Consider the following 72,089-nt stretch of genomic DNA (forward strand, 5'->3'; position numbering starts at 1 on the left):
CCTGGGTCACAAGGAACTTTTTGTTGGGAACGCTCTGGGAGATTTGGTGGGCTGTAGTCTCGCTGACTAATCACCAGTATAGAAAGTTTACAGTCTCTCTGCCATACCAACGTCTTTAATAACTTGAGCAGCATAAGAGGTGGCTGTTAATTTCAAAGACAGTCATATGAAGTTTTATTGAGTGTGGTGTGGAGTACGTAGTTAGCAGCCTGTGAGATAATAAGCCCTTTAAATAGCACTTTCAAAAAACAGCTTTATTTTTGCTTGAGCCAAAAGAACAGTGATTTCCTTCTGTTATTGGAAGGCAGGAAAGTGTATTTAAGTAGGATCTCGCCATTGGACACATTATGCACCCATTTCTTCATCTGGGACGTCTGCGGTGCCAAGAGCCATGAATGTTCAGGTGGACTGAGCTTGGGTGTTGTCGTGACACATCTCTACCAGGAAGAGAACAGTGTGGGAAGAAAGGGGTTAAATGTGTTGGGCACTGCCCCTCCCCCTGGTTCCCCATGGACACTGGCTCCTGGGTCTTCTCTCCTCATCCTTGACTGACAGGGCAGAGCGGAGGTAGAGACCCCTCGTGTCTCCAGATGTCACAATGTGGACAAACTAGAGATCAGACCAGTGGGTTCTTTGAATTAAAAAGAAGCAACTTTGTAAAAAGAGCAGGACATTTACACAGTTCCCCAGGGGTGCTCTGGCACCAGAGACCATGGGTGAGGAGCCATGCAGGCACGCACCACCTTGCTGGTCTAGAACCATGCTCCATGGCCTATTCTTACCTCTCCACACTTGTAAGGAATGGGTGAAGCGGGCAGGTGATGTGCTTGACATCGCGGAGCCATGGTGGTGGGGCATGGGCTCTCCCATCACCTCCGAGGCAGCCTAGTTCAGCCCATGGAGGAACCTGTGGTTTATCATTCCCTCTCCCCCACTCCATTCTCCCTCCTTCCCCCTCACTCCTCCCCCGCCCCTCTTCCTCCTTCTCCTTCTTTCCTTCCCATCCTCCCCTTTCCTCTACTTTGAATGCATCTGTGAGTAAGTGTGAGCAGAAACTGAGACAGAGAAATCTGTCTAGCCCTTTTTGGAAATCTGTTGTTTCCTCATCTCTCATTCTTGTGTTCTGCATTCAGTAAGCATAGTGCCAAACACCTGACCACAAATGTGAGAAAGTCTGACAAGCCTCCCCCTCCACCCACTCCCACCCAACATGCAGGTCAGCCTTGCCTGGCTCAGCCGGCAGCCTTGGGCAGGGACCGTGATGGTGGACAAGGCAGGTGGTCTCCCAACTGAGGAGCACATGTGTTGCTGGCCGTGGCTGCCTGCACCCTTCGTCCTGCAGCGAGTCTGCTGTGAGTGAGTGGCTTCAGCCATGGGACTCCCTGGACTGAGGCTCAACTTTACCAAATCCTACCCATCGGGAACTATAAAACAAAGCAAAACAAACAAACAAAAATCAGGCCTTCTCTGAGCCAGTCCTATGGAACAAAGGAAATAAACAAAGAGATTAGTTAAAGGAAAAGGAGTTATTTCCTGCCTCAGCACTAGCAACAAGCAGTCTTTCTTGGTACTTAATTCAGAATGTTGTTAGCAACGAGCCTTCTGGCTTTGCTCTTTTTTTTTTTTTTTAAGACACATTGCTGCCCTTCACACAATATGGCAATTTAGCTGTTTCCAGGGCTTCATTCTGCAATGCGGGTCAAGTTTGACTTCTTCCTGAGCTGTAAATGCTCCATACCCAAGGAAAAACCCCTCCTAGTAGCTTTTGGGATCTGGTGAGCCCTGCAGGAAAGCCCACGGCCTCACTCAACTGCATCAGTTTGGGAGCGGCTAGGAGCCATGCGGGAGTCTGGAATGCTCAGGGAGGAGGTTTGCAGCCCATGCTGCACTGGAGCTGCTCAAAGATTCTTGCTGGTTCAGAGTGTTAAAAACCCAGAGAGCAGCCTTGTTTGAGTAAAAGAGGGAACTGCTTCTTCTAAAGCTGTCAGGAAGCTTCTTCTAAAGCTGGGGGTCAAATTTACTGTTTCACAGGTTTAACAAAGTAAGGACTATTTAAATACACTTTTGAAGTTCCAATTGTTAGCGCTTCCCAGCCCCAGCGCTGTTTCAGGAGCACCTGGAGACGTGTCTGCATACCGGATGCTGTTCCCCTCATCCTTCCTCCACGCTGGAAGTGTTGTGGGTGAGGCTCACGAGCCTGGATTCTCATCACGCTCCTTGAGTGACCTTTCTGCAGTCAGCCCAGTGACACTGCACATAAAGGGGATGCTGTCACTCAGGGGCTGTCTGCATGGCAGGGACATCAGAAGAAGCTAAGGCTGGAATGTTCTGAAGGAGTTCTTTCTTAGGAAAGGTGACCTTGGGGTTTGGGTATGGCAGGGGAGAGGGGATATTGAGTCCCAGAAGCTCCCAATTCAGAGCTAAACACCACCTTCTTAAGGATGCCAGCCTGCTGACCCACCATCCTGAGTAGCTCCGTCAGTGAACTCCCAGCAGCCCCCAGAGATGCAGTTGCCGGGAGAAGTGTAGGAAATGCCAGTGTGGCAAATATCATCTCTGGAAAAGGCTGGTAAGAGTCCCTGGAGATGCCTTGTGGGTCAAGTTGAGCGGCTGGGCTCGGGGCAGGAGGTAGGGATTTCCAGTTGGCCTGAGGCTCCACAGCATTACCTTGGGTTGCCCTCACTCAAGACCCAGCTCATCTGTCAATATGGCTTCCGCCAGGTGTGTCTGCACTTGCTGCCCCAGGCTCCTCCAGCTGCCGGGTGCTCATACAGCATGGGTGTCAACAAACTCACTCTGAGCCATCCGTTTGGATGAGGCTCCACACCTGAGAGAGCCTGGGGGCATTTCTGATCATTTTGGAGTTGCTGTAAAATATCACCTCCTCTAGAAGCCCCACTACCAATCCTCTGGCTTGCTCCCCTATGCAGAGCTCACTTGTCCACAAGGAGGGAAATAGCTTCTGAGCAAGCATCTAGGGTTTGCTCTTTTTAACAGCAAACACAGTTAAGTGACCATTCAGAGTTTCTCTCTTCCCGCCCACGTGGGCCATGGATGGCTGAAGTGGAGGGGCTGCCTCAGTAGGTTAGACTCATGGCTGGGATCTATCTTAGCCTCTGGGAAGACGAAGTTGCTCCACCAGGTACCCTGGAAGCTGGGACAACACCAGGTCATTTCATCAATGACTATTTCCTGAGTCCCTACCATTGCCAGGTACTTTCCTGGACTGCTTGAGAATTAGCTTTTAGAACAGTTAAGGACACATGGGCTGTATTGCAACCCTATGATAGACTATTACACCACCCTGAGACCCCTTTCAATCTTTGGCATTTATCAGACTCTGCAGAGTAAGTCTGCTTATAACCTTTTCAGAAGATTCAAAAAACATTAGTTTTAACACATCTCCACCCCTAGCTTCCATGAAGTTCTATCTTTCAGGTGGATGGACCAGGCTTATTGGCCTCCTGCCAATTGCTTGATTTTTATAGTTCTTAACTCTTCCCCTTTCACAGATGCTCAAAGAGAAGGATTTTTTTAAATCACAGATTAAACTTATAAAAGCTTAATGGACTGAAATTGCTAAGTCATCCAATACTCAACAGTCTGGTATAAAACATGGAAGTAAAAAAGACCTTGCAATGATTACGACATTCAAGTGATAAGTCATTTTGATCGGATGCAAGAAAAGCAGCTGAAAGTTGTTCTTCCCAGCCATGTGGCTTTAGTCTCTGGAAAAGCAGCTATTCATACAGACAGTGATTCATAGGACTTGATTAGCCCATTCAATCCGGTGACTCTGATTTCCCCATGGATACAGCACAGTCAAGTCAGTAAGTGTCAGGCTGGGCTTTTAACAGCTGTCTTTTCAGAGAAAACTCAGTTGCATAAGGGGAAGGCTGCTGTGCCAGCCTAAAGACAGCTGTTTACAAACATTGTACTTATTCTCTAGCCGAGGGAGGAATCTTGTTCAAGGCGTAAAGAGGAAACAAATGACTCTAGTCTTAAATAAGAGCCCTTTAACTGGCAGCAGCAAATCAGTGCAAATGAAGACAAGCAGCCCTCTTGTGCTCCCCAAAATGCCACCCCAAATGGGCTGCAGGCAGCTGTCTCCTAAACTGGGGGCTCTGGATTCCATGATGGTTGGGTTGATTTGGTAGAAATTAAACCCCTAAACCTACTTCTTCATTTAAATCTCTGAGCACTTGTCTTATATTTCCAGGCAGGCGGCTGAAATTTGCCCATGGTTCTCTTTCACACCTTTTGGCCAGTAAGTGTAAACGCAGCACTAGCCGAGGGTAGAGTCCCCAGAATTTGCAGCAAGGCACTCAGAGACTCGTTTGATGGGGAACAAGCATGGACAGAGGCCCCCAGTCTTCCTGGAATTGTCCTGTTGTTCTAGAGCCTCACCTAGCCTTCCCAGGTGGCTCAGTGGGTAAAGAATCCACCTGCAATGCAGGAGATATAGGAGACATGTGTTTGATTCCTGAGTTGGGAAGATCCGCTGGAGGAGGGCATGGTAACCTACTCCATTATTCTTGCCTGGAGAAGAGGAGCCTGGCAGGCTACAGTTCACGGGGTTACAAAGAGTTGGACACCACGGAAGCGACCGAGCACCGTCTACCTTTGCGCTCTCCACCATTTCCTGGGTTGGATGATGCATCATGGAACCACACTGAGAGTTCATCTCCCCAGTCCCAGTCATTATTGGAAGGCATTGATGTGCACAGGCCCTTTTATTTGAATGAGGAGGTGACTTCCTTGGTGGTCTAGTGGCTAAGACTGAGGGCTCCCAGCGCAGGGGGCCCAGGTTTGATCCCTCATTAGGGAACTAGATTCCACATGCCACAGCTAAAATTCCGTAGGCTACAACTAAGACCTGGTACAGCCAAATCAGTTTTTTTTTCTTTTTAAAGGATGAGGCTGTGCTCAGGTGTGTGGGCTGGAGTGAGGCCAAGGAAAGGAACCCAGACTTGGCTCTCCTCTCTCCACAGGAATCACGGACTAAGTCAGAAGCCGAAGGTACTCCACTCAGGAGGGGGAGAGAAGGGCAGGCTCCCCACTTTCTGGAGAATGCAGAGGCGACATCTGGCAGAGACCTGAGAGGTGCGGCACTGGGTGGCTGGAGGCAAGCGCTGTCCTAGAGCTCTAGCTTCCTTCCTCCAAGAGCTTGGCCAGAGGATGTGCACACTTGTTCCTGAGTACAGTCAGTATCTCAGTGGTCACCAGGGTACCTTGTGAGAAGGTAAGATGCCTGAGATTGTGTTTAATTTAGTGGATAAGCTTTAAACTTGTGCTCAAGGATTGCCTTAGAGACCCAGGTCCCTGTCCCCCTTCTGGAGACCTCTTGGCCAGAGGACAATGGATGCTGGTCCTCGGCTGCTGTGTTGAGACTGCATAGCCTCCTGGGTTGTGGTGTGTGTGTGGGGGGGTCATTTTTCCTCTTTAACCACACATTCTTTGCACAGGTTGTATTTATGCTCAGATGACCCATTTCTGGTCAGCATGCCTTTCTATAATAAATATCCCTGTCAAGTTCAAACTCACTGGGCTTCAGAGTGAGTTGGGGGATATTAAAAGATATTAAAAGAACCTTTTCTCTTCTTCCAGGAGCTGTGTAGATTTGGAGTTTACTCACAAGATCTACTTCTCTATGGCTATGAGTATGAGAGACTTCTTTATTTAAGATCTGGTTTTCGCTTAACCAGCTCTTTCACTTAACTAGCTATGTTGTCTCAAGATTCTTATTGTCTCTATGCCTCAATTTAATCACTTATAAATAAGAACAAGGGAATTTCCTGGTGGTCCAGTGGTTAGGACTCTGCACTCTCTCCACTGAGGTCCCGGGTTCAATCCCTGGTCAAGAAACTAAGATTCCACAACCTGCATGACTCAGTTTAAAAAAAAAAAATGAGAACATTATTACCGACCTCATAGAGTTTCTGGGAAGATGAAATGAAGTCATGTCACCAATAACATTTGAAGCAAATATCTTTTGAATGAATAAATGACTAAAGCAATAATAAAAATGTGAAAAATTATCAACTAGCCCATTGTATATGAAAAGACATGTTTATTGACTATTGTCTATGGATCAAAACCAGTTCTAAGTTCTTGAACACATACTATTTACAGTTAAGTGAAGAAATTGGGATGCAAACGTATGTCTCAGGGGCACCTGATGTCATGCTCTTAACTTTCACCTGTGTTGCTTCTTCTATACTGGTGATACCTTGCTTTGACACCAGCAACTCCCCGAAAAGAATGACCAGGTTCTGTGGTTCCCTTTACTCAAATGTAAATGAGATTCCTATAGTTTTATAACTTAGTGAGTTTAATAAGAAAAACATTCCTAGGATGTGTTAATAAGAACAAAGATTTTGGTGTCTGCACTGATAATCAAAACCAAATATTGGAATCAGGTAACCAGCTATTATCTGTTACTCTGAGCAGAGGATGTGTTAGGCTTATGCCTGAGAAATAACTTCACTGAAGTTATTCATTGAAGAAACCAATTGCTCTACCACCTACCTTCTGGTTGGTGAAAACCCAGGTACAAGATGCCTTGACTGTACACCTGGGGCAAATAGTGATACTCCTCTCTGATTCCTGGAAGGAGTTTCCTTTTTCTTGGATACAGTGTTGACCTGGGAACTGAGAGCCTCCATTGAGTTTAAACTCACCCTTTGTCACTAGGAAAGTGACAGAACTTTCACAGGCAGAGTCTGTGGTTGCTTCCAAAGACAGTAGTCCTAGCCTTCTTGCATGAATCAAGATGGGAACTATCATTTACTATGAGATAATAATTGTTATAAGAGCTTTGCTAGGTGCTTCATCAATATTGTTATAGTCAGGGTAAGCTAGTTTGTGCAGTGGTAACAAGTATTCCCCAGACCTCAGGAGCAAATAAAGTCTACTTTGCAATCTCATTAAATGTCCAGTGAAGGTTGGCTAGGTGCTCTGCTCCACATTTCTCCATATGCTGACCTGGAGTAAAAGGGCTTCTACCTGTTCCTTCTATGGCATCACAGGTTGCCAAGGCAAAAATGGAGCACAGCAGTGTCTTACACTGACTATTAAATGCTTCTGCATAGAGCAATACAGAATACTGCTCTCATTTCATTGGCCACAACAAGCCACGTTAATAAGTTCAACTTCAAGGGATGAAGGAAATGTTGTTTGACCATGTACCCAAAAGGATGAAAGTGAGCATTGTTAGTGATGCACAAATAACTACCACACTTACTGGATCTGTCTTAGACCTCAGGAGATCTATCTTAAACCTCAGCTCAGTGAGGTGTCTGCTAGGTTTCCCACATTGTAGCTGGGGACACTAAGAGAAGTTAGATAACTCTCCCAGGGTCACATAGCTAATAAGTTCAGTTCAGTTCAGTCACTCAGTCATGTCTGACTCTTTGTGACCCCATAGACTATAGCACGCCAGGATTCCCTGTCCATTACCAACTCCCGGAGCTTGCTTAAACTCATGTCCACCTAGTTGGTAATGCCATCCAATCATCTCATCCTCTGTCATCCCCTTCTCCTCCTGCCTTCAATCTTTCCCAGCATCAGGGTCTTTTCAAATGAGTCAGTTATTTGCATCAGGTGGCCAAGTATTGGAACTTTATCTTCAACATCAGTCCTTCCAATGAATATTCAGGCTGATTTCCTTTAGGATTGACTGGTTTGATCTCCTTGCAGTCCAAGGGACTCTCGAGTCTTGTCCAACACCACAGTTCAAAAGCATCAATTCTTCGGCTCTCAGCTTTCTTTACAGTCCAACTCTCACATCCATACGTGACTACTGGAAGTAGAGGGACAGATTTGAACAGAGACCTGGGGCTCAAGCAGGACCTTTTACAGGGCCCTGAGGACATGGGGGCAGGGTCCTCATGAATTCATTCTTCTCACCCACTCTGAGCTTCCCTGCCCTTGCTTCTCTTTCTGTGTTATCTTAGTCCCAAGCCAGAGTTGAAATGGACAGTTAGACATCTTAATACTGTCTGAACTTGTATGGCTGACTCAGGCTTCACAATACTTCTCACAGTTCTGGTATGGTGAAACAAGCCAGGCAATGGAGTTCAAGATAAACGGATCCCTGTGCTGGAAGGAAACTTAGAACATCTCTCCAGCTATCTCATTTTAGAGTGAGAAGTGTCTCGCCCATCAATCAAAACCCGATAACCTGATTTGCAATTCCATGTGTTTCGATTGGTGAGACCTTGCCTAGATACTTCTATGCATGATGTTGTATTTTAAAAAAGAAGAAAAAGACACAGAGTATAGCCCTGGTGGGCTGCCTGTGATGTACTTGAACTTAAGCAGAACTGTAACTGGGGATTAGGCCTGAGTGGAGGAGGGGCTAATATCCCCAGAGACTGAGATTTCACAGGATCCCCCCTCTGCAATCCTTGCATACAATATCAGAAAGTATCCCTGAACTTTCTTAACTTTGCCATCTTGAGCTCTTAAAGAAAACACTAATTGTACATTTTGCGATCCAGAAAAGGAAAGGGGGTGAGGGACATTGAGACCAGCCATTTCAACCCTGGCTAAGCCTCCCCTGGCATGGGCCACAGGGGTGAGCTTGCCTCTGTGGAGTCCCAGCTGGGAAGCACCACCCTGGTTTATTTTCAGAGGTCAAAACCCAAGCAACAATTATCTCCTGTCACAGCAAATTAAAAGCCCAGGCTCACCCGTCCCAGGAGTGGGGTGAGCACAGCCAGTGGCCAGCAAAGGGCCGTAATGACAGGCCAGGGTTGGAGCATTTCCTTTAAAGGCATGAGCCACTCAAGAAGCTCACAAAGTAAACAGAGACATAAAAGTCCATGGAAGAGGCCCGCAGTGAGAGCAAGAGTCTGCGCCAAGAGCAGAGTGTATTTTGATTCTGTAGGGGATCAGGGGCTGTGGCAGCAAGAAGCACTAGGTGGAAGATGAGTGGGGTCTGTGTTTAAGAAAAGGTGGAACCTACTGTGCATGATACTGCAGAGGGTGGGTGAGTGGCCCTGCCTGTCTCACGCGTGTGTGCACACACACACACACACACATCGCTGTGGCATCAAGAGTATAGCCCCCTTCCACTCACTTTCATCAGAATCTCTATCCTTGCCTGAACTCCTGCTTTCCTTCCCAGGGACAGGGCAGCCTGGGCCCAGTGGACAGAGCAGCCTGGCCCTGCTGGCCAGGACTGGGGCTCCTTAGCTCCTGCACTCTCCCTTTGCAACTTCTTTTTGCAGTCAGCTACTGCACTACTGGTAAAGAACCATCTGCCAATGCAGGAGACATAAGAGACATGAGTTCAATCCTGGGTCAGAAAGATCCCCTGGAGAAGAGAACGGCTACCCACTCCAGTATTCTTGCCTGGAGAATCCCTTGGACAGAGGAGCCTGATTGGCTATGGTCCGTGGGGTTGTGAAGAGTCGGACACAACTGAAGCGACTTAGCACACATACACCATGTTAAATACGCCTTCTACGGTTTTGCTTGTGCCATTTTCTCTCTCTCTCTACCACTTTACGTGAGCAAGGACTTGTGGTTGTGTCAGTTTTGCGGGAGTTAGTTTGGGCTTTATTATAGTATAAGATCTGCAGGAGTTGAGATTTTAATTTGTCTTTATTTTATGCCACACACATTTAACTTTCACAAAGCATTTTAACATCTATCATCTAATTTTGTTTTCAGTGTTACCTGGTGAGGTCAGAGGGTGGGGAAAATCATTCCAATTGCACATGGGAATTTATGCAGCAAGGTGGATTAGAACATGAGCTTTGGTTAGGGTGGGTTTCTGATCTCTCTAAGCCTCAGTTCTCTCATCTGTAAACAGGGATAAAAATAGCTCCTGCCCATAGGTTATTTTAAGGATTAAATGAGTTAACAGGAGTAGCGTGCTTACCTCACACAGAGAGAGTGCCCAGTAAAATTGTCATCATTTCAGTGATGATGAGACTCCAACTCAGTGAAGTTAAGGTTCAAGTGGTGGTGGGAGAAGCAGAAGGAGTTGGAGGCAGCAGATTCTGGTTCTGCTTGCTGTAAGCCTTTGGGCAAATTGCTTGACCTCTCTAAACCTCAGCTTCTTCATCTTAGTAATAATACTGTGTGTCACATATGGCAGTTCTGGAGCCGGACTGCCTTATTCCTGGTGTCCTTTCTTCAGGAGTCTCCTAGGAGTCCCCATAAATGTTGTGGGCCAGGGGGCGGGAGGTACTGCACACCACAGCTCTGAGCGGTGGAGGCCCCCAGTCTGTGGCCCTTCTCTTCCTCCTGCCTGCCCTCATGGGCACAGGGGTTGTACAGAGAGAACAGAGCTCAGAATCCAAACTATTTCCTGCTGCCCTTATCTCTGCTGTTGGTGGAGAGAACAGGAGGGGAGTAAGACAGACCCAACAAAAACCAACTTTAGGCACTGAGAGGAAGCTTAAAATCTACACAGCAACCCAAACCCCTTATGCTTCACAAGTGACTTATGACCCATGTTATTAATCTCACTTTACTAAATGACAAGCAGATATACATGTGAATAATTTACTAGCATTTTCCCATTGGCCCAGGGATTAATTTCTCTAAAGTCTGCAGGGAGAAGGTGGTCTGGTCTCCACTGCATGAAATCACTTCAGTCTTCTCTCCCGCCCATGAGCAAGTCCAAGGTCAGAACTGGCAGGGGTCTGGGAAGTACCCGTTGGATCTCTCTGCTCAGAGAAAGGGTTGCCTTGGACATTTCACTTTCATCGTGAAGTTCCTCAGGGATTGCCTCAGCCCCTTCAGACCACAGTTCTGAAATGCTGATTCAGACAGGATCAGGTCTGAAATAATCAGTTCAGTATACCCTGAAATATCTTGTTTCCATCCTTCCAGCTTCTGTGTCCCCCTTTCTCAGCATTATTTGCTCCAGAACAACTTAGAGGTCTCTGGAAAACCGATTAGATGTGATGAGGGAACTGTACTCCCTCCACATGGCCAAAGAGAGTGACGGGGGTCAAGGACTGAGAGATTTGGTCACAACCTTGACTGTGGACTCCCAGTATGATGTTAGGAATATTCCTGGATCTTCTATCAGGAATAAATGGTCTGATTCTTTACTGGTCATAAAGATGAGGTAAGAGTCAGTGAGACTCTGAGCTTGAGCTTTGTATGAAAGATCCTGAACTGTGAGTGCATGTATGCATGTGTGTGTTTTTAGTCATGTCTGATTCTTTGCAGTCTTCCGGACTGTAGCCCGCCAAGCTCCTCTATCCATGGGATCCTCCAGGCAAGAATATTTGAATGGGTTGCCATGCCACTTCTCTAGGGGATCTTCCCAACCCAGGGATCGAACCCACATCTCCTATGTTTCCTAGAGTGGCAGATGGGTTCTTTACCACTAGCCCCACCTGGGAAAGTCTTAATCCTATTTTATTTCTAAAAAAGCTGATATTCAAAGAAAGTTAATGACTCAGTTAATGACTCATTTCTTTCTTTAAAAAAATTTTTTTTATTTTAAACACCAAAAACATTTTGTATTGAGTATAGTGATTAACAATGTGATGATAGTTTCAGGTGAACAGTGAAGGGACTCAGCAATACATACACACGTATCCATTCTCCCCCAAACCCCCGTCCCGTCCAGGCTGGCACATAACATTGAGCAGAGTTCCATGTGCTATACAGTAGGTTTTTGTTGTTTATCCATTTTAAATATAGCAATGTGTACATGACCTTCCTGAAGTCCTTAACTATCACTTCCATACAAATGAACTTACTTATAATATAAGTAAGTGAGAAAGAAACTTCTGTGAGAAAGAAACTCAGACTTAGAACTCATGGTTGCTGGGGAGAAGGGATCAGTGTCACTCATTTCTAAGGGATGGAGAAGGAAGTTTCTTCATCTATGTGATGGTGAAGTTGCTCAGTCGTGTCTGACTCTTTGCAACCCCATGGACTGTAGCCTACCAGGCTCCTCCATCCATGGAATTTTCTAGGCAAGAGTACTGGAGTGGGTTGCCATTTCCTTCTCCAGGGGATCTTCCCGACCCAGGGATTGAACCCAGGTCTCCCACATTGTAGGCAGACACTTTACCCTCTGAACCACCAGGTCAGAGGTTCATCTGAGCCACCAGGACAGAGGCTTCCCTTGTGGCTCAGCTGGTAAAGAATCCGCCTGCAATGCAGGAGCCCTGGGTTCGATCCCTGGGTTGGGAAGATCCCCTGGAGAAGGGAAAGGCTGCCCACTCCAGTATTCTGGCCTGGAGAATTCCATGGACTGTATAGTCCATGGGGTTGCCAAGAGTCAGACACGACTGACTTTCACTTTCATCTATATAATGGGAGTCAAAACTTACAACCAACATAGTTTGGGAGGATGTAATGAGATATACATAGAAATGCCTGTAAACCCCAAAGCCCTGAACATATGTTAGCTGTAGTTTTCATCAAGCCAGGCAGACTTCTTGGGGGGAAGGGGGCTTCTCTAGGAAGGCGCCAGAGCCATCTGAGCCAGACGCCAACTGTTGGGTGTCTCTCAGCTGCTATTTGCTTTGGCTTCAGGCCAAATCCTTTACCCAGTGCCTTTGGCAGTGATGGACAGGTAAAACACTGTGGGCCAGGTGGCAAGCCAGGACACATTACAGGTGAGAACACGGGCTTTCCCCACTGGCATGTTCCCATTGGAAGAAGGGAGAGACCGAAGCAAGACTCTGGCTGTCTTGGTACTGTCCTCAACTGACTCAGCAGCAGGTCAGGGGTACAGAATTATTTAAATAAATCAAATAAACTTTCATAATGTTACAAATATTATAATTATAGTTAATACACACCAGGTCTTAGTTTTGACATGCAGTGGCGTGTGAACTCTTACTTGCAACATGGGAGATCTAGCTCCCTGATCAGGGATCAAACCCAGGCCCCCTGCATTGGGAGTATGGATTCTTAGCCACTGGACCACCAAAGAAGTCCCACAGGTACATCCTTGAATTGCATTGAGCTTACTTTTTCCCAACTCTGCTTTTCACTGTAGGTATAAGTCGCTCAGTCATGTCCAACTCTTTGAGACTCCGTAAACTATACTGTCCATGGAATTCTCCAGATCAGAATACTGGAATGGGTAGTCACTCCCTTCTCCTGGAGATCTTCCCAGCCCAGGGATCAAGCTCAGGTCTCCTATACTGCAGGCAGATTCTATACCAGCTGAGCCAACTTTCACTGCTGCTGCTAAGTCACTTCAGTCGTGTCCGACTTTGTGCGACCCCATAGACGGCAGCCCACCAGGCTCCTCTGTCCCTAGGATTCTCCAGGCAAGAATACTGGAGTGGGTTGCCATTTCCTTCTCCACACCTTTCACTACCTCATCCCAATTATTTTCACTTCACCTTGCTGAAACCTCATTTCCTTGTAATGAACACTTCTACATTTTCAATCTATAAGACCATTGTTTCTTCTACCTCCTTGTCTTATCTGGATTGTTTACAACCTAATTCTGTGCCTAGGAGGCAGGAATGACCTTCTGCAATCTTCTCCTTGCACCTCTATCAGGCATTCACAGGCAAAGTCTCCTCCTCCTTTGAGTTTTAAGCTATTCAGATGCACCATGTTGCTGTCATCTGCTACCCTCCCATCAGTCATTACCATCATTCTTTGAGAATTCTGGCATTTCATTCACACCCTACCTGCAACCAAAGGCAACTGTGACACTCATCCAACATCCTAGACTCAGATTTTAAATTTCATGATTCCACTGCCTTTCATCCGCATCCCAATGACTGCTGAATATAAAGAGTTAAAGGCCTCATATTGGGAAATAAAATTAGATCTATGTCATGTAGCTGAAGATGGCAGAACCAGAATTTGTGGGAAAGTGTTAGAAGAGGCAGGTTTCAGCTATTAAAGGAGAGATCTCCTAGCAGAGCTGTCCACTAGTGAGACAGGCTTCTTTACTGATTGATTATAGAATGTTCACCAAAAAAGCCTGGAGTCAGGAAATCTAGTTTTGAGTCTTGTCTCAGCTCCTTACCAACTAATGGAACTTGGGTAGGACTCAACCTCTTTCAACCTTAGTTTTCTCATACTTAAAAATAAAGAATAATCGTTTCTACCTCACTGGTGGTTTAGTTGCTAAGTCATGTCCGACTCTTGTGACCCTATGGACTGTAGACCATCAGACTCCTCTGCCCATGGGATTTCCCAGGGAAGAATATTGGAGTGGGTTGCCATTTCCTGCTCCAGTGGATCTTCCTGACCCAAGGATCAAACCCGAGTCCTTACTAGGTCATAGTGAAAACCAAATGAGATCAGGAGTGAGAAAATAATTATAAATTATAAGATACTCATCAAATATTACCATAATCCCTGGGAAGACAAAGCCTATGAGCATATAACTTACACAAATCCAAATTTTTGCTTGTGAAACTATAAATGAAGAAAGAAGACAATTAAATAATGGATTCTGGTTAAGATGGTGAATTGAGTACATGTATCTATTTTCACTCCCTCTCCAAACCTGAACTTTTTTTAAAAAATAGGCATAAACTAACAAGCTTCCCAGGTGGATCAGTGGTAAAGAATTTGCCTACAATGGGAGAGCCGCAAGAGATGTGGGTTTGATCCCTGGGTCACAAAGGTCCCCTGGAGGAGAGCATGGCAACCCACTCCAGTATTCTTGCCTGGTGAATCCCCATGGCCAGAGGAGCATGGGGGGCTATGGCCCATAGAGTCACAAAGAGTTGGACGTGACTGAAGCAACTTAGCACAGCACAGCAAACTAACAAGGGTGAAGAAAATGGGAAAAGAAACAATGACAGCAACATGTTGGAGGCATGACAGTAAACCCAAGACAGCTGAATTCTCAGGCAACTATGAAAAAGGGAGCTCAATTACCCTACAAAGTTTCTGAAACAGTCAGCTATTGGAACACCAACTGATGGGTCTTCACCCTCCAGATGGAAGATTGGATGTGTCTTCTCTGGGAAACCTGACCAAGTCAAGAGGAAACACCTCAAGAGACTGACATTGGGGGTTCCAGCCAGATCACCCTACAAAGAAGCTAATACTTAACAAGAGCCATCAATGCTTTGAAGCTTCTAATCAGTTTTTTAGTGCCTTAAATATTAAAGGCTGTTTATTGTCACCCTGTTTTTTTAACTTATACACAGAACACATGATGCAAAATGCCAGGGTGGATGAGTTATAAACTGGAATCGAGATTGCCAGGAGAAATATCAATCTCAAATAGGCAGATGATACCACTCTAATGACAGAAAGTGAAGAGGAACTAAAGAGTCTGTTGATGAGGGTAAAGGAGGAGAATAAAAAAGCCAGCTTAAAACTCAATATTAGAAAAACGAAGATCATGGTTTCCAGTCCCATCACTTCATGGCCAATAGGAGGGGAAAATGTGGAAGCAGTGACAGATTTCCTGTTCTTGGGCTCTAAAGTCACTGCAGATGGTGACTGCAGCCATGAAATTGGAAGACAATTGCTTCTTGGCAGGAAATCTATGACAAACCTAGACAGTATGTTAAAAAGCAAAGACATCACCTTGCTGACAAAGGTCCGTATAGTCAAGGCTATGGTCTTTTGTGGTCATGTACAGATGAGAGAGCTGGACCATAAAGAAGGCAGAGCACAGAAGAATTGATGTTTTCAAACCATGGTCCTGGAGTAGACTCTTGAGAGTCCCTTGGAAAGCAAGGAGGTCAAACCAATCAATATTAAAGGAAATCAATCCTGAATATTCAGTGGAAGGACTGATGTTGAAGCTGAAGCTTCAATACTTTGGCCACCTGATATTAACAGCTGACTCACTGGAAAAGACCTTGATGCTGGGAAAGATTGAAGGCAGAAGGAGAAGAGGGCAACAGAGGATAAGATGGCTGGATGGCATCACCGATTCAATGGACATGAACTTGGGCGAACTCCAAGAGATGATGAGGGACTGGGAGGCCTGACATGCTGCAGTCCGTGGGGTTGCAAAGAGTCAGATGTGACTTGGCTACCAAACAACAACAAAAAATAGCAAATGTAATCAAGAATCATGAGACATATGAGGAAAACCTCATATGGAAGATGGAAAGGAAAACAAATTTTTAAAAATTAAACCAGTTTAGAGGAAGTGGAGACTGTGTAAGGGAGAAGAAAATGCATGTCCCTCTGTGTGTGTGTGTGTGTGTGTGTGTGTGAATCCCAACTGCAGGTCAGTAGCTTTAGTGGGATAAGATTCTGCAACCATGAAATAAGATCAGGATGCTTTATTAAAAAGAGACATTCCTGTGGGGGAGGGAAGCTCTCAGAAATTAAAAATATGACAGCAAAAATGGAGAACTCGATAGAGGAGTTGAAAGATAAAGTTGAAGAAATTTTCTAGCAAGTAAAGCAAAAAGAGATAGAAAATAGAGAATAGAAATATTCTCTGTAATTTCTCTATAATTTCTATAAAAATAGAGATAGAAAATAGAAAAGTTTTTAAAAGTTAAGAAAGACTATTCTAAGGAGTCCAATATGCAAACAAGAGTCACAGAAAAAAGAAAAGAGGCAAAATAAAGGGAGAAAAATCAGTAAAAAAATAATTTGAGAAGATTTTCCTCAGTTGGAAGATACAAGTTTTCATATTGAAAGGATCCATCAAGTGCCAGGGCCAGTAAATAAAAATAGACTCATAACAGTGGAAATCATTGTGAAGTTTCAGAATGCTTGAGACAAGGATGAGATCCTACAAGCTTTCACAGAGAAGCACACTTAAAGAAACAGCTTAGAATGGTATCATTCTTCTTAGTTGCAATGTTAGATGTTAGAACAGAGGAATCATGCCTTCATAATTCTGAAAGAAAATAACTTCTAACCCAGAATTCTACACTCAAAGCCTCAGTAAAGTCTGAACTTCCCCGATGGTCCAGTGGTTAAGACTCTACCCTCCCAGTTCAGGGGGCCCGGGTTCAATCCCTGGTTGAGGAACTAAAATCTCACGTGCCACAGCTAAGAGTTCACGTGCCACAACTAAAGATTGAAAATCCTGCATGCCACGACTAAGACTTCGCATAGTCAAATAAATAAACAAAAACATTTTTAAAAACATCAGTGAAGTCTGAGGATAAAATAAGGCCTATTTCGACATTCAAGGTTTTTGAAAAGTGTTCTCTTCACCCTTTCTCAAGAAGTTTTGGTAAGTTACACTCACCCTAATTTGAGCTGAAGAAGAGGGAACCATGGGATTCAGGAAAGAGGGGACCCAACATGGGAGAAAAGCCGATGGCATTCCCAGGATAGTGTGGAAGCATGACTCAGGGTGACAGCTGTGACCCTTCTAGGAAGGGTAGCTGGACCATATAGGGATGGGTCAGAAGGCTCCAGAAGATTTCTCCAAGATAAAATCAATTACCCTTGTGATGTATTTGGATATACTGGCAGGAGACTGGGGCAACTGATGGAGAGTTTGAGGTTGTGGTAATGAAAGTGCATAAAAAAGTAGATGAATAAAAAATAAATATTAGTTTCAGGGAAAATAGAAAGTTGTTCAAGAAAGGAAACGAATACATTTACATGGCTTAGCTGTGGATACTATTTACATAGACATAAAAATGTAAACACTAGATATTGAGCTAAGCAAGATTATAATATAATTGCAATGGGAGGATGAGGAAATTAGATGGGCATGTGAAAGTGAAGGGAAATAAAAAAGAATTAAATTCTCTGTTTTCCATTATAGAAAGTCAACAGATAATGTCTAAAACTGAAAAAACAATAAGTAGCAATATGAGTGTGTTATTTAGAATTAAATATGGAGATGCTATCATTAGAGTTGGAAATCATTCCCAATGGGGGAAAAAAAAAAAAAGATATGGGAACTGTTCATTTCTATAACAAATCTGGTAGAATAGTTTGATTCAATAAAATATGACATTTATAACTTTGATAAAAATGCACATGGGAAAATGATTGAATAGTGTAGATGATTCTCCATGCCATCCCACTTATAAAGTTGTTTCCTCCCTGGGGTAAAAGTGATACCAAAGACATGGGCCTGCCCCACTCTGTCCCATATTGCCTCAGCTCCCATGTGCCTCTCATTCGGGGATTTTCAAAGCTAATGCTAACAACACCTGACTTGACCATACATACTGTCTTTGGAACTTGATGCTTGCTTACGACACGTCTACTCTTTATGAGAGGGACTTCCTGGCTTCAGTTAGAGGTTGTTCTATATGTCTTATACGTCATATAGGTTCTGTATGTCCCATTCCTTTCAACTCCCAGAAAGGGCATACAAACAAACCAACCACAGTTACACAGTCACATACCCAGGGGCCTATGTGATTGATGAATGACTGATGAATGAATGAAGTGGCTGGAGCCAAGGAGAGGTCAGGGAAGGCTCCCTGGAGGAAGCAGTCAACTATATCAACGTTTTACATTCTGTTCCTTAAAAGAGTGCACCAACCATCTTCTTGCTGCATTACAGTAAAGCCTGCTTGAATTGATGCTTTTTAGTACTTTCTTTTTTTCTTTTTAAATGTAGTTGAACACACAAAGTCATAGCTGAAGGAACTGATATTTTCAATGCCTAGTATTGAGGCATTATGTAATAGGAGAAGTATGTGTCTGCTGTGTAGCTGATATGCCTCATAATGGGGAGAGGGGCTCCGAGAGTGCAGGAATGCCAGATTGTGAGCAGCAAGTGGAGAAATAATAGGACTTGGGCTGTTTGGTTTTCTTGGTTACGTTTTTCACCCCACTTCCCCCAGTTTCACTGTCAGCTCCTCGTGGGGCTACCAGGAGCCACATGAGAGCAGTCTCTCTGGCAAGGCAGAAGCAAACAAGAAAGGAGAGAACATAAGACTTGAAGCAGTAGTTGCTTTTTGGCAAAATAATAGCTTGTGATAACCTCATTCCAAGCTTTAACATATCTTGTGCCAAAAATGCAAAATGCCAAGTGGAAGAAAAGCACTCGACTTCTCAAGGGCCCCATCCAAGAGCCCTCACAAACCCATTCAAACATGATTACGCTCATTATCACCTCCCAATATGTTCAGGGCCCCTGTGAATCCCCAGAGGGGCACTCAGGTTTCTTTCAGGCTGTGATCCAAGCTTGCAAAGTTTTGTCAAAGAACTCATATGTGGTGTCTTAGAATGCCCGATTCTCAAGTTCAGCCACCCCAAGGAGATGGCATTTTTGTGCAAAAAATAGGAGGCTCCAAAGCACAATTTGGAATAGAATTTGTTGTAATGTTAAAGATTTTCCTTGGGGTGAGGAGGGACACTTCAACAAAGCTACAGTTAGGTGGGGAAACACTATACATTCAAGTTAGTAACATCTCTCCACCGTGTTTAAGGAAGAAAAGAACTCTGATGAGGTGGTGTGTAGGTGTGTAGGTGTGTAGGTGTGTCACTTTAGGTCCTCTAGGAAGCAGACACTGTGATGGGGACAGGAGTGTAAGAGATTTACTGGGAGTAATGTCTGTGAAAACTAAAGAAGGAGAAAGTCGTTTTGGGCAGGGAATGTCTTTAGACTGTGATACAAATCGGATCAAACCAGTCAATCCTAAAGGAACTCAGTCCTGAATGTTCATTGGAGGGACTGATGCTGAGGTTGATGTTCCAATACTTTGGCCACCTGAGGCCAAGAGCTGCCTCATTGGAAAAGACCCTGATGCTGGGAAAGATTGAGGGTAGGAGGAGAAGGGGCAACACAGGATGAGATGGTTGGATGGCATCACCGACTCAAAGGACATGAGTTTGAGCAAACTGCGAAGTCCCAACACATTATTCTTTTTAAATTCATCATCAGCAATTTTTTTAATTGATGTTCTACTCTGTACCAGGTACTATGCTTGGCCTCTACCTATGTAGAGTTCACAGTAATAGAATAGAATAATTAAAATAATACATGATAAAGAGTAATGGAAGTGCATGTGAATGGTAGAGAAGCTCAGGGAAAGAAGGGCAAAAATACACAATGATTTAGGTGTCTGTTTTACCCCTGCAAGGGGCCCTGCCGATCTATTTCATACCACACTGACATGAGCATGTGTGTTACTCAGGTAGGCTCCCAAAATAGGTTGCAATAGGTTAAGTAAGTGATTAGTAAACATCTTTGCTTCCCTGGCAGGTCAGTGGTTAAAAAAAAATCTTCCTGTAATGTGGGTGACCCAAGTTCAATCCCTGGGTCTGGAAGATCCCCTGGAGAAGGAAATGGCAATCTGCTCCCGTATTCTTGCCTGGAGAATCCCATGGACAGAGGAACATGGAGAGCTACAGTCCATGGGGTTGCAAATAGTCAGACATGACTGAGCGAGTAACACACACACACACACAACCATTTCTAGAGCAGAAAATTTTCTATTGAAAAAGAGGTCACAGTCTCAGTTACTAAATTTAGACAACACTGGGACCCAAAGCACTTCCCAGGTGGCTCAGTGGTAAAGAACTCACCTGCCAATGCAGGAGACACTGAAGATGCAGGTTTGATCCTTGGGTCTGGAAAATCTCTTGGAGAAGGAAATGGCAACCCACTCCAGTATTCTTGCCTGGAAAATCCCATGGACAGAGAAGCCTGGCAAGCTATAGTCCATGGGGTAGCAAAGAGTCCCACCAGACTTGGCAACAGAGAGCACATGCGAACCAAAAGCAGTCCATTATTAGAAAATGGAGTACCAATTCCAGCCCAAACAAACTGGACCTCAACTCCAGGTGGGAAAAGCCATGCTGCTTTCAGCCATGGAAGCAAAATGCTCATGGGCTCAGAGACAATATTTCCACCTAGACCGGCTGTGTGTGCTGTCTGACTTTTTGCGACCCTATGGACTGTAGCCTGCCAGACTCCTCTGTCCATGGAATTCTTCAGGCAAGAATACTGGAGTGGATTGCCATGCCCTCCTCCAGGGGATCTTCCCAACTGAAAGATGGCATCAGCATCTCTCCTCCTGCACTGGCAGGCGGGTCCTTACCACTAGCGCCACCTTGGGAAGCAGCGTTTAGGGGACTTCTTTTCCTCATTGTGATTTCTTTTCCAGTTAGGCCTCATAGACATGATGTCTGGCGTGTAAACAGTGGCTAAAAAGTTCACATGTTTAACCAGACCTTGATGTGCATTGTTCTAGAGTAAAGATCTGTGGTCAGTTTTGGCGGGATGGACTGGTGTATAAACCATGACCACTATTCTTAAGGGGCAAATAGTCCCAGGTCTAGAAAAACCCACTAGTTTCCAGGGAGCTCTCCTTTATTTTGGGACTGTCTCTGGGCTCCTTCACATCACATGATAGTTCAGATCAAGTGACTTAAACTGAGTCCACTTCCTGCCTGGGTCTGGGCTACCACTGTTAGGACTACCACTTCCAAAGGGCTAAATTTTTTAGGATGTGGCTTTACTGCTACTATTATCCCATTGATTTTACACTGAAGGGCCTTGACATTGCCTGAAGTCATTACACCCAGTTGACGTATCAGTTGGACCCCCTATTACCCTACCAGTCATAGACCTGGATGCAAACTAGTCTTTGTCGATTCATATTAATGTGCAATTATCTGCAGTGGCTCAGAAATCATGGCATTTTTCAGAAGACTTGTCATGCGTGTCTTGAGCTGTTTTTATAACAACAGGGCAAAATAGATCCATCCTATGTGAACTGATACAAAACCAACTTCCAAGTGCGGAATGACTTGCATCTTAATGCTGAAAAAATGTACAAAAATATATCATATTATATTCCCAAAACTGACCCTTTGTTTCCTTGTCCTGGAGCTGGGTAACTGGAATTCTGTTATGTTTTCTTTATACTTTTTCTTTTTAATCCTCTGTATTTTACCTACAAATCACCTCTGCTATGAACCATATGCTTCATCAAAAGTAAACCTCACTTGCTTCTTCTTACTGTGGCCCCCCAACAGATCGAGGAAAATAGTTCTGTTTTCACAGTGAAATCACAGACATAAATCTCTGAAATCCAGCTCATCTCTTTGTGAGGACTCCTTCACATTCATTTTCTGGCAAAGAGATTGAAAGAGAGATTCCTTCTAGAAAACTCAAAAGCTGGGGGAGAGGAGAGCTTTCAGCGGCCCTTGGCTAAAAGTCCATTGGGATCCCAAATGGCAGGTCCAAACCTCAATTTGCATTCAAACGTCAAGGCAAACCTCTCAGATTTTTTCCTTCTACTCCCTTATTGTAGTTCCTTCACCCACTCCTCCCTGGCTCTGCTGCTTAGTTTGTTTTTTACCTAAACCCACAGTAATGGGGGAGATAGAGCGTTAAGCTTGGAGGTAGAAAGAACCAGGCTTCTTCTCTGCTTTCTTACTATGTGACTCACAGTGCCTTCTCTCAGCCTATTTCCACAGCTGTAGTTGAGGAATAATCACTTCTCAGGGTTACTGGGGGAATCAAATGACATAACACATACTAGGTTGGCCAAAAAGTCATTTGGGTTTTTCTGCAACATCTTACGGAAAACTCGAACCAACTTTTTGACCAAGCCAATATAAACGTTTATATTAATAAAACCCACCAGTTTACATTAGTAAAATCCACCAGTCCTTACTCCCCTAACCAAATGCTTGTCTGAAATAAGACTCAAAACTAGTAGGTCTACTTAGGAGGACTCGCTTCCCCAACAGTGGGACAGCCGATTTGTCAATAGAAATCAGCTGCAGTGACCAGCCAGGAAGGTCTAAGCTTAGGCTGGAGACCACTCAGCTTGACAGAAGTATCAGCTGCCATCTGCCCCTGGAGAACCTAAGCTACAGCTTTCTGCAGGAGTTAAAGAATTCATTTCCTTCTCCTTTTTCTTTTTTCTGTATTTATAGGGCCTGACGTTGTACCAGAAGAAGCAAATTAGACAAACCAGTTTACATGAGTGAATAAGTCAGTCAAAATATTTCCCATCAGCCTGGCAGATATTCCTACCGTACCCTCTCAACAACCTCTTCTTTATGCTCTCTCCTGCCACACTTATACCTCCTTACTTCCTGCCTACATCATTGCTGCCAAAAATAATCACTTCAAAAATGGCCTAAAGGATTGTTAAATGAAATGAGCGGGTTGCATCACTCAAACTAAGACTGAGGGAACCCCCACGAACTCTCTCTCCCATGATGAATCATGTGGAAAGTCCTCAGCCTTTATTTCAAGGGCATCCCCATTTGGTCCCATTGGGCTTTCCATCCTCAGCTCTTGCTAGGTCCCAGTGTGAACTTGAACAGCAAGCAGACGGGTCTTCCCTGCTCTCCATCTGTCTTTGCTCCTCTGCCCCAACCTCAGTTTGAACTTCTCCTTTTCGTCTTTCTATGTCCAATTTTCACTCATTCTTCAAGGGCCATCACAGCCCCTCTGTTACCTTGCTTTCCCATAGACAGGCAGCACCTGCAAACGTTGGGATAAGATAGTCTGGGGTTTGAATCCCCCTCTCTGCTACTTGTTACAATAGTTGTAGCATGTGGAACAAATCCCTCATATTTTCTTTGCCTCAGATTCCATATTTATAAAGTATGTCAAGTAGGATAACACCACCTGACCGTGTTGTCAGGAGGATCAAATGAGATGAAACGTAGAGCATGGTGGCTGGTAAGTAGTAACCAAGCAATAAACAAAGATCAGTAATTTTTTTAATTAAAAAAAAACACTTTTAATTTTATGTTGAACTATAGCTGGTAACAATGTTGTCATAGCTTCAGGTGGACAGCAAAGGGACTCAACCATACATATGCATGTATCCCTTCTCCCACAAAGTCCCCTCCCATTTTAGGTTGCCACATAACATTGAGCAGAGTCCCCTGTGCTATATAGTAGGACCTTGTTGGTTATCCATTTTAAATATAGCAATGTGCACATGGTCATCCAGCTCCTGAACGATCTCTTCCTTCCTTTCTTGCCCCTGGCAACCTTAGGTTTGTTCTCTAAGTCTGTGGGTCTGTTTCTGTTTTGTAAATAAGTTCATTTGTATCATTTCCTTCTAGATTCTGCACATAAGGGATGTCACATGACATTTCTCCTTCTCTGATTTACTTCACTCAGCATGACAGTCCCTAGGCCCATCCGTGTTGCTGCAAATGGCAGTATAATGGCCATTATTTTTATCTTCCTATAATATCTGCCACATCTCAAACTTATTGTCAGTTAATGGCAGTGCTGTACAATTTGATAGCATTACATTTAATTCATGACCAACTGCAGATATTAGGTTTGTGAAGCCCTTTGTGGGGGAGGAATTTCCAGTTGAGAAACATGTAACCTTATAAGAAAAACAGGATTAGGGAAGCTGAGGTCATGTGTAAATCTATAAAATTTATTATACATTTTTACATTCATTAAAATAAGTCAGTAAAGGCAGAACATTAAACAAAGAAGCTATAGTCATATTTATGAGTATTGCATTAGTGAAAATTAATTTCCATCTACTCTGTCTTGCTCCCTGCAAACTTTCTGGGGCACTTTGACCTGCAGAGTCAAAAGGATGCTTATGTATTCAGTTTGCTTTGTAACAGCTAACGCCAACGTCATGAGGCATTCTGATCTGGGCCTGTTCCTTCAACCACATGTTTAATGCATTTTTGATCTGGTGACTTGGAACTACTGATTCCTGCTTCTCAGATTCTTTCTGCCAATCCTGCTCCTTCAGCCCATCTTATACCATCTCTTGAAGAAACTGATTCATACCAGCATTCTTCTCCCTGCTTCCCCAAATGAAGAATATCCTGAATCTGGATAAAGAGTTAAGTCTATTTCCATGGAGGGTTTCTACCTCATTCTCAAAGCTGTACTCAGCTTAGGAGAGGAAGTCAGGTGTTGTGTAGACACATCGCCCGGAAGGAGAGACCTCACTGCCGAGGGCTTCTGAGGGAGTGTCTTGGGGATGTAATTTCTATTCTTAATAATCCCTTCCTTCTCTTCCCTTTTTTCTGGCCTCAGCTCTTTACCTCTTTGCCTTCCTCAGGCCTCTACGTGCCCCATTTTCTCCTGGGAGCCCTTTCCTGCTCCAGGAATAACTTGGCTCCCTGCCCCAAGACTCTTCTGGCAATGCAGCATTGGCGGTCCCAAGCATTCTCGAATCTCCTGGGCTTTCCTTCCGGTGACTGCGGGCTCTTGGGAAGGGAGGCAGGAGAGCAGTTCTGATCCTCTCCCTGGGGAAAAGGTAAGGGTGCTTCCACTCTGTCCTGAGATTTCTCCTTCCAAATTTCTGAAGTTAAACACACCTCTCTGTGGAGATTCGTCTCTCTGCAGAGCCTCTCAAATGGGCTCCATTTGTAGCTCTTTTAGTAACATAACATGATTCTTTCTCACCAGAACCTAGGGCCTCATCTACTCCTATCAAGTGAGTTTCTGATGGCAGCAGGAGAAGAAGGTGAGTCACTAGGTTTGGGGGAGCATCATTAAAAACTTTTGCAAGAAGCATTTGCAGCTACTTCTGGTTTCTCTTGGCTGGTTGTACTTGTTTTCTCCCAAGTCCTATTCGGGCAGGGCTATCTGTGACTTATGCTTGGAGTTATGGAAGGTGGCTTTCCCTTCTCTTTCACACAATAACTGAGTATCATGTCGCCCTTCTGTTTCCATCTCTGCCTTTCTGCATCAATTTTCATCTTATCTGAATTCTCATTGTGTATGCTCATGGGGGCCAATTCCATTACATTGCTCCACAAAAGAGTCCCTGGACTCCCTTTTCTAGAGTAATTTAGCTGACTTCAGTATGAATCAAAAGAAGCTGACTTCAATATGAATCAGAAAGGAAAGATGTTTGGCAACATTTTGATAGCAATTATAGCAATTAAGGGAGCATACTGTCATGGGCTAGCTGTGGGTACAGGGCACCAATGCCTCAGCTACAAGGAATGTCAGATGAGAGCCTGGGGACCCCTGGGCATGGAGGACATTGCTCAAGACTAACTCTTGATGGCTAGAGGGGGGGCCTTTGACCTCACAGGAGGGTTAAGTTTCACATTATCTTTTAAGGAACTTATGGCCTAATGACTGATAAACTTAATTACCCTAGCTTTCTTACTATCTTTAATAAAACTCCTTAACGATAAAGAGTTACTGGTCCTACAGGTTTTGTGTTTAAGATGCTGTACAATTAATCAGCAAATGAGACCTTCCTTTTTTTTGTGAGGGAGAATGATCAAGGAATTGAAAATAAGGAAAGATTTAAGAAGTTGCTAGACCAGTACTACCAACTAGAACTAAGGATGAGTGTTTTTCCAACTTCAAGTCCCGAGTTAGATTCCTCAGCTAGGTCTACATGAATCATGCTAAGCAGAGTTGTGAGAGTCATATCTGGTGAATTCATGACTGCTCAGCAGCTTGCTTCAGCCCAGCTGTATTTTCCCACATTCACTGGATAATTGCCCAATACCTTTGAATTGATTAATTGGATCTTACATAAGGGAAGCCACATTCCTGAGTGGTGGCAAGTTCAAAAAAGTAAGACATTAAGAAAATTAAGAAGTTTTTTTTTTCCCCAAACTTGAGGCCACCAATGCTTATTCCAAACTTTAAATCTTTCAAGATCAAAAGTCCATCTTGAGGATAAAGCATACCAAAGCCATAGAGAAACGTTAGTTTTGGCAAGATGAGCAAAGAGAAGTGGGCAGAAAGGAAGCAAACAAAATACAGAGAGGAAATTCTACCTTAACTCTCCTCACAGAAGTTTCATTAAAAAACAACAATCACCCAGGCATCTCTTTATATCAATAAAAAAATAATTAAAGGGAAAATATTTAAAATGAGTGACCTCTGCAGGTTCTGATCTTTTCAACATATGAAATTCTGAAGTTAAAAAGTTTTGTGACTTCCCTGGTGGTCCAGTGGCTAAGATGCTGTGCTCTCAATGCAGGGTACCTGGGTTTGATCCTGGTCAGGGAACTAGATTCCACTTGCCGCAACTAAAAGATTCCCTATGCTGCAGCTAAGACGAAGCACAATCAAATAAATTAAAAAAAAAAAAAAGAATCCATTTTTAAAAAGAGTTTTGTGAAATTAATTTCACAAATTAATCAGGAGGTCCAAATGCCCACAGCCTCAGGGGTTGGCATGACTGGTTCTCTCCTTCTAGGTGAGACAGACACTCACTCTGTGTAAAGGTGAGAATGCCGTTACATGAAACACCATCCCTGACACACAATGATTCAATTTGGTGGGCTTTAACAAGCATACCAAGTCCAAGAATCGAATGAGAGAGTTAAGAAAGCATTTGGTTTTGTTTGCCTAACAGAAACAGCAGAAATACAGTTCCAATCCCACACCAAAGCTATTAACTTCCATTGACTTTAAAACATAAAGCTACCTCTGGGACAACATTAAACACACCAATATTAGCTTTAGAGGGGTGTCAGAAGGAGAAGAGAGAGAGAAAGGACCTGAGAAAATATTTGAAGAGATAGTAGCTGAAAACTTCCCAAACATGGGAAAGGAAGTAGTCTGCCAAGTCCAGGAAGCCAGAGTCCCAGGAAGGATAAACCCAAGGAGGAACACACCAAGACACATAGTAATCAAGCTGACAAAAATTAAAGACAGAGATAAAATATTAAAAGCAACAAGGGAAAAATAACCAAACAAAATACAAGGGAACTCCCATCAGGCTTTCAGCTGATTTCTCAACAGAAACCCTACAAGCCAGAAGGGAATGGCATGATATATTTAAAGTGATGAAAGGGAAGAACCTACAACCAAGAATACTTTACCCAGCAAGACTCTCCTTCAGATTTGATGGAGAAATCAAAAGCTTTCCAGACAAGCAAAAATTAAGAGAATGTAGCACTGCAAAACCAGCTTTACAACAAATGCTAAAGCAACTTCTCTAGGCAGGAAACATAAGAGAAGGAAAAGACCTACAGAAAGTAAACCCAAAACAATTAAGAAAGCAGTAATAGGATCGTACGTACTGATACTTACTTTAAAGGGAAATGGATTAAATGCATCAACCAAAAGACATAGACTGGGTGGATGAAAACATGAGCATGTATGCACTTCCACTTTCCACGCCACTCGCCTTGACCGCCCCCCAAGTTGTATGTAATTATTTTATACTGTTAAGTTAATCATGCTCCCATTATGGCTTGCAATTGTAATTGTCTTTTACTTTTTGTCTGGCTATTGATTGGGAAAACTGATAAACATCTTTTACTATTGTGATTATGTAACTATTACTCACTTAACACCATTGTATCATGATTGGTCAACAGAAAAACAATAGAACTCTGTATCACCGAAACTAGTATCTAATACAAAAACCTGTAATCACTTTCTAAAATTCAGATGTGTATCAGAACTATCTTGAAATTTTTGAAAAATACAGTGCCCAGGTATTGCTTTTTTTCTACAGAGCTCCAGATACATTTCTAATGAGCAGTCATGTTTAAAAACAGTAGGACTATATGATGATCTTTTACTTTTATCTAGTTTGTTTCACTTCTTCTATTTCATATTCAGTGCTCCCATTTCATTTAGTTTATGTTCTCCAGTTTCTCCACTTGTTTTTAATGTTCTTTCTCAACTCTTTATCAAGTGTAGTAGAAAAACTATTGTATACATATATATATATGATATATATTTTATAAAACTTATGAATTTTTGCCTAACTAAAAAAATTATGACATCTTGATTCCACTTGGTTGACTTACTATGAATAAAATGCTAAATTTCTAATTAAAAAATAGATATGCAACAAGCAAATAAAGTTTACTGTATAGCATAGGGAACTATAGTCAGTATCTTATAATAATCTATAATGGAAAATAATTTCAAAAATAATATATGTGTATTTTGTGTAACTGAATCACCTTTCTGTGCACCTGAAACATTCTAAGTCAACTATACTTCAATACAATATATATATTTAAAAAACACAAAACCATATCAGATTATATAATTACAGTATTTGCAGAATTGAATCAAGTATAAACACATTTTATCTGGAACAACAGACTGGTTCCAAATAGGGGAAGGAGTACGTCAAGGCTGTATATTGTCACCCAGCTTATTTAACTTATATGCAGAGTACATCATGAGAAACGCTGGACTGCAAGAAACACAGGCTGAAATCAAGATTGCTGGGAGAAATATCAATAACCTCAGATATGCAGATGACACCCTTATGGTAGAAAGTGAAGAGGAACTAAAAGCCTCTTGATGAAAGTGAAAGAGCAGAATGAAAAAGTTGGCTTAAAGCTCAACATTCAGAAAACTAAGATCATGGCATCTGGTCCCATCATTTCATGGGAAATAGATGGGGAAACAGTGGAAATAATGTCAGACTTTATTTTTGGGGGCTCCAAAATCACTGCAGATGGTGACTGCAGCCATGAAATTAAAAGACGCTTACCCCTTGGAAGGAAAGTTATGACCAACCTAGATAGCATATTCAAAAGCAGAGCTATTACTTTGCCAACAAAAGTCCATCTAGTCAAGGCTATGGTTTTTCCAGTGGTCATGTATGGATGTGACAGTTGGACTGTGAAGAAAGCTGAGCGCCAAAGAATTGATGCTTTCGAACTTTTGGAGAAGACTCTTGAGAGTCCCTTGGACTGCAAGGAGATCCAACCAGTCCATCCTAAAAGAAATCAGTCCTGAATATTCACTGGAGGGACTGATGCTGAAGCTGAAACTCCAATACTTTGGCCACCTGATGCAAAGAACTGACTTATTTGAAAAGACTTTGATGCTGGGAAAGATTGAAGGCAGGAGGAAAAGGGGACAACAGAGGATGAGATGGTTGGATGGCATCACCAACTCAATGGACATGAGTTTGAGTAAACTCTGGGAACTGTTGATGGACAAGGAAGCCTGGCATGCTGCAGTCCATGGGGTTCCAAAGAGTCAGACATGACTGAATGACTGAAGTGACTGAATATACTTGCCAATGGAAAACACACAGGGGGAGGGCAGAGAACTGCTCCTTTTTCATGTTTTATCCCACTTCGAATTTACCTGGTCTCAAGGAGCTAGTACTCTAGGTAAGCTGAGTTCTGTACATTCCACAGTGGTGGTTCCTTTAGCTAGTAGAACTCATGAGAATAGGATGAATAATGGAAACTATACTTCATAGTAAAAACTCCCCAAATCTGCCCTGTACAGAAAGTTTAAGCCCAACCGTAGCATTTGGTCTGCACTCAAAGAAAGAAGGAAATCCAACCACAGCCTGTACTTGGGTATACCTGAATTTATGGTTTATTTCTCTGCTTGCTCTATTCTCCATGGGACAGATCTGAGTATGTTTCATTTCTACTGAAAGCAACCCAACTCTAGGTCACAAAAATCAATAGGAGCCCTGTACTTATTTTGGCTGCAAAGCTAGAGAACAAGGTGAGAAATGGTCCCTAAGTTAATACAAGGAAATTGAGTACACGGACACAGACTCACCCACATATAGGCAATTGACTTCACTTCCATGCAGACTGCCAGAGGAAGCTTATTGTTAACCAAGCTGGCATGAGCACAGAAAGTAATCAGCTGTCATGAACACAATAAAAATGACCATCTTCTCCACTACCCCCCAAAAATGGTGAAGAGAGACTAACAAAATTAATCTGAATAAGATCTGCAGATATCATCAACTACAGCGGTTCTCATTCCTGGTTGAGAGTTCAGTGATTTAGCAAGTCATTAAAAAATATAGGCATATACCTACCTTACAGCACTTTGGGGAGAGAGTAAAGAGGGAGAGTAACAGTTTGATCTGTAATAGGTGAAGGGGGCATTCCTGTCCTGCAGTCTCAGATCTGGGTCCTCTCTCTGGAGAATATCTCAAGTGTTATATAGCAAGTTTAGATGGTGTCTTTGTGGGCAGGGTGTGTGGATGTTTAATATTAATATCCCAGGGGTATAGCTGCTGAGGAGTTGTTCACTCTCAAAAGCAAGTACAAAAAATCCATACTTTATATATGATTCACCTTAGATCATTCTCCATATTAATAGAGTAATCTCTTTTCACCTGGATGAAGAAAGACCTTGCTCTGGGTACAGTATGAATATTTTTACAAAGAAACTTCCAGAGGTCTGGAGCGATGCTTCATATCTGTCCTAGAGATTCAAGCAAACAACATTTATCCACGTGCAAATATCTCATTGGGGCAATGCTGATTCCTAGTTGCTCTCTTCCTCTGGGAAAGCTCTAGAAACCCATGGGAAGGATTCATTTCAACCTTCTGTATGTCCCTGAAAGTTGCCAGAAGTCTCTATTCTGTCTGAAGTGTTAAGTCAGGAGAACACGCCCATCTGAGTAAGAGTGGAATCTATTGCCACATGGTAAGTGCAGAGTTAACCTTCTTACAGACATCGTCACATTTAACTCTCACAATGAACTCAGGGAAGAACCTGATATTTTCTGTGTTTTACAGACAAGAAGACTGAGACACAAGAGACAACAGTGATTTGCCCAAGGCTGTGTCACCCAGACACCTAATGCGGAGCTCCTGTTCTTAAGCACAAATTTCTCTGCACAGGGAATGGTTTCCAAGGCCAGCCTAGTTCTTGTCAGTTCCTGGACTAGGTAAGTGAAGTCTCTGGGAAGGTCCGATTCCATGCAGCAAAACCCCAAGTGGGAAGTATGACATAACCTGCATGGAATTAACAAGGCCCTTTCTTCCATGACCTACATGCTTCTTCCGTATGTTCTTCCTGACACATATATTCTCAACAATATGTTCCTGACACACACACTGTGGACCCTGACTTTAGCAGAACTATCTCTCCTGCCTGGCTGACCACTTGCTAACCAACGATCATTTGTATAGAAGTTTATTTCTTCCTTTGCTACATGGAGATAAGAGCACAGACTTCTAAGCCACTTATGAGTGTAAATGCTGGGCCACTGGCATAATTAGCTTCAGTTCAAGATGTGATTGAGCCAGAGGCTTCCCCAGTGTGGGGAAGGATCTGCAGGGCTGTGTACAAAACTGAGTGACTGAATGTGCGCGTGCACGCACACACACATGGAGCACACCTGAGGTGTGACTGTGTGATAAGCTAGAAGCCGTGACCTGACCACTGTGGCTCAGGAGACTGACAGTGCAAATTCCTCTAAGCTGAGTGTATGGAGGTCATCTTCCTTTGAAAACTCTTGTGAAAGCATTCTGTATGCCAGCACCTGGGGAGCTGCCAGAGAAGGGACCCCTGGGATGGGGGTCCCAAGTGGAGCTCTGCCTCCCATGGTCCTCAGTTTCCACTGGTGTTGTTTCTCCACTGCCCATGCCCATGAGAAAATGATTCCAAGCCTCTTCCATCCCCACCTCCCTGGGGCAATCTCATATTGATACCGTGTGCTGAGTGAAGGTTATCAGAAGAGATTTAATGAGAAGGGATTTGGCCAGACAAATTGGGAGATGCCATCACTGAATGTAATGTTGGAAGTGAGTCAGGCAGGTCCCAAAGAATTCCAACTGCTTGAGGCAAGTTGGCACCCTCACGTCCAGGCTTCTGGGAAAGCAGAGCCCTGGACATCTGCCCTGCTTCAGTGTGTTGCACCCAGACTGCCCTGGGCACCATCTCCTCAGCCATCAGCACCCCTCAGTCATGATGAGTGCTTTAAGACAGGCCTAGACTGGACATTTAACAAGAGTTGGGAGTCCTGGACTCACTGAAGTGAGGTTGACCTCTTGCAGAGGTTTAAACTGGACCTCTAGAAGGTGGATCACACAGTGGGTAGAGTCCTATAGCTGGGTTCCTACAGCCTGGGTTTCAGGGTTGCTTTGGTGTTGGGATTAAGCTTCCCACATGGCCTGGAACAACGAACTGGTTCAAAAGTGGGATAGGAGTTCAGTTCAGTTCAGTTGCTCAGTCGTGTCCGACTCTTTGTGACCCCATGAATTGCAGCACGCCAGGCCTCCCTGTCCATCACCATCTCCCGAAGTTCACTCAGACTCACGTCCATCGAGTCAGTGATGCCATCCAGCCATCTCATCCTCTGTCATCCCCTTTTCCTCCTGCCCTCAATCCCTCCCAGCATCAGAGTCTTTTCCAATGAGTCAATTCTTCGCATGAGGTGGCCAAAGTACTGGAGTTTCAGCCTCAGCATCATTCCTTCCAAAGAACACCCAGGGCTGATCTCCTTTAGAATGGACAGGTTGGATCTCCTTGCAGTCCAAGGGACTCTCAAGAGTCTTCTCCAACACCACAGTTCAAAAGCACCAATTCTTCAGCACTCAGCTTTCTTCACAGTCCAACTGTCACATCCATACATGACCACTGGTAGGGGTATGTCAAGGCTATATATTGTCACCCTACTTATTTAACTTACATGTGGAGTACATTATGCAAAGGGCTGGATGAATTACAAGCTGGAATCAAGATTACCAGGAGAAATACCAACAACCTCAGATATGTAGATGATACCACTCTAATGGCAGAAAGTGAAGAGGAACTAAAGAGCCTCCTGATGGGAGTGAAAGAGGAGAGTGAAAAAGCTGGCTTAAAACTCAACATTCAAAAAACTAAGCTCATGGCATCCAGTCCCATCACTTCATGGAAAATGGAAGGGAAAAAAGTAGAAGTAGTGACAGATTTTGTTTTCTTGAGCACCAGAATCACTGCAGATGGTGATTGATGCTTGCTCATTGGAAGGAAGGTTATGATAAACCTAGACAGCATATTAAAAAGCAGAGACATCACTTTGCCAACAAAAGTTCATCTAGTCAAAACTATGGTTTTACCACTAGTCATATATGGATGTGAGAGTTGGACCATAAAGAAAGCTGAATATGCATGCTCCATCATGTCTGCCTCTTTGCAACCCCATAGACTGTAACCTGCCAGGCTCCTCTGTCCATGGCATTTTCCAGGCAAAAGATACTGGAGTGGGCTGCCATTTCCTTCTCTAAAATAAAGCTGAATGCTGAAGAACAGATGCTTTCAAATTGTGGTACTGGAGAAGACCCTTAAGAGTTCCTTGGAAAGCAAGAAGATCAATCCTAAAGGAAAGCAATCCTGGATATTCATTGGAAGGACTGATGCTGAAGCTGAAGGTCCAGTACTTTGGCCACCTGAGGTGAGGAGCCAACTCACTGGAAAATACCCTGATGCTGGGAAAGATTGAAGGCCAAAGGAGGAGGGGGCAGCAGAGGATGAGATGGTTAAATAGCTCAATGGACATGAGTTTGAGCAAACTCCAGGAAGGAAGGACAACTCCAGGATAGTGAAGGACAGGGAAATCTGGCTTGCTGCAGTCCATGGGGTCACAAAGAGTCGGACATGACGGACATGACTTAGCACTGAACAACAACCTCGAAAGTTCACCTCGAGTGAATTCAACAGGGATTTCTTCCAAAGGACATCTATTCTCATTCTTAGTTATTTAAAACATTGGAACTCCCCTAGCCATCCTGCCTTCCCACAAATGCTGAGTGAAAGATTGCTTCTACAGTAACTGAGAGACTTCAGGGAGACTTGGTTGATTTGATAAAATTCCCCACTGCACTCCTAAATCTTGGCCTATTAATGATTCGTTTGTGACTAAGTATTAATTTTTAACAATGCAAACCTGCCTCAGATGGATAAATAGTGAATAGCTTTCCCATTCACGTGTTTTTAGAGAAGGAAAGGGACAGAATGTTAATACTGGATCAGCAGGTGAAACTCCAAGAAGGATAATGTTTGCTCAAGAAGAAGTGCCTTCACTTTGCCATGTGGGGGTCATGGCCTCCCCAGGCCCTTACAGGTCCAGCCTTAGGAGTCTTTGCATTGGTGTCAGCAAAACACAAGGATAGGGTTTCAACCTTCACTGAGACTCAGGCAGTGAACACTCTAAAAAATCTACTGTGAATGTGTGGGAAAAAAGGGAATTTTGAGCTGTTATTTTAATCAGGTGAAAACCAATTTGATGCTTCTCTATTTGACACTTTCTAATTTTCTCAGCCCCTGAATTTAGTCTCCTGGTTACTGGGGAAACAGATTTTTTTTCCCCCTGAATCTATATCTGCCCTATAATTACCTCTAATCAAGAGCTGTAATGGTGCTTTAGTTTCATATAGAAGAATCATAAAACTGGTCAGAGAGGCTCTTGTGATAAAGACAGGAATCCGAAAATACCAGGAGGCCTGAGCATTGTCTTGTCAGATCAGGCCAGTTCCTGACCCATGAGCCTGCTAGCCCCTTGGCTTCTATGATACTCATGCTTATTCTGCTGGGCTGGGTGCCCCTGCCTTAGAGATGTCACCTACACCTGCGTGTCACACCTGGAATCAGCGCCCATTCTGCTTCTGAGTCTTAAATGATGAGGAACTGACCTGTTTGTAGGAGGGGCCCCCACCACGCAGATCTCTGTCGAGGGGCTTCATGGGCATTTGGGAAGCCATTGCCAGGGTTGTAATGCCTCAGGGTCGGGGGTGGAGATTTGCCCCACCTCAGAAATACCAGAGGGAAAGGCAGAGGGCAGGAAGAGAAGTGTGTCCAGGAGAGGTATCCCAAAACCTGGGTCAATCAGCTAATTGAGGACTGACCCTGGGAAAAGGGCAAAGTCTGCAAAGCATAGTTTTTAGTCTACAAACATTCATTTAGCAACTATCATACGCCAAGCCCTGTAATAAGCCGTGGGGGAAAACATTGGTGAACAAGAAACAAGAACTTAGAGTTCAAATATCAGACTGGAATCAAGCGGTCGCCCCACCTCCAGGGTCCCCTTCTCCTTCTCAAAAAATGTCCCTGCACCAGCCAGCCTGTGTCACATGGAGACCAGAGACACCTACCTGCATTTCTGTTCTTTGAAGACACCATTCCTAAGCTCCCCCAAATCCCTTTTCTCTTGCACCCTCATCCCTTGAGTACTTTAAAATACCTATTTGCTGAGGAAGTTCAATCTTTTGACTGATCACTTAGATTCTGTTACCTTTTTTTCCAAAGATGTTTACTTTTAAAAGAGGGCACCCTGGAGGAGGAAATGGCAACCCACTCCAGTATTCTTGCCTGGAAAATCCCACAGATAGAGGAGCCTGGCACAGTCCATGGGGTCACAAAGAATCAGATACCGGAGTACATACACACACACACACACACACACACACACACCAGAGAGCAGAGTTTTATCCCAAAGAATCATATTTCTGATGCCAGTCTGTCACAAGGACAGAATGGTTAAAAACATTTTTTTAAATACTGACATTATTTTAATATTCCCTCCTATGTCTAGAGACATAATTTTAATATTCACTTAATCTCACAGCAATCATATGAAGTTGTTGATAATAAATAGATAAGAATATGAAATTCAGAAAGTCCTAGTTTTTACACACGGTCATACAGCAAGAAAGTAACAAAAGGGAAACATGGAAGCAAGTTCTCTGACTCCAAAGCAGGGGTCTTTCCACTGCACCACAAGGGCTTCCCTTGGCAATTACTTTGTGCAAGTGTTTGGGCCATCACCTGGCTTGAATTAGGGGCAGAGAGAGACATTGATGGGGTAGCAATATTTATGAGACTTTCCGCAACTCAAACAGGTACCTTGGGAATCACTTTTAGTTTTCCTAGGTGATCTGCCAAAAGTATTACCTCTTTTATTTTACCTCTAAACCTAAGTTCCCTTCTAAAACGTTGAGGTGTGAAGGAAGGATTGGATATGGATAAGGAATCCTGCCAGTTTTCTCAGGGTCCTTGGGCATGGCTTGGGGATTGGCCTGTCCTTCTCCTACCTTCCATGAACAGACGGATCAGTCTTGGTTGTTAAGAACTCCTCTGAGCGGTCCAGCAGTATGGGGAAAGCATGGCCTTTCTGGTGGCCTTGGCCCAGCCCTGGCCATAAAAAGGGCTTTCGTGTCATTAGCAGCCTTCCTTTCACAGCTTGTTGGTGTGAAATGTCTTGGCAGCTGAAATGACGGTGGGGATTCCCTCCTCATCAGTGATTTCACAGAGTGAGTCAGAAAACACCCTCTACTAAGAGCAGCCACGGCGCAGCTGTATTGACTGCTTTAATTTGGGGCACTGACAATAGCAAGTTGAGATGCTGGAAATGCGTGTAGCAGTGGTCAGCTGGCGACCAGATGGCAGGTTGAAATTAACTCTACACGGCAGGTCTTGTGGATAAGCTGGTTGTGTCTGGATGCCTAGCTTTGTCAACATTACTAGAAGGCTCTGCTACCAAGGCAGAGCTGGAGATCATGGGTAAGAAAAGGTACCCTAGGTGGTCCCAATGAAGAGTGTGGGGTGTGTACATACACACATATATTAAATATACATATTTAATATATACATGTATATGTATACATATATGTATATATACACATATGTACAAAATATAAATAAATATATTTATTTTTACTCAGTATTTGTTGTCTATCTTCCAAAGAGGATGGAAAATATAATTATATCCACCCCTGAGCAAGTTGCATTTGAGGGCAGGACTTGAAGTTCAAGTATGCTTTCTAGTAGAACTGAATATTTCACTAGTGTGTCAGAGTTGAAAATAATAGTTCCCAAGTTCATTTGAAATGTTCCCTCCTTTAAAGACCAAAGTAGAGTGATTGAACCTATTGGCTAATTGAGTCTCTCTATTGGACAGAGGAGCCTGGTAGGCTGCAGTCCATGGGGTCGCTAGGAGTCGGACACGACTGAGTGACTTCACTTTCACTTTTCACTTTCATGCATTGGAGGAGGAAATGGCAACCCACTCCAGTGTTCTTACCTGGAGAATCCCAGGGACGGGGGAGCCTGGTGGGCTGCCGTCTATGGGGTCGCACAGAGTCAGACACGACTGAAGCGACTTAGCAGCAGCAGCAGCAGCATTGATACCTAAAGTATCATGGCTTATGCTGTGAGTGAAAATTCAGGTACTGCCCTATATTAAACGTGAAGTTTTGTTTTCTTTCTACTTTGGGTCTATTGACTCAATTACCACCAATAGGCAGAGTTCACTCCAGTCCCACCTCTGCCTATTTGCCAAGTAGAAGTTGTAGAATAGAGATGAAGGTGGTTTAGTGTACAACTTTAACTCTGCTGTTTGCCTGGGGCAGCATAGCAAGCATCCTCCAAGGTAGCCAGTGGCCTCTGAATCCTGGTATTCACACCCTTGTGTAATTCCCTCCCCTTGGCTATTCACTGGCATCTAGAAAATGCAGAAAAATGATGAGATGTGATTTCTGAGATTAGAGCAGAAAAAGATTGTGGTTTCCAGCTTGAATGCAAACGTTCTCACTTTCTCTCATTCTCTCTCTTTCTCTTTGATCATTCTTTCTGTGGGAACCATGCTGTGAATTAGGCTGCAGAAAAAAGAAAAGAGACTTGCCAGTAACTACATCAGGGAGCATGAAAGTAAATTCCCTCCCCTTTTTTGTCCCCTCTCTGGCATTCAGATGAAACCACAGCCCTGGCCAACAGCTCGCCTGCAACCTCAGAGAGACCTTGACCCAGAGGCACTCGGTGAAGCTGTGCCCAGATTTCTGACCAACACAAAGTGTAATAGATGTTTGTAGTTTGAAGACACCAAGTATTTTTTTTGAGCGAGGGGTGTCATTTATTAAGCAGGAGTAGAAAGCCAACACAGGCAGCACTGCACGACAAGGTGGTTCCCCCATTACCCACTGAGAGGGTGGGCCAAGTCATCACAGGACTCAGTGGCAGCACACTTGAGTTCTAAGTGAATCCTGATATTTGAGGGGGAGTTTTTCTAAACTTGAGTAGTGGAATCGCTACCTGTGACTCACTGTGCATACAGGGAGCTCCTCAGACGTATTTCCACCACTGGCTAGAGTAGTTTAAAGACAGTCTTGGTACAGAGACAAGGGCTTCACCACAGACTTACTAAAATAGAATCTCTAGGGTGGACCTGGATCTGTATTTCTGGAAAATCATCCCAGTAATTTTGCCGTTTAGTTCATTTTAGAAATCACTGGAATAAATAACCTTTCCAGGTCGTGTTCTGTGTTGGATCTCCATGGTTCTCTGTGTTAAGGGAGCTTCACATCTCATGCAGGTAATACCCAGCAGTGAGCTTAACATACTTGTGTGTTCTCAAATTGGGTGTCAGAAGCTTGTAGGAGTCAGAAATTTAAGCAGTACTACAAAAGAATTCCCTTGTAGCTCAGCTGGTAAAAAATCTGCCTGCAACGCAGGAGACCCAGTTCAATCCCTGGGTTGGTAAGATCCCCTGGAGAAGGAAATGGCAACCCACTCCAATATTCTTGCCTGGAGAATCCCATGGACAGAGGAGCCTATCAGGCTATAGTCCATGGGGTCGAAAGAGTTGAACATGAGTTAGCGACTAAACCACCACCACCCACAAAGTAATGCTTGTATATCTGAGTCTAATCTAGAAGTCATGAAGATTCTAGCATGATTCCACAAATGGTTTGTTCTCTAAAAACTCAAACATCAGTGATACATTGCTGAAGTTAACTATTTTCAGAGACACTGTGGTATGGGGAAGGAGACATTGGAATTAGAGCCAGAACCAGGTTTAGGTACTGGCTCCTCTGCTTTGCAGCTGTGTGACCTTGGGCAAGTTAATTAATCTCTCTGACCATACTTTTCCACTTTATTTTTAGAACTTTGTTGGGGTTTTTTTCCCCCTGACTATAAAAGTAATATAGCCTCCTTCTAAAAAATAGGGAACATGCAGAAAAGTATTTTTAAAATCCAAAATTATACATAACCTAGAAACCTCTGAAGCTATAGTCTTATTTTCTCCAGTCTAGTTTAAATGGGTTTAGGTACATGTTTTTATATAACTATGATCATGCTATTAGGTAAGCCTTTCATCCTGCTTTTTCACTTAACCTTTGTATTCTGAACATTTTCTCACATCATTAAAAGTTCCTCAAAGATATCACTTCCAGGAGCCTTATAGTACTCCACTGTGTAGATGTATCATGACTGTTTTCTGTGGTTAAATATTTCACTTATTTCCAAGTTTTCACCTTAATAAAAATATTGTGAGAAACATCTTTGTTTATAATATTTGTCCACATTTCCTATTACTTTCTTAGAAGGAACTCTCAGAAATGAAATCACTGCATCCAAAGGTTTAAATACGTTTAAAGGTTCTGATACATGTTGCAAATTGCCCTTCAGAAAGGTTTAACCAGCGTGTGCTTCCACTAGTAGACAGAGAAATTCCATCTTCACGCAACCTTGCCAGCATAAACGTTATTTGAAAATATTGCTGATTTGATGATCTACATGACTTTGTTAGTTTGATAGTCAAAGTATGCTTTCCTGTTATAATGCATACTTCTTATATTGTTAGTCAGATCAAGCACTTTTCCTATATTTAGTACTTCTTTGGTAAAATGAAAATGATGTTCCCTACCTATATCGTAGAGTTGCGGGGAAATTGTATGAAATGGTGATTGTGAATATTTTTAATAAATGCAATGATATGATATATTCATATAAATCCTGCGGTCTCAGTGTAGTTGGTAGTTACTTTATATGGAGATAAGGCTGTGGGATCGAGGGTAAATCCCACAGTCCTCCTGCATCCCATACATTTCTGTGCCATATAATCAGAGTTCAGTAGCACTGAGCTGTAATAAAAGAATACTCATAGAGAGCAAACATATGCACCGCCCATTGCACAGCTATCTCCACATTATCACTCTTGGTAATTGTAGGTGTTGGGGGAGGGATGACTTGGTTGATTATGTGTGTGTGGTGCTCAGTTGTGTCCCACTCTAAGCGACCCCATGGACTGTATCCCACCAGGCTCCTCTGTCCATGAAATTCTCCAGGCAAGAATACTGGAGTGGGTTGTCATTTCCTACTCCAGGGGATCTTTCTGACCCAGGGATCCAATCAGGGTATCCTGCATTGCAGGCAGATTTTTTACCACCCCTTGGTTGGTCATCTGTTTGTTAACGTTAGCTCTTCATAGCCACTTCCTCCTCCTTTGCCAGCCACACCCCTGACTTACTGCTTAAATTTGGGTCACAGCAGCTGCAGGCACTTCTACAGTAAGAACCAAGATACCACCCCTTTAGACATCCCCTAAAAACTGCCGGGAGTTTCCCCAGTGGCTTAGCAGTAAAGAATCTGCCTGCAATGCAGGAGATGCAGGTTTGATCTCTGGCTCCAGAAGATCCCCTGGAGGAGGGCATGGCAACCCACTCCAGTATTCTTGCCTGAAGAATCCCATGGACAGAGGAGACTGGCTGGCTACAGTCCATAGGGTTGCAGAGTTGGACACAAATGAAGTGACTTAGCACGCATGCAAAAACTGCCTAGGTTTGCCTAGAAACTACTTGATTTCAATACATGCAATGAAGGTGAGCACCAAAAGAAAGCTACAATTCCCAGAATTTCTATGTTATTAATAAATGGATGACTCATATAGTATTGCTTAGTCAGCTTGATTTTCTCACTTATTCAAAGAAAAGAAAAGAAATTCTTAAAAAGAAATGAAAAAAGGGGAAATTAAGAAATAAAAACCATTAGGATAAAGGCCTGAAAACATTGAGAAATTTTCTTCAACAAATTCAACATAAAGCAACTAAGATGTTAAAAAATACATGGGTTTCAAAGGAGAAATGTGGTAGATTTAAAATACAATCAATGTTCAGTCAGACTAACTTCCCTTTCAGAGGCCTGGAATTCAGCCTTCCTTTTTTCCAAGAATTCTGTTTTTTTGTGCTGGTGATTACAAGTTCAAAAGTGGAAGTCATGAGGGTAGAATCTGTTCTTTCTTATTTATAATTAAAAAAATTAAAAAGGGTGTTTGGGGACCACTTGTACAAGGGCCTATAAATCCACAGTAAGGAATTTTGCCTTAGTACCTCTAAACAGACTATTCCTTTTTCTCTAAATTTATGGAGGAACTTTAAAGGCATCTTGTGTACATAGTTACACTGTCTGTGCTTTAATTCAATGGGACTTTTGGCCGAGTATGGATTGCAAAGTTAGATATTTTTGGTTCAATGTTCTTTGGTACATTTTTTCCAGATATGACTTCATTTTATTTATACAACCTCATAGTGTCTTATAAACTTGCTCTTTTTCATTATCTTCTGAAATCTCATGCAACAAATAGTAGTTGCAGAGGGGGGGAAAAAAATCAGTCTCCTAAACTTTTCCACTGAGAGAGCTGCCATTTTGTCCAGAAAGGTAGCTCAATTATCATGGTCATCATTCTGAGGACCAGAACCTGCAGTCCTCTTGAAGTGAGGGTTTCTACGATGCCCAGCAACTGTTTGTCATGGAAGCCTACGTTAATTGTCCCACATACCACCTGGGGTTTGTAGAATTGGAGAAGATGGAATTAGGGTGGCACTGGGCTTACCACAGAGCAATGTTCTTCCAGCTTGCGGCTGGTTTGAAACGATCATTACCGCTGGAAACAGAGGGCATGATCAGATGAACCACAGTGGAGAAAAGGTCCTCGGGGAAGCCATCAGTTTGGAAACAGCCATTTCTGAACTTCATATCCCATATACAACAACACCAAATTCTTTGGAGTGGGATGAACTCAAGGAAGGGCTTGTTTGACTACTTAAGCTTCCCTCTTGCTGCAAGTTCTCTGGCCAGTGCAGAGCTTTCTCCCACTTTATTATTGAAAATACTATTACTATATTAAAGATGTAGTAGTATAGTAATAATTGCTAGTGTTCATGCATACTAAGTCACTTCAGTCGTGTCCAAGTCTCTGCGACCCTATGGACTGTAGCCCTCCAGGCTCTTCTGTCCATGGGGTTCTCCAGGTAAGAATACTGGGGTCTGTTGCCATGCCCTCTTCCAGGGGATCTTCCCAGTCCTGGGATTGAATCCACCTCTCTTATATCTCCTGCATTGGCAGGCAGGTTCTTTGCCACTAATGCCACTTGGGAAACCCCAACTAATGTTCATGGGAGTTATAAAACTCCAGACACTGAGTGAAGGTTTTCCGTGTTTTGTCTCATTTAATCCTCACAATGCCTCATTGAGCCAGCAGCTATCATTATGTCACCTTGGAGGCGTGGAGACTGGGTCTGAGATGATATGTCCAGGTACTTATTCCGCTGGAATTCAAACAGGCAGTCAGGTCCCAAAGCCCATGCTCCTCGTGATCTTGATGACGGCAAGTAGTAGAAACAGTGTGCTGACATTGAACGGTCCCAAGACTAGACTCAGCGTCGCTCCCTTCCTATCAGAGAGTAAAGGGAAAGGCATCCAGCTGAGGAGATGTGCTGCAGATGCCAAGGTCAGCACTTTGCGTCTTTCAGCGCACCATCTGACAAGTAAGTCCCCCCTTTCTAACGCTGTGACTGGGAGGGGAAGGCAAAACAGAAAGAAATAAAAATGCAATATTTCTCTCCCTACAGGTCACAAAGGAAAAGATTCTCTGAAAGTTGAGAAGCAGATAGTTCAGGGCAAAAATCAACAAGTTTGAAGTCTGGGATTAAAGACCAGATGCCACTACCCAACCTTTAGAAGCCTCTAGAGGGACTTCAAAGAAATGGCCCAAAGTAGTTTGTCTCCCTTCATGAAGAAAGTAGACTCAGTGTTCCATGACCTCTTTGCAGCCAGGTTCTCCCCCTACCAGACTGTTCTCTGGAAAACACTTTGGGAAATGAAAGTAATTTTTTAGGTGGCCAGGAACAGAGAAATCTTTAAAACTTAACAAAAAAATTGCATAGTTGATTTACAGTATTGTGTTAGTTTGAGGTATATAGCACAGTAATTCAGACATATATATTCTTTTTCAGATAGTTCCCTGTGCTATACATCTTTGTTGCTTATCTGTTTTATATAGAGCAATGCTGGTAGGCTGCAGTCCATGGGGTCGCTAAGAGTCGAACACGACTGAGCGACTTCACTTTCACTTTTCACTTTCATGCGTTGGAGAAGGAAATGGCAGCCCACTCTAGTGTTCTTGCCTGGAGAGTCCCAGGGATGGTGGATCCTGGTGGGCTGCCATCTATGGGGTCACACAGAGTTGGACATGACTGAAGTGACTTAGCAGTAGCAGTGGATATGTTCATCCCAACCTCCTAATTTAATCCCTCCCCATCCTTTTCCCTTTGGTAACCATTAGCTTTTCTATGCCTGTGAGTCTATTTCTGTTTGGTAGATAAGTTCATTTGTATCTTTTTTTTGGATTCCCATATAAGCGATATCATATGATATTTTTCGTTGTCTAGCTTATTTCACTTAGTATGATAATCTCCAGTCCATCCATGTTACTGCAAATGGCATTATTTGCATCATCCTTTTTTGTATCATCCTTTTTATGGCTGAGTAACATTCCATTGTATACATGTACCACATCTTCTTTATCCACTCATCTGTCAATGTACATTTATGTTGCTTCCATATCCTGTCTATTGTAAACAGTGCTGCAGTGAACACTGGGGTGCATATGTCTTTACAAATTAGTTTTTTCTAGAGATATGCCCATGAGTGTGATTGAAAGATCATATGGCAATTGTAGTTTTAGTTTTTTAAGGAAGCCCTATACTGTTCTCCATAGTGGCTGTACCAATTTACATTGCCACCAACAGTGTAGGATGGTTCCTTTTTCTCCACACCCTCTCTAGCAATTGTTATTTATAGACATTTTGGCCATGCTGACCAGAGAGAGGTGGTACTTACTGTATTTTTGATTTGCATTTCTCTAATAATTAGCAACAGTGAACATTTTTTCATGTGCCTGTTGGCCACCTGTATGTCAGGAACAGAGAAATCTAACCTCTTACAGCTTCTGTCAGTTTAGTTGCTTCACTGTGATGACTGATCAGACAAGTTTCCTGCAGGCACCAACTCCTCTCCCTCTGACCTTCACACATAATTCAGTTCACTTCTCTTTCTGGAGAGTTCTCTCACACACATACGTACCATGAGCTTTCTCGTAGCTCTTTATCTCTCATTTGCAGCTTCTCTCCCTTCCTTATCCCTTCTCACTCCATTTGTGAACCTAAGAACGATGCCAGCAATTCATCACTCCAAATCATGAGTGGTGCTAGAGACACACCTTTGTCAAGGAAAGATGGAGGTAAAGAAGTAAAATTAAACATAAAATGGAAATTATCACTTCTGGAATTCTGGAACCATCCACTGAAACTTCAGAACCCCCCTTTACAAATAATTTAGGATCACCATTAGAGAATCTCCAGTTTGGAAAAGATCATAGAGGTAATCTGACCTGAGTGCATACATTCTACATCATTCATATGTTCATTGGAAAACAAAGCCAGTCTATCATTGGTGCATAGCACTGGGACAGGTGACAAGTCAGACCTAAACACTGTCCTCAAGAAGCTTTGTATTTCAGAAAGGGAAAGTATTAGTTGCTCAGTTGTGTCCAACTCTTTGTGACCCCATGGACTGCAACCTGCCAGGCTCCTCTGTCCATGGCAAGAATACTGGACTGGGTTGCCATTCCCTTCTCCAGGGAATCTTCCCAACTCAGGGATCAAACCCAGGTCTCCCACATTTCAGGCAGATTCTTTACTGTCTGAGCCACCAGGGAAGCCCTTAGTAATTCAGGGGGACTAGAACCCACCCTGGGAAGGGAAGTACAAAATTCTATGGCCCAGACTAGATCTCGTGGGGAGGAGGTCAGGAGAATTTTGGCAGAACAGGAGATTTTTGGACTGGTTCTTAAGGGAGAGGAAAATTCTCTTGGTTGCAAGTAACAGAAATACTGTTTAGGTAAAAAGGGAATGTATTGGAAGGTTAGTCGTGACCTTGGGAAGGGCAGGAGTGCTGTGGCTTCAAATGTTCTTAGGGCCCACACTACGTGCTCACTTGGGTGCTCTCTGCACATCAGTCTCATTCTCTCTTATGGCAGATGGGCAGCAAACTGGGCTGCCGCACATTCCCCACCTCATGTGTTACAGCTGCACCACCAGAGACTGCTGCTGCTGCTGCTAAGTTGCTTCAGTCGTGTCCGACTCTGTGCAACCCCATAGACGGCAGCCCACCAGGCTCTGCCATCCCTGGGATTCTCCAGGCAAGAACACTGGAGTGGGTTGCCATTGCCTTCTCCATTGTGTGAAAGTGAAAAGTGAAAGTGAAGTCGCTCAGTCGAGTCCGACTTGTAGCGACCCCATGGATTTCAGCCTACCAGGCTCCTCCATCCATGGGATTTTCTAGGCAAGAGTACTGGAGTGGCTTGCCACTGCCTTCTCCTACCACCAGAGAGGACCCATTCTATTTCCTCAGAATCTGTTTGAAAAATCCTGGAGACCGAGGCAGGGCCCACCACAGAGCTGATCAGCAAGGGCTACATCACACACACCTGGCCCTTGGAGAACAAACCATGCATTGGCCATTCTCAGAACAGGGACACTCTGGGGATTCAAACAACCATTCCATGTAGGGACATAGGGTCTTCCAAAGACTATCCTCCAGAGCAGGAGTCTCCTAAATGATTTACCAGCAGCAGGGTAGAAGCTGCCCTAAGAAGACTCTAGAAAACCAAGCTTCCAGCTCAGTGTTGTTCTATGTATACACTCTTTGCCCCTGGCTTCTTGCTTCACACATGCTTAGTTAGCACTAATTATAAGCAAATGCAAGGGCAGATCATGAGAGCGGAAAGACCCAGTCATTTGATCATGGTCATAATTACCAGTTGAATACACTGCATTCTTCTAAATACACTCTTTCGTTTGATTCTCATCACAACTCTGTAGGGTAAGTAAAAGTGAAACAGTGATGAATACCCTATTGAGCACATGTTACGTGCCAAGCACAAGTTTCTCCTGTACAATGAAGTGAATCAGCTGTATGTATACACATATTCCCTCCCTCTTTAGCCTCCCTCTCTCCCCATATCCCACCCCTCTATGTCATCACAGAGCTCTGAGCTGAGCTCCCTGTGCTATACAGCAGCTTCCCACTAGACAGCTATTTTATACACGGTAGTGCATATGTGTCATTGTGTTCCACCCTCCCTTTCCCCTCTATGTCCACAAGTCTGCCCTCTACATCTGCAAGATAGTGACTCTTTTGACCAGCACTTACTGGGTTGAAGTCTCAGCTCTGTTGTATTTGCCTGTTGTCACAAGAGAAAAAAAAAGTCATGTGTATGAGCATACCAGGTGCAGACACTCACCTGTGTGAAGGCATTTCAAGGGGTCCGATTTGTAGAGGTCAAATATTGTGTCCAAGGTCACTCAGCTGGTAAGTGACGTGTTTGTTTCCTAGGGCTGCTCTAACAAATAACCACAAACCTGGTGGCTTAAGACAACGGAAATGTATTCTCTCACAGTTCTGGGGTCCAGAAGTCCAAAGTCAAGGGGCCAGCCGGACCACACTCCCTCCAGAGTCTCTAAGGAGAAACACTTCTGACCTCTTCTAGCTTCTGGTGGCTTCAGGTGTTCCCTGGCCTATGACAGCATCACTCCAGTCTCTGCTTCCATCTTCACATGACCTTCTCTTCTGCATCTGTGTCTTCTCCTTATTGGATACAGGACTCATCCTGCAGGGGGATCTCATCTCAGAAATCCTTAATGTATTTACATCTGCTGAGGCCCTTTTCCCCAATAAGGCCACAGTCACAGGTTCCTGGGTTTAGGAGGTGCTCTTATATATATATATATATATTTTTTTTTTTTTTTTTGCAGGGGGCACCGTTTAACCCACTACAGCTGAGTAGCTGGCATTCAACCAGGCAGCCCAGCTCTAGAACGTAGCCTCGTAACCATAATGCTACTCCCTCTCTCACATGCTGACTTTTCCCAGGTGTCAAGAAAATGCCTGCTAAGTCCATCTGAGCTTTTCACAGATCATCGCAGGTCTGAAGGGCTCATTTTTCTGGGTTGATATCCTGTCCTTGTTTTGGAAGAGCAGCACGTGAAGTCCAGACTCTCCGACGCACGTCCTGATTAAGGAGAGGAAAAACAGCATATTGGGTTTCTTTTAAAAGAGGACTGAAGTCAACTTCGCAAACGTTAAAAGCTTATATATTTAAGAAATTTCAGGCAGAAGTATAAAACCTCATTGCCTCCAAATCACAGTTGACAGAACCACCATTGACAAAGAATTACTCCACGCGCAGTGAAAATCTGACAAAACGCAGTGATAGTCCAAACAACGGTGTTAGGTCATTACCCAGACTCCAGCAGAGTGAGACTTCCACCATCGTTCCTCTGTGATGAGGGAAAACAGGTTTTGAAATGAAGCCTGCAGCTTAAGTGTAGAAAACTTAAAGCTGTAGACAATCAATATTGTCATTTAAAGGGTGAACTTTATTTCTTTTGAGGTAAAGCGATGAACCCAGGCAAAGCACTCACTCTATCAGATATGATTTGAAACAGCTGAAAAATAAACCTCTGACAATAAGATTTTAGGACAGAAACGCTGCCAGAGCTCTAAGTGCCTTCGAGAATAATAAAAAGAAAGTAAACAATGCCAGAGGCCAGACGAACAAAAGGAAAATTCTTACTTCGTTTGTTCTCATCAAATACCGGAGAAAAATAATCTGTGCTTAGGCAGTTCTCCTGGAGTCCAAATTCCTGCCCTGTGATCATCATTCTGTTTAAGCTCTGTGCTTTCAGGCTGTCATAAAATGCCTTACGCTGCTGGAAGGGGCCAAGATGGTTTTCGATCTAAAGCCACTGAGAGCCTCAAGGCAGATTCTAAAGGCCTTCACCACCTGAGCCGGGCCATCTGGGCTCTTCCTTCCACCGCTGTGACATTGTCTTGGCGTCTGACCCCTGAGGGAGAGCCGAGTCCATTAGTGGAATCCTCTTGCCTTCAGCAGCTTCAATTAGCCAAGAGTATGGCATGAAGCGGAGGTGCTGGTAATAGAAAACAACACATCATAGGAAAGCCCTCTGGATTAGGCCAGTAAGCAGAGGCTCATTCTGCCCAACACCCAGACCTGCCTTATGAACAAACTCACTGGTCACTGAGGGAATGAGGAATGGGTGAGTGACAAATTGGGTTGTTGCTTCTAAACGGAGCCTTGACTGAATCAACATGCATGTAGTGATCAGCTGACTAGCAGCAGGATTTTATTAACACTCGCTGTGCTGAAGCTTGCTGAGGAACACGGTCCCAGAGGCACATGTTGGGATGAGGACCTCCTGGTAACTTACTCCTTTGGATGGAGTCCAAGAGTGCCACGTGCCCTGTGGAATTCTACGCTGTAGCCGGGCAGGCTTCAGAGAGATTCCAGGGCAGTGATGACAGTACTTATTTAGGCTGCAGGTTATCTGCTTGTCCTCCTCTGGTTCTCTCTAGGCCTAGGGACATGGTTGGTGTCAGATGACAGGGGTCTGGTTCCATTTACCAGAACGAGCTTTTCATGTCATACACCCTCCAGAAGATCTGAAAAGCCTTTTCTCTTGGCCACTACTTAGGAAAGAAGGCATCATAACCTGGCAAAGCAGTGGGGATCTCTGAGTCGGGGCTTGCTACTCATCTTGGTGCTATTTGTGGAAGCTCTTGGGACAAGTGTCCAAAAACCTCTTTAGAGCTCTTGCAATTAATCCTAAAGTTCTGGTTGCCAGTCTTAGGTAGAAACATATGGATTACAAATGATTTGATTATTATTATTTCAAGAAAAAGCTAAAGCATTATAATGAGGGCTGTAGTACAATGGTGAGACAGTATGGATAGGGAGAGAACTTGTCGTATTTTTTGGAGTCTTTTGTTTAACTTGTGGAAAATGGCATTTTAAAGGGAACTGATAAGACATTTTTATGAAGTCAATATATAACAACTGTCTTTCCCCCATCCAAGTTCTAAACTGTGTAAGAGACAAGGAATAAGGCAGAGGGTGGTTAAGATATCACCTTAATGAGGACAGCTGAGATATATGGCATGGCTAGCTCTGCACCCTGATTAGGAAGCATTGCCACATGGGCAGTCTTAGAAAACTTGTCTCCCCTGAGAGACCAAAGACAAAAACAGAGCAGAGCAGAGTGTGAGCTTTTCCGGGGAAGCTGGCTTCTACCAGGAAGGGAGAGAGAAAGGGCCTGGATGACACCTGTTTTCCCTTCCACTCGTTCCCACTGGCAACTTGCACAGCCTCCCTGGAATGTTAGTGATGAGGTAAGAAAATGCCGTTTAGGGGAAGTCTCCATCCCTGGAAACCAGAGAGGAGTGAGAAAGTGTTCTCCCATTAATAGGAACTTAAATGGTTAAATCTGTCTTCTTGATACAAACATTCATTTGCAGCCAAATAAATCCCTCTTGTGCTCTCTGGGTAGTTTCTCCAGCAGAGGCCTGTGGTACATAGGGAGTTTTCACCAAGAGCAGAGCTCTCATGAGTCCAGAGCTTTATCTACTGCTTAACGATTCTAAGATTTGTATCCCCTGCCACAAGCCACTACTCAAACCATCAGCTCAAAGCTGCCATGGATACATCCCACGAGGGCAGCCCCAGACCTGAGTTTCATTGGAGTCTGACATTTTTCATTATGAACATTAGTGATTCACACCCCAGCTTCACTTAGAATCACCTAGGGAGAGCTTTCAAAAACAACTGATAACCAGGTCTTCCCTCAAGCCAATAATACTGGAAACTCTGGGGATGAGCCTGGCATGGGTGGTTTTTACAAAGCTCTCCAAGGGGTTCTAACATGCAGTCTAGTTAGAGGATCCCTAATGTTGATGACTTCCATTTGTCAGGATTGGAAATTACTGACACTCAGGTTGGCAGAATTCTGAAGTAGGCGGTATAGACTTGTGGTTAAAACTGTTTGCTCTGGAGTCAGGCAGTTTGAGTTTGAATCCTGATTCCCTTCCTTACTGAGTGTTGGCTAAGTTACTTAAACATTCTTAGTCTCTTCAAGGTGAGCAATGTTGCTGTCCAGTCGCTAAGTCATGTCTGACTCTTCGCAACCCCGTAAACGGCAGCATGCCAGGCTTCCCTGTCCTTCACCATCTCCTGGACTTTGTTATCTCGTGTCTGTTGAGTTGATGATGCCATCCAACCTTCTCATCCTCTGATGTCCTCTTCTCCTCCTTCCCTCCTTCAATCTTTCCCAGCATCAAGGTCTTTCCCAGTGAGTCAGCTCTTCCCATCAGGTGGCCAAAGTATCGGAGTTTCAGCTTCAGCATCAGTCCTTCCAGTGAATATTCAGGACTAATGTCCTTTAGGATTGACTGGTTTGATCTCCTTGCTGTCCAAGGGACTCTCAAGAGTCTTTTCCAGCACCACAGTTCAAAAGCATCAATTCTTTGACACTCAGGTTTCTTTAAGGTGACCAAGGACATCCATTAAAAGAAACTCACTCCAATGAGTATCATTGTGCAGCCTTGGTCTTCAGCTTTTATGGTCATTAACCCCAGAAGGGCTCCTTCTGTTTGACTCATCACCCCTTCAGATCTGTTGCAAATGGCAACAGAACACAGTTCTGCCATGCCAGAGAGTCCCTGTGGGTCTTAGGCTCTGAACACCTGAAATGGAAGGTGTCATCCTAAAATCAGGAGCTGGGTTTCCCCTGTCGAAAAATTTCCCTATCACTCACTGTCCCATGATATAAACATTTTTGTTTTATACATTCATAACATTTATATTATTAATTCATATTGGTTAAATTTTTAGACACTCAAAAACTTACTTGTTGGTCCATATTACAGCTATCCAGCCTGTAAGGATCAAGTCTTCTTGCTTTTATCTTCAGAAAATCACACACTGATGACTTCACAAATAGTTCTTGATTATGGGAATAATTATGGTCTTGGAAGAATTCTGTTTATATAACCAAGAACTCTTAGGTCTTAATTTTATAGCGGAAAGGGACCTAAGTAACCCAGATCTTGGAGCTGAAAGGTGACTTTCCTTGGGCCACACAGGCATACCGACAAGGCCCAAATCTGAGATCTTGTTCCAAGTCCATTTTTCTTTTTTACTTTGTCACATTGCCTCTCTTTGTGACTCTCTAACCTACTCCCCTCTCTTTTCTAAATCCATCTCTTTCCAGTTTCTCTTTCTGATGCAAATGTTCCAAATTCAGAGAAGGAAAATGGAGGAAAGGTTTGAATATAAATCTGGGGCTGCCATGTTTGGGTCGCTTTGGAGAATTATTTTTCTTGCTTCGTAGCTTGTTTCTGTGTCAACTCAGGGCCCAAACGTTTCCCCAAGCAGTTGAATCAGCCACAGCTTGGTCCTCTGCCATCCCCACCCTCAGCCTGGCAGTGCCAATTGTAACCCACGGGCAGTGACACTGCTGCCATGCTCCCTGGAAAGGAGCCAAATGAGGCTAACAGAACTGCGGGCGGGGGGGGGGGGAGGGAAGCCTGGGAAGCCAAGGCAATACCTGTCACTGCTGTCATTGACTTGAGGCCAGTGTCCCTTCCTGCTGTTTTGATGGCTTTGGCTGTGAACACTCTCCTTACAAAGGAGGCTCTCACAGACTCCAGCCATGGAGCCTTCCAGCCAGGGTTTCAGGAAACTGGGGTGAAATGGACAGAACAAGAGTTGGTCCAAAGACTGAATTAGACAGGAGGTTCCCACTGCTTGGAAATCTATCTGTGTGTTCCAGAGGCTTGCAGAACAAAGACCTACACATGGTTATTTTGGCAAGAACGGGAAGGTTTAGATTATCCTTTTCCACCCCGTGAAAGTGGCCACCTAAGATGTGCACGCTGAAGGAACATCTGTTTTAGCACTAACAGAGCCTCGGTGCAGGCCTCCCCGTGGTCTTCAGAGCAGGCCCAGCACTAGCGATGGGAGAGCCGCAGCTGTCAGAGGCACACGTTGTGAATGGTTTTGTCTCTCCCTTTCATCTTATGTTTCCTGAGTGACAGGGACACTGAGTGTGCTCTGATGGGCTCCGTTCCCACCAGCTCCCACCAGCAAGCAACTGCGATATCCCATAAGGCCGTGTCTTGCCTCCCTTAGGTGTTATTTTTGGAGTGGGCATTTGGGAAAACCAAACAAAATACCCAGCATGAGTCTTTGCACATCTTTCATACGCTGGGTGTCTGAGTGATGGAATCGGATCTGGCGGGTTATGCTGCATGGAAGACAGCTTCCCCAAGGCATCTGGAGCCCAGGTGTGCGGTTTCACTCCTGAGTCCCAGGTAGAGATATGAATGAGCAGGGAGAGCCAGGCACATGCAGCTCACCCACCCTTACTCCACAGAAATGACTTTACTCTCTGATGTACAAGGTCAAGATCTAATTTCATTTGTAGGTCAAGGTTAGCCACAATTGAACAGACAAACACATTAAGAATGATGGAATCTTGTACCTCCTTGTCAACCGCTTCATGTGACATAATGGTTAAGAGTTTGCATTCTGAAATCAGAGAGACCTGAGCTCAAATACCTGCTTTGACTGACTTTCTGTTGTGACCTTAGGAAAGAAAGTAAAACAACTTATCCATGCTGCAGTTCTCCATCTAGAAAATAAAGATAATTATAGTTCCCACCCAGGAGTATTGTTGTAATGCCTAAGAAGGAGAACACTTGTGAAAACCTAAAATGCCACTATGTCAGTCACACCACAAAAGCACAATTAATTTATTATTATCCATCTTCAAAGCATGGACTTCCCTCCACCCTACCTCTTTCCAAACACTTCCATCTAGAGCTGTCCATTCTGTCTTCTCCCACTGTGAGAATGTCCTTATCCTAAACCAAAATGTCACTCACCTTGTCCTCTGATCTTTGCATTTGAATCAACCTTTGGAGCCACTTGTTAAGAATCAAATCCCTTTTCATAATGGCAGTGACTGGGCTACTGCCTCTCACAGCCCTAAAGGATATCCTTTACATTGCAGTCTGTGTAAATGGCACCCCCTGGTGCCAGCCCTACAGGAGAGGAGAATAGGAAGGATGGAGGGGAAGAAGGGCTGCAGAGAGATGGACCATATCCTTTTTAACGAAAATGCTGGAGAAGAAAAAAAGGATAATAATGTTCCTCCTTCTCCAGGCAAAGCAGTTACAACTCTATTAACACTTGTCCACATAACATGATTTCACATCAAAGACCATTACCCTTGGATCATACTCCTCCGAAAGTGAGAGCCCTAGAATTAAGTCCATATTCCAAGGGAGACATGACCAGGGCTAAAGAGAGTGGAGATTGACCTCCTTTGTTTTGCTAGATACTATAATTAAGGCTTCTCTTAATTATACCAACTTCCCTTTTCCAGTTGGTAAAGAATCCACCTGCAATGCAGGAGACCCCGGTTTGATTCCTGGGTCGGGAAGATCTGCTGGAGAAGGGATAGGCTACCCACTCCAGTATTCTTGGGCTTCCCTTGTAGCTCAGCTGGTAAAGAATCTGCTTGCAATGCGGGAGACCTGGGCTCAATCCCTGGGTTGAGAAGATCCCCTGGAGAAGGGAAAGGCTACCCACTCCAGTATTCTGTCCTGGAGAATTCCATGGACTGTTATAGTCCATGGGGTCACAAAGAGTCGGACACAGCTGAGCTGTGTCACTTTCATAATTAAGGTACCACTGAGAAAAAAGGCAGTCTTGGTACTTATAACAATTATTTTCGGGATGATGACTTTGGCCTTTAATCACATATTATCTTGCAATATCTCATTTGTTTTTAATTATCACTCACCTTTTATTTGTTTCACTTTTTATTTGTGTCTTTTCATACTGTGTATATTGGGAGTTCCTTGAGATGTGTTTGTGTTTTGAACATTTTAATGACTCCTGTTAAGTCTAGCCCAGTGAAATGTATCTAATCTGAAAACTTAAGTAGAAACAAAGGAAAAACAATATTTGCTAAATTTAAAATGGCCACCGAGGCAATGGAATAAATATATTCTGTGTGTATCCTAGCGTTCTTGGGATAAAGAACCCTGGAAAAAAATGATGGTAATTTCTTATTTGGTTAATGAATCATAATTCTCCAAAGTACAAGCATGACGCTTGTGGGAGCCCTTAGTGATAATTCTTCACGTGTGGTTTTCTCTCTCACATGTTTCTTCACATGCAGTGATTTTCAAACTACGCTCTGTGGAGCCCCTGGGGTTCCACAGGGATGTCCTGGGGATGTGTGGGAGTGGCAGAAAAAGACCGCACAGAGGGTGGGGCTGCCCTCAGCCCTCCATCTCACTCTGAGCTGTTGGCCTTTAACTGTTGTATGTGTTGGACTTCTCTGTAATATCTCCTTTGGGAGAAAAAAAAAAGTTTAAAAATCATCAGTTGAACCACTCCCTGGTCCCTTGAGAGTGGAAGGGAATACGATCACTTCCAAGCTCCCTCTTATATAACAGATTTAAAGGTGAAGTGGATTTGAAGAGATAAGGTTTTTAATCGCTACATCTGGCCCTACTACAAGATGTAGCGATTAAAAACCTTATCTCTTCAAATCCACTTCACCTTTAAACCTACTACGTTTAAAACTCTCAGTAGTCCTGGTCTCCAGGGAAAACAACCACACCATCCGCATTCTCGCCAAGCCTTCCCGCTCCTGGCCACATACCCAGCTGGAGGTGGAATCAGATCTGGAGGAAGCCTGGGGATCTGACCGACACTGTCTAAGCACTGGCCCCATTTGTGATTTGCTTCAGGTTGAGGCGAGTTCTTTGAGAACTCTAGTTCTCTTCTTCTGTTTTGATGATGGGGGAAAAAGGATCTATTCTACTTTCTGAAAGGGAACTCTCATGTATTTTTCTTACTCAGAGATGACAGTCAGATATCTAAAACTGGGTTATATACTGTCCCTTGGTTGGTGATCTTCTCTGTGGAAGTTTCTGAAGGAAGGGGGCAGGGTAGGCAAACATATTTCCTTTCTCAGCCAAATTCCTGGGGGTCCACTGGGGAGAAGCCAAGCGAGGGCACTCTAATCTCTACCTTGGGCTCCCAGATGATATTTTCTGACTGTCAGGCCTTCTCCAAGAATCATATTTTAATAAGGATTTGGGGTTCATACCAAACTCTCATTATTTTATGTGCTATAAATATTTAGAAATATCTTAACTCTGCTGGTCCATTGTTTCTTTATCTGCAAGATGGAGATAATAATATTTTTCACAGAGGGCACTCGGCCTGTTTAAATGAAGATGGATGACAAAATAACTAGGAGAAGTCTGGAATAATGTTGGAAGGGGTAAGTAACAAAAATGTATTGGCTGAGATGAGTGACCCACACTCTGGAGCACTGGGAAGGAGAGGGACAAGGAACCGCATGTGGTGAAATGTCATCACACTAGAAAAGGGGACTTGCTGTGATGTCTTCACTCCCCTAATACTTGTGCAGCAGCAGGAAAAAATCTGAACTATGTTCAATGTAAAAAAATCCACGAACTGAAACATAAGGAAATCTTGCCATTTATCTTTTCTTTCAGTGTTATCACAAATAAAACCAGTCTGTGACCAATAAAAACATACAAGCTTTCCTCCTAATCTGTGTTGTGTGCTCAGATGCTCAGTTGCGTCTGACTCTTCAACCCCAGGGACTGTAGTTGCACTTCACATACCAGGAAAGAGGAGCTTCTTTGAAAGTAACTTTAGTTAAGAAATGTATCTTTTTCTTTAGAAGGATTCCACCCAACTTGATATTTTGGATTACATTTAAGGGAACTCACAGGCACTGAGTGTCTCCTATTTGTGCTGCTATTAAGTTCAGAATAGGGTTAAAGTATAATAGCTTATAAAGGCCTGTTGCTGTTGCTGCTGCTAAGTCGCTTCAGTCGTGTCCGACTCTGTGCGACCCCATAGACGGCAGCCCACCAGGCTCCCCCATCCCTGGGATTCTCCAGGCAAGAACACTGGAGTGGGTTGCCATTTCCTTCTCCGATGCATGAAAGTTAGACCTCTTTATTTCTCTGCAACTAATCTCATAAGTCCTCATCCTACTGGGCCAGGCATGGGGAGAAGGAAGAAGCAGACAAAAGACAGAAACTTTTCTATTTACAGGAGTCTTTGGATTTGAAACAATCTCTTAAAGTTCAAATAGATGCTTTAGGGTAACCTATGTATCTTTGGGGAAATGTTTTATCACTTAGGTTTCCTACCTCCCTCAACCAAGATGGCATCTGGCTAAAGAGGGAAGCTGTGTCACCATGGTGACGGGGAAAAGGATCCACCAGCTGGGTCTCTGACCCAGTGTGGTTGGCTAGGTCTGTACCCTGTCTTGTCTGATATCTGTGGTGCAAGTCCATGGCTGGTGAAACTCGTGGTCTGTTTGCTGCTGGCTCTCGTCCCCTTAAATGGTCTGGTTTGGGGTACTGGTGGCATCTGATTGCTGGCTCTGTGGGGTAGCATGTTCACAGTCTTGAACAACCAACTAGATGTCCACTACCTTCCTGGTGCTCCGGAGCCATGACCTTCGTTCTCCCCCACACCCAGACAGAGTTTACTCCACAGTCTCTGTGTGGGGTTCTTTTCCCCCACGGGACAGCTTCACTTAGGGCCAGTACAACCTTCTCTTGGCCCCAAGAAACCTAGGAATTCACACATCTTCACCTAATTTTTGGAGAAAATCTACGGCCTGTCCCCAATCATTATGCTAGCACTTCACCTTCTCCAATCTACCACTCAAGCAATGTCCTGTTTAAGCAGGAATTCTTTAAAAAGACTTAACATTTTCTCAGTCTTCCCAGGGAACCCTCTCTCCTCTGGGATTCCCTTAAAGTTATTTTACTTCTTAGAATCCTTTCTGGAGTTTCGCTTCCGCTTCCAATCTTAAAGGGATTCTCCTGCATAATAGCCTTCTCTTTCCTGAAGCAGCATCCGCCCACTTCCTTCCCCAGGGTCATAATACTGCAAGAGATCTGTCAAAGGAAAACAGCAGGAAGCATTGACTGTTCCCATTAGCCTCTTCACACGTTATTTTATTTAATCCTTGCCATAACACTCAGGGGTACTGTCCCCCATTTGCAGATGAGGAGACTGAGGTTCAGAGTAGCTACTTACCCAAATGATTGAGCCAGGATTGAAAGCAAATCCTGTATATTCCATCATGTTAGACTCCTCCCAAGGACCTGTAGGCAGCAGACACTGATGAGTTGTTCTCCACTGACAAGGAGTTGCTATTCTGCTGGATGTCCCCAGCGCTTCAATCTCATTTGTCTTTCACATTTGCTCCCCACTCCCATCTGCAGTGAAATGCAGGAGAGAAAAACTGCAGCCTTTTAAGGTGCTTGATCAATAAGTCACTTAATACAGAATTAACACATCATCACTGCAATTACAAGTTGTTTCTCTGGGAAAACAAATGAGTTGCTCACTTGTTTATCACCACTCCCTTTGGAAAGAGCTAGCGACCATAGCAAAGTACAGAGTTTACCATAAACAATAAAAGGTGAGTGAAAAGGCTTTTTAAAACAAGACCAAACATTTGGCTGGAGCCCAGAAGACATTACTCTTCGTCCATTAGTATTCTCTCCTACACAGTTTTCCAGAGGAGGATGAAATTCCTTGGGTCATGTTATAAACATTCATCTTCTAAATCACGCCCATAATAGAAAGAACAGAAGACGAAGCATGTGCTGTAAGTCATTTGCCGGCACAATGTGCTCTGCACACGATAATATAACATGTGGGGTCAACCCCTGCGTCAAAGACCAAATACACAAGTGTAAAGAGATGGGAGGAAAAAGACAGACTCCACATGGCCAGCCTGGAGGAGGGCGGGGTGTCCCTTAGGGAGGGGAGTCTTGGAAAAGCCTTGTTGGGGAGGAGCTGAGGGGAACCTGGAATCATTAGACTTTGGAGCCATTTGGGGCAGAGTTGGGAATAAGTGTGTGAGTGAGGGGCAGAGCTCAGTGGAGAAGGGAAGTGAACATGCTGGGGAAAACCAGAGATTTCTTGGCCAGCGTATGATTAGATATAGTCTAGAAGGGATCCGCAGTATGTACCTACTGGCCGAGCAGGCAGACAGAAGATAATTTCTTCCCCTCTCTCTCATTAGTCCTTAACTCTCCAGCCAAATACATCCTTCTGCTTTTTTATCCCTGACAAGGAACCAAGCAATATACACCTTTAGTCTGAGCCCTGCATTCCCTGCATGAATGCAGGAACCCTCCCTAGATGACTGGCCCTTTGTAACTGATGAACTAATTTGCCCCATCTTTTTACCCCTCTCCCCACAAGTTCACAACCCCTGTCTTACCTGAGCTCTTTAAGTCAAGCATCAAAACCCAGTGAAACAACTGTGATAGAACACTAGGCAAGGAGTCTGAAAACAGGTTCTGCCTAATTCACTGAATGGCCAAGAGTAATTATTATAATAATGAGTAAATATCTATTGATCAACTGAGCGTTTAATAGGTTGGGTCCTACGCTAAGCACTTATAGTTATTATTTTAGGGAAACTATCACCATAATTTTAATTTTCAAAAATTTTGTTATTTATTTATTTATTTGGCTGTGCCTGGTCTTCATTGCCAAACATGGGATTTTTAGCAGTGGCATGTAAACTCTTAGCTGTGGCATATGGGATCTAGTTCCCTGAACAGGGATCAAACCAGGGCCCTCTGCATTGGGAGTATGGTGTCTTAGCCACTGGATTACCAAGGAAGTCCTTATCACCATTATTTTTAAATTTTCTGGTAACTGGAAGCTTTGATACCTCATTAACTTGTCTTCTTTTTTTCCCATGGTTATTAAATTTGAAAATAAAACAAAACTCCACAAAAGCCTTTCCTGATTCTCAGGGTCAAGAGGAGGAAGGGACTGTGTGCACGTCAGGATCTTCTGGCATCTTCTTCAGTGGAATCCAAGTGGGAGGCAGAGGGTAACAGTAGAAAAGGGAAGATGGGCAGATCCTTAGGGGCAGGAAGGAAGGAAGGAGGAAGGAAGGAAGATGCTGCCCTGGGAGACACATATCTATGTACTGAGCAGTGACCACTCCCTTTGATACTGCTGAATAATCAGAGGCCTATGCTCAAATCTCTGCCTTTGTACAAATTTCCTAGATAACTGTGGAAAGTGACTTTACCTTCATGAGCTTTGCCTCCTGCTTTGTAAGATTAGCAGTGGCCAGTTACCAAGCTCAGAGGATAGAACCATGGTTCAGGCTCTTGCTCCTTGACAGACTAGCTGTGTGTGACCTTGAGTGAGTCACTGAACATCTTCTGAGCTCATAGTCTCATCTAAAATGGAAACATCGACCTGCTTCTCTACTTTACAGATGAATATAATAATGCTGGGTCCAGGGCTTTTTAAGCTCAAGGACATACTTATGAAGCAAAGGGATTGAAAGGTGATGACAAAGGTCCCTTTTGCCTAAGACAAATTCAGATTTTACAGTGCAGTGTTCTTATTCACAGAGAACAGCCTTGCAAATCCTCCAGCAGCCCCACTGCTCCACAGGACTACCCCTCATTTCCAGCAGTTGTAGTTGAGGAGAGGCTCCTCTGGGTGCTTATTCACCAGGTATCGTTATCTTATTTCTCCACTGATCAGAGTTTGGCCAAAGAAGAAAAGATTTCTCCCTCAATCTGGCAGTTGTTTTCTTCTTCACTCTAAAGACAAGGTCAAGTTCAAGGAACTGAATTCCTTAGGAAAGGATTCCCTTATAGTCTGGAAGAAATTAGTTCATAGTTAGGATGGGTGTGTCGAGACCCTTGTGACTCTCTCATCATTCTTATAAATGAAGCTAAAGTTTGATAGTATTGACCCAGGCATTAACCATGACTGTTTTTTATGGGCTGTTTCAGGTGCCCTTTGTGAATTTCATGATCCTTTCTTATAGAATGGGTGGAGTGCTTTGTTTTTAAGTTATTGATTTAAATTAATCATAGCTCATCCTGTCCAAACACTGGACTGTGTACACAGGTGGACAGGCTATTCATCTTTAGGCATTTAAATCCTGCCTACTCTTGCATATTGGTAGAGATAGACTATCAAGCTGCAAAAATATAAGTATCATTTCCCAATGAGACCTCTCATCTTATACTGCTTCTGAAAGGTTATCAAAATAAAACAGAAACTTTCAGCTTCGGAACCTATACTCTGATTTTTAAAAAGTGGTTAATGATGGTGAAATAAACTGAATTCTGTATTTGGAGTAATCAAATTTGATCTTTTTGGAAAGTCCCAAGTCCACTAAATATTAACTATGCATTCATGAGTAAGTCCGGAGAAGGCAATGGCACCCACTCCAGTACTTTTACCTGGAAGATCTCATGGACAGAGGAGCCTGGTAGGCTGCAGTCCATGGGGACGCTAAAAGTCGGATACGACTGAGCGTCTTCACTTTCACTTTTCACTTTCATGCATTGGAGAAGGAAATGGCAACCCACTCCAGTGTTCTTGCCTGGAGAATCCCAGGGACAGGGGAGCCTGGTGGGCTCCCGTCTATGGGGTTGCACAGAGTCGGACACGACTGAAGCGACTTAATGAAGCAGCATGCATGAAGTAGCAGCAGCATGAACAAGTCACTTCAATTATTTTAAATAGTAAAATTGCTTTTTTTTTTTATGTGGATCATTTTTAAAATTTTTATTGAATTTGTTGCAATATTGCTTCTGTTTTATGATCTTCTGAACATCAGCTCAGTGTCCTCATCTGAAGATGAAGATCAGGTATAAAACTATACTACATCATTTTAAAATATAGATTTATTTTCATTATAATATGCAAGATCTAGTCCTCATGAGGTATAACATGAGGGTAAGGAGTGCCTTTTGTTTCTCCTTGTTGTTAACATAGTGGACATGGAAGATGTTTGACATTTATTTATTAGATGGAATGGAACAGAGTTAATTGCAAGTGGTGCTAACTCAGAACATCAGGTTGATTTCCCAGCAGTATCCCTACTGAACCTCTTCCTTTTACAGAAGAAGGAACTGAGAGGGGAGGGGACCTCTCCCCAGAGAATTCAGCCAACAGGCCCATGGCACATTGCCTTTCATGGTGGACCTCAGACTAGAGACCATTTCACCTAAATCTCAGACCACTCTTCACTGCACAATAGCACGAGATTTTTGACCTAGCAATCAACAGAAAGGAGCCACCGTTAAACGAGGGAGAGAGGATGGAAGAGAAACAGATGGGGTGAGAGTACATATAAAGAGCCGGTATTCGGAAGTGTGAAGTTTGACATCCATATCAGTTTTTCAAGTGGAGGTGTCAAGTGGGAAACTGGGTAGTCTATGGGCAAGAGACAGGTCATGCCGGATATACAAATTTGGAAATTATTAGTGGACAGATGGTATTTAAAGTCATGGGACTGCATAAGGTAATCTAGGAAGGACTTCCACTTAGAGAAGAGTTCCCAGGACTGAGTCCTAGGGCATTCCAGCAGCTGGAGATCAGGAATATGAGAAGAGCCTTATAAAGTAAAGTTCACTGAGAAGCTACATTCCTTGAGATAGCAAGGAGAATAAAGAGAAGTGGGGAACTGAGGGCTATGCAAAGAAATTGTCTCAAAAGGGAAGGAGTGACCAACCGTGTCAAATAATGAGAACCGAGGTATGATTATCAGTCTTGGCAGCATGAGGGCTGTCAGTGAATTTGGCAAGAGCTGTTTTCATAGAGTTGTGGAGAGGAAAGCCTGATTGGAAGAATTTGAGAGAGAATGGGAGAAGAGGAAGTGGCAACTATAAACATAGATAACTCTTGTTAGAAGACTGAGTAGTAGCAGCAGCAGCAGCAGTAGGAGTAGGAGTAAAGGAAGAGCAGAGACATGGGAGATGGGGCTGCACACGGACTCGAGGGAGTGCTCAGATGATGCTGGAAATGATCCCAGGGCAACGAAGAGGAGAATGACTGGAGTTGATGAGAGGAGAAGGGAGCCAGAGACCCTAGAGAGGATTTAGCCCCAAGTAGGAGCCCAGGCAGACTGAGTATGGTGGTGTAGATCCACTTGGTAGCAAGTGTCAAAATTCTCTTCTGGGAACTCCTATTTTCTCAGTGAAAGGAGGAAAGAGATTGTTAGCTGAGAGGGGAGGACAGAAAAAGTATCGCAAGGTTGGGGAAAGCGAAGAGTTGTGAAATAATTGCGGAGGAGACTAATGACCTAGAGAACCGAAGCAGGACTGCTGGACTGCTTGTGCACTGCCTGGAAAGGAGTCAGGCTCTGTACATCTTCTCTGAAGGAAAGATGACCCGAGACCCTCAGGAAGGAGCCAACTTGAGAATTCGAGTCCCAATATAGCGCATGACTCAGTCCATCAGATTTGAATCCATATTCAATAATGCATATTTGGCCATTTTCCTGAAGTTCCATCGAAGGAAACTATAAACATTGTGATTTAAGATCTTTCCTGGCAACCCAAAAGAGGGCTCCAGCCTATGCCAAATGACAGAATTACAGACTCACCCTGGAAAGCTCCTTTCTCCAATAGAGGTTTTTATTGCCACGTTTCTTCTCCTAGTATAGTACTGTTCTCTTTATTGGTACCTTTATTTCCCTGACAGGTTTTTTTCTAAACATCAGTTTCCCAGCATCCATCATTTTTATAGCCCCTCTTCCCATTTTCCACACAAAAATTTTTTCTCTTACATTTTCCTTAGGAAAATCGCATTAATTTCATATGTTTACAAACTTTTACTATCCCATAAAGGTACTTTTCTCTACCCCCAGAGATGTATCTAGTCAGAGAAATAAAATATGTGAACCAAAGGCTTAGCATTCTTTTAAGCTAATTCATCCACATTAGCAAGGTCTCCTGAGTCTTTGACTGCTTTCTAAATGGATGATTCACCTGCTTGTGGAGAATTTCAATAATTTTTTGGTAATGGTCTTTGGTTTTCAGCCAGAGGTTGCCTCTGGAAACATATCTTTGTGAAGTTTTGAAACTCACAAACTTTGACTACAGTAATTCTCTAGGGATCTACCCCAGGGTCTGTTTTTCTTCTTCCTTCTTTTCTTTCTATTTTAAAAAATTTATTCTCAGGCCATTTTGATTAAGACCCATCCTTCTTTGGAGTAAGAAAAACATCCCCAGAATTAACCCAACTGTAGGACTTGATTTTTTCAAGATCAATGAAGGCAGCAGCTATAAACTATACTGCTTTAGATAGATTTAGATACATAAATAGATAAGGAATTTTAATTTACTTTTGAAACATATCAAAATAGAAACACACAAAAATATGATAAACTCTACACCTTCTTTCTGAAGCATATCATTTAGTAGTTCTTTTAGCAATAAACTCTTTGAGTTTTTATCTGAAAATGTCCATATTTTACCACCACTCCTGAGTGATAAGTTAGCTAGCTGTAGAATTCTAGTATGATTTTAATTTTTGCTCAGCACATTGATGTATTACTCCATTGTCATCTGGTTTCTATTGCAACTATTAAGAAGTCTAAGTCTAAATATTTCTTTTTAGATAAATTATCTCTTAACTTGGGTTCCTTTCAGAATTTTCTTTTCTATAAGTGTTCTGCATTTCCACCCTGATGCATCTAGCATGTGAATTTGACTTTTTATTTCTCCTCTTTAGAGCATTGGACTTCTTATTGTATTTCTGAAGACTTATGCCATCAATTATGGAAATTCCTAGTCACTGAGTTTGTTTGTTTTCTTTAAACATTTGCTTTCTTTTTATTCCCTGTCCTTTTCCTCTTCTGAAACTCCTATTAGGCATAGGTTGGTCTTTTTTTCCTTCCATGCTTTTCACATCTATTTTATGGTTTCATTTTCTTTATTTCTCTTTGTTAATTCTCCTCAGAAAGATCTTCTAATTTTCTGATCCCCTCTTCATCTGTTTCTAATCTTTTATTTCTTCACTGATATTTTAATATTAATGTTTTTACCTCTATAAATTCCATTTTTATTGTATTGTTCTTTTCTTATGCTTCTGATTTCTTATTTTATGCTCTTAATTATTTAAATATATTTATTTTAAAGTCCCTGGGAAACTGTTCTATTATCTGAAGTATTCGAGCCTCCAATCCTTTCATTAGCTAGATCTTCTTATTCATGTTGGATTTTTTTAACTTATATGATTTCTAACCTTGTTGGTGGATTCATTCTTAGTGGGAATCTTGTTTTCCTGTGAGACTTGCCTGCAGTCTTGATTGTGGGAGCATCCCTCCAGAGGGGTATGAAGGGGAGTAGGGGGCAACTTGCTTCTCATTTGCTTCTGCAGGTGCCCCATAGGCCTCACTAGCTATAGATTTGGGGCTTCTGGCCCCTGAAGGTTGTCTGTATTTGAACCACTAATTTTCCAGGAGTGCAGGTCAGGGGTCTCCATTTCCCTGAACACTTCCACTCACTCAGAGCCTAGACTGAATTGGATGATCTCCTTGGGCCGCTGGGCAGAATGTTTTCTAGTCCAAACTTTCACTGGAATCCATTAAAAGTCCGGACTTCATACAGACATCTCAACTCCTTATATGAGAATCTTTGTCCCTTCATGGTTATTAAAATCCAACCTATGGCAGTGCCTGACCAATTACCATGCCCTCCTCATCGTGGCTGTGGCACATATACACAAGCCTGCCCTCCTGGGTTTTCATTTTCTCTTTATTTTTTTGGCATCCAGGTATCTCTGTATTGAAAATTAAAGCAGACATAAGAAAGAACACTCATAAACTTCCACTCCACATCTACATATCTATTAGCAACTACCCTCTACTTTTTCTCCAGTTACCATGGAAGAACCATTTGTGCCAAAAGGCCAGTCCCTCCACTTGGGCTCCAGCTCCCATGCCTCTCACTTATGCAAGAACATCATTTCAGGAATTCTCCTCTCTCTCCCCTGCCCTCACTTTCTCTTTTTCCTGGACTATTCGTATCAACATACATATGGTGTTATTTCTTCTATCTTAAAAAAACCAGCAAAAACCTCAGTCCTCTTCCTGTCCAACTGCTGCCCCACTGCTCTGCCCTCTTTAGAGAAAACTTCTCACAGTTTCTTCCTCCAATTTCTCTTCTCCATATCATTCCAACCAAGGCTTTGTCCTCAATATTTCACCAAAACCACTGTCTTCAAGGTCACCAATGACATCCACATTGCTCATTCAATACTCGGTCAGCATCTTACTTGACCTAGTAGCAGAATTTGATGTGGTAAATCATTCCCTTCCCCTGGAAATCTTTTATCTCTTAGTGTTCCGGACTCCTCATTTTATTTGTTTTTCTTTTTTCTCATCAGCATTTCTCAGCCTCCTTTGCTGATTCTTCATTTTCCTTCCAAAGAGTAACTTTGGAATACCCCAGAGTTCAGTATTTGAACGTCTCTTTTCTAGCCACATTCAGTCTATGGATGACCTCATTCCAATCTCAAGACTTTAATGCCATTTGTATGCTGGCAACTGTGACTATGCACCTCTAGCTTATCTTTCTCCTAAATTCTAAATTCTTATGTCAAACTCACCAGTCAACATCTCCAAAAGTGTGTCCAGGGGACATATCTATCATATCTACTCCAAAACTGACCTCTTGATCTTTCCTATCAGTCCTGCTCTATCCTCCACAAAGGCTAGGACTAGAGAGAATACAGGAAAATGAGGCCAAAAATATAATACCCAGATCAGGCTACTAAATGTGGAGTCAAGCTAATGCAAGCAACTTGCATGCATGCTAAGTCACTTCAGTCATGTCCAACTCTTTGGACTATAGCCTGCCAGGCTCCTCTGTCCATGGGATTCTCCAGGCGAGAAACTGGAGTGGGTTGTCATGGCCTCCTCCAGGGGATCTTCCTGACCCAGGAGTTGAACTCGAGTCTCTTATGTCTCCTGATTGGCAGGCGACATGGGAAGTGTCATGGCACATGCAGTGCCACCTGGGAAGATACCTTTAAAACCCTGTCTTATGTTCTCTCCCCCAACCCTGCCTTCTGCTTCAGTAGTGTGATCAAGGTGAGTCCTGGTCAAAAAAAAAAGAAAAAAGTTCTCTGTTATCCTTGGAAAAATAAAGGCAATCAATGCTTGTATTTTCCTGATTCGGTGCTCCTCAACCAAGGTTGTTACACTCCCTGTGCAACCCTGGCCAAGTTTCTTAACTTCCAGAACTGCTTCCCTCTGCTAAAGATGGGGTCATCCCATCACACAGGGCTTGCACAAAGCCACTGAAAGTTAGCTCCCTGGCACTGAGAAGTACGTGGGAAACTGCCTTGACCAAGGAAGAGTAAGTTATCTATTCTACCCTTTTCACTAAATTGCCAGAGAAAGAGAGCATGCCCTTGTTCGTTCTCATACTACAGTCTCAGCTTAAATGTCACTTTTTCAGGAAGCTCTGTCTTTACCACCATAACCAAAGTAGGTGGTGCCCTGGGTTATTCTTCAGCACATTTCCTGTTGTTGCCTCTACAGTCCTAATCAGGATGTGAAATTATTTAATTAACGTATTTGCCAAGTTATTCCTTATCTATATCCTCACCCTCAAGACACTCCCTGAGGTCAGAGCCCCTCTCTGCTTTTCTGCTCTTGTGTGTCCTGTGTCCTTAAATTTGCTAAATCTTGTTCCTTGAGGTTTGAAGAGCCATGAGTTTGAAAGCTCTTTTCTCCTATTTAAAGGCTCTGAAATAAATTATCTTCTTAGTTTGGTCCTTCCTGCTGCTAGAATGAAATATATTTTAATTTTCTTAACTTATCAAAGCCATTCATATAAAGCACAGAAACGGTGAGTTTTAGCATCTGAAACTCTGTGAATAATTATTGGGTGGAGCTATCCTCACAAGGCAATTTTCAACTTTCTCCATGAAATAAAACCCCCAAAACGTGTTACTATGGCAATCTACCTCCTTACTGAGAAGCAGAAGAAATCTATGAATTAACACCAACCACTCCCCTGTATCACACATCCTCCCTGAAATCAGCCTCAATGTGCTTGGAAATACATCGACTGTAAGCTTAGCCTCACATTTGTCACCTGCATACATGGGGGAAAATGCACACACGCAAGCTATCATTCAGCAGCAGCAGAAGAGCCACTGTTCTTAAAAAAAAAAAAAAAGACATTGCATTTAAACATAGTAGAAGGCAGTCATATCAACAGCATTGGAAAAGAACTGTATACTAATTTGGGAAAACTTCCTCTTTTTCCTATTGCCCTTGTCCCAGCAGGCTGAGTGGATTCTATTGGGAGGCTCTCTGTGTAACCAGTTCTACCATCTTGAGGCAAATTCAGTGGTCAGGTCCAGTTCAAATCATTTTCCTTTTCACAGACAGAAAGTCACAGCCACTCTTTGCAGTCAGAGTATAGGCAGTAACATCTAGCACTCTCCTGGAAACTACAGAAAAGGCTCAAGAAGCACCCACCCCCACACTTGCTCCTGGTTGAGTTCCCAAGAGGCCCTGAAAGTGAAAGTGAAAGTCACTCAGTCGTGTCTGACTCTTTGCGACCCCATGGACTATACAGTCCTTGGAATTCCCCAGGCCAGAATATGGGAGTGGGTAGTCTTTCCCTTCTCCAGGGGATCTTCCAACCCAGGTCTCCTGCATTGCAGGCAGATTCTTTACCAGCTGAGCCACAAGGAAAGCCCAAGAATACTGGAGTGGGTAGCCTATCCCTTCTCCAGCGGATCTTCCCAACTCAGGAATCACACTGGGATCTCCTGCATTGCAGGAGGATTCTTTACCAACTGAGCTATCAGGGAAGTCCCAAGAGAACCTATTTGGTCCCAATATTTCCTCAGAAGTACTGACAGCAAAAGGTCATTCATTAGACAATGCCATTTCTCTTGGCAAAGGTCCCTTCAGAAGAATCCACAAGTCCCACTCAGAGTGCCAGCAGTTGTTCTGGCTCTTTTCATCAGTCAGGACCAAGATTATCAAGGACCCTTCTCTATTACTCCCCATGGGCGGAGGAGCCTGGTAGGCTGCAGTCCATGGGGTCTCTAAGAGTCGGGCACGACTGAATGACTTTACTTTCACTTTTCACTTTCATGCATTGGAGAAGGAAATGGCAACCCACTCTAGTGTTCTTGCCTGGAGAATCCCAGGGATGGGGGAGCCCGGTATGGGGTCGCACAGAGTCGGACACGACTGACGCATCTTAGCAGCAGCAGCAGCTTCTCTATTACAATACTCTGTGGCCTTGGAGATGATACTGCAACTCCTCCAAGCAATCTAAATTGCTCTTTGGCTATGAGTAGACCCATCAGTTTAAAGGCCACATCTTGAAGGCAGCCAGAAAAGATTGGCTTTTTATTGTTTTTTAGAATTTACAGGGTTCTTCCTAGGCATGAGGAACCGTACTAAGCCCTATCCATGCTTTTGCACATTTAATTTCTACAGCAATCCATAAGGTAGGTACTCATACTAGCATTTCCATCACCAGTGAAAAACCTGCAGTTTAGTGAGTTGTAAGTAAATTCCCCAAATTCCATGCATGAAGCAAAACCAGGACTCAACATTGAGTTGACTTGACATCCAGATGAATACTCTTAGCCACCACACTACAGGTCCAGTGGATGGAATGCCTCTGATATGCTGCAGCTGGACTAAAGTTTCAGCCAGGAGGAGAAAATGTGGTGGGACTGACTTAGAGAGACCACAGTAGAAACTTCTGAAGAGCAGACCATAGCTACTCAAACAGGCCCAGAACCAATAGCATCACATTCCCGATGCAGAGTCTCAGGCCTACCCAGACCTACTGACTCAGAGTCTGCTTGTTAACAAGATCCTGGGAGAGTCTCAAGCTTATTAAAGGATGAGAAGCATGCGTTGATTTTGCAGATCCTCTAAAGAAACCTCGTAGAAGAATAAGTCTGTGAGTGTAACAGAGAGTGGAAATGTGAGCTCGTGAAACACAGGGGTGGTGAGTCCAGTTTTAACCACCATGGTGTGTAAAAAAGTTAAGCATATGACATATTTATTGAATAAATGAGCAGATAAAGAAATGATGAAGGCACTTTGTGGTCCTGTGCCACACAGATCCCTTTTATTTATTAACCCCAACTTCCTTCTCAGCACATCACATGATGCAGGTTAGTAGGTCTGAGTTTGAGGTTTGGCCCTCCCTCTTCTAATTTTGGGCATCTTACCTCTGCTCTATGCTTTAGTTTCTCCAGTTGCAAGCAAAATAGAACACAAAGGATAAAACAATAGGAGGATGCAGAGTTGTGAAGACCTGACCCTGTGGGCTGGGTGTGGGGTAATCTGAAGAGCCATTGGAGCTCCAAAGCCTGTGTGGTCTGCTTACCACAGTGCATCCTATAGCTCTGACCACTCCCGCTTCCTTCTCCGCCCTTCAACAGGTGTTTGTTCCAAAAGCAAACACCCAAATAAGCATTCGGCATGCTAAACTCCATCTCTGGGTCTGCTTCCCTGGGACCAAGCCATGGTCCCCATTAAAGGAAAACCAGTCACCATCTAAGCATTGAAGGTGGTTTTGTGTGAATTTATTGAGCAGCTGCTGGGTTGGGGAACACAGGAAACTAACATCTTCAGGCATTTATGACATGGCTGGAACTCTGTGTCACAACTTTGCTATAGAGACTATCCCATATTATGATACTGTTGTTGTTCGGTTGCTAAGTGGTGTCTGACTCTTTGTAACTCTATGGACTACAGCATGCCAAGCTTTCCTGTCCTTCCCTATCTCCTAAAGTTTGCTCAAACTCATGTCCATTGAGTAAGTGATGCCATCCAACCAACTCACCCTCTGTCACCTCTTCTCCTGCCCTCAATCTTTCCCAGTATCAGGGTCTTTTCCAGTGAGGTCGCATCAGGTGGCCAAAATATTGGAACTTCAGCTTCAGCATCAGTCCTTCCAATGAATATTCAGGACTAATTTCCTTTAGGATGGACTGGTTTGATCTCCTTGCAGTCCAAGGAACTCTCAAGAGTCTTCTCCAACACCACAGTTCAAAAGTATCAATTCTTTGGTGTTCAGCCTTCCTTGTGGTCCAGCTCTCACATCCATACATGACTACTGGAAAAACCATAGCTTTGACTGTATGGACCTTTGTTGGCAAAGTGACATCTCTGCTTTTAATACACTTGTCTAGCTTTGTCATAGCTTTCCTTCTGAGGAGCAAGCATCTTTTAATTTCACTTAATTTTCAGTTAATTTCATTTAATTTTTATTTCATTTCATTATGATACTACTCTTACTTAATACCTTGCTGTTGCAGTATTTATTTTTATTTTTGCTGTTTGGGATTTTTGTTGTTATTGTCTTTGATCTCTGATTGGTGGAATTGAGACACAGAACAGGAGTGATCTGCCTGGAAGAGGCAGTGCCAGAATTCCAGTACTGCTGCTGCTGCTGCTAAGTTGCTTCAGTCGTGTCCGACTCTGTGCGACCCCATAGACAGCAGCCTACCAGGCTCCGCTGTCCCTGGGATTCTCCAGGCAAGAACACTGAAGTGGGTTGCCATTTCCTTCTCCAATGCATGAAAGTGAAAAGTGAGAGTGAAGTCGCTCAGTCGTGTCTGACTCTTAGTTACCCCCATGGACTGCAGCCCACCAGGCTGCTCTGCCCATGGGATTTTCCAGGCAAGAGTACTGGAGTGAGGTGCCATACAGTCCTCTTAATTATCCCATGTCAAGTGACATGGAAGCAGGGAGGAAGGGCTAGAAGGGATAAAAGTGGCTTTGAGAGCCTTCCATGTGGAAAAGATGTCAGAAGAAGCCTCCAGAAGTCAGCAGATTATTTTTAAAAAAAAGAGAGAGAGAGTCACTCTTGTATTATCCAAGTCTATTGAAAGCTCTTGTTCACTGTGTGAAGGGTTACTGGAACACTTTGGTTGGGTTAACCTTGGTCATAAGATTGGTTGACTGCCAGTGCACTAGGACCAAAGTTTGGCAAGCCCTAGTGACCCTGAACCTCAGAGTCTCAATCAAGCCTCAAGGGGAACTCCTTGAGGGAAGGCACTCTGCCCTCCATCCATATATTTCCCCATCACCTGGCCAGGACAGAGCACAGAGTTAGTGACCAATGAACATCTGCTCAGTGACCAAAAGGATAGGCCATGGCTCGGCAGTGAATACCACCTGCCTTAGAGCCTATGAAATGGTGATTCTAAAGAGAAAAAAAGAAAAAAAAAATTGCATTCAGGGACAGACTTCAAACTCTTCATGCACAGACTCCACAGAGGCCGAGCTCTCCAGACCCCGTGAGACCCAGAGCATTACAGCCTATGTCACCTTCTTCTCAGCGTTCTTCTGACCATTACAGCCCATGCCACACAGGTAGGACTGGATTACAGCACCTTTACCTATCTAAGTCAGCGTGCAAGTCTTGTGCCTGGGGTAAGGCAAACCTCCAAGAGAGTCACGGGCTTGTTGTGGGTTACAGAGCTCTCATTCACCCTGTGCCTCCTGCCCGGGAGGTGGGAGCCACAGGTGTTGCCCACCAGGATCTGGGCCAACTCTCCTTGGCAGGAGTGATGCCTATTATTGGTGCTGCAGGGCTGTTCAGGGACAGGAGCTGTGACAGGGCTCCTAAGGCTGAGTCAGATTTAGGTGCTTCTCAAGTGGTGCTAAGGGTAAAGAACCCTCCCACCAAAGCAGGAGACATCAAAGATGCGGGTTCAGTCCCTGGGAAGATC

General features: G+C 43.5%; 1 long non-coding RNA gene across 1 annotated transcript; it reads right to left on the minus strand.

Moving 5' to 3' along the window:
- Positions 1–1,227: 1,227 nt before the first annotated feature.
- On the minus strand, positions 1,228–48,708 carry LOC113901106. Its single transcript, XR_003513305.1, has 3 exons — positions 47,879–48,708; positions 46,881–47,648; positions 1,228–1,424 (listed from the first exon to the last, which is right to left on the minus strand). It is a non-coding gene; the product is annotated as an uncharacterized LOC113901106 (long non-coding RNA).
- Between the last annotated feature and the right edge of the window lie 23,381 nt (positions 48,709–72,089).

Source organism: Bos indicus x Bos taurus, chromosome 11 (genome assembly GCF_003369695.1).
Source record: "Bos indicus x Bos taurus breed Angus x Brahman F1 hybrid chromosome 11, Bos_hybrid_MaternalHap_v2.0, whole genome shotgun sequence".
NCBI lineage: Eukaryota > Metazoa > Chordata > Mammalia > Artiodactyla > Bovidae > Bos > Bos indicus x Bos taurus.